At 46.1% G+C, this 72,089-nt stretch overlaps 1 protein-coding gene across 5 annotated transcripts; it reads right to left on the bottom strand.

Moving 5' to 3' along the window:
* Positions 1 to 19,064: 19,064 nt before the first annotated feature.
* Positions 19,065 to 71,885, bottom strand: RALB (RAS like proto-oncogene B). Of its 5 annotated transcripts, none has more exons than XM_010376437.2 (5): positions 71,829 to 71,885; positions 35,593 to 35,757; positions 28,419 to 28,627; positions 24,391 to 24,568; positions 19,065 to 20,639 (listed from the first exon to the last, which is right to left on the bottom strand). In XM_010376437.2, the coding sequence occupies exons 2-5, from the start codon at positions 35,704 to 35,706 to the stop codon at positions 20,520 to 20,522; spliced, it is 621 nt and encodes a 206-aa protein (XP_010374739.1). In that variant the 5' UTR covers positions 35,707 to 35,757; positions 71,829 to 71,885; the 3' UTR covers positions 19,065 to 20,519. The 5 variants fall into 5 exon arrangements, with proteins under 5 accessions (XP_010374739.1, XP_010374736.1, XP_010374737.1 ...); XM_010376434.2 differs by lacking the exon at positions 71,829 to 71,885 and adding an exon at positions 60,355 to 60,584; XM_010376435.2 differs by lacking the exon at positions 71,829 to 71,885 and adding an exon at positions 60,355 to 60,533 and having other exon boundaries at positions 35,593 to 35,760.
* Between the last annotated feature and the right edge of the window lie 204 nt (positions 71,886 to 72,089).

The following is a 72,089-nucleotide window of genomic DNA, read 5'->3' as shown; positions in this document are numbered from 1 at the left end:
GAGGGAGGGCCCGGGGAGGCTGACACAGCACCCCCATCCGTGAAGAGCAGAAGCCCAAAGAGGTCTTTCCATGCACAGCCCAAGGATCTGTGATTTCGGGAGCGCAGAAGGAAAGGCGCAGGACAGGAGGGGAGAGGTGTGAACATCTATGGCAAGGCGAGTCCAGCTACTGTTAGCTGGGTGACAAGGAGCTGCTATGACAAGCCTGCGTGGAGATTTAGGCAGCATATGGTCACCGTTTCATTACGTGCAAGTGGCTTTCCGCTGCCAGCTCCACCCGGAGCTCCTGGAGGCGAAGGCTGAACTGCAGGGTCTGGAAGGTGAGCCCATTTCCCAGACCCCCCAGCCCCCACAGTCAGGGACAGTCTCCCCACACCACAGCCCTAGGTCAGATACACATGGCTGGAACAATGTAGAAGGACAAAATGACGTAAGACAAGATGGTCTTCCACCACCCAAGCAGGATATGCCAGAAGTGCCCCGTGGTCCAGCTCACAGGTCATGGTCAGAACCCAGCCAGAGGACTGCCTGCGGGTGGGAGTGATGGTCCCCCGCCCGGCTGCCCCAGACCTCTGAGGTCAGTTTGTTTGGGTTCGAGAGAGCAGTCCTTGAAGTAAAGGCCATTGCATCGGATCACAGCGGGTAGGGCCCGTGGCGGCCACTGCACAGGGCTGCTGTTGACACCGCGGGAATGGTTTTTGAAATCAAGGTCTGCTGCTCTCTGGGGGAAGGCAGTGGAGCCTGGGGCTCCTCTGGGCGGGCATGGCTCCGCCTGTCTGTGGGGTCGTCCTGCTTCTGTTTCACCTGGAGGAAGAGTTTGCTGGGATTCCGGCTAAGGGCTGGGGCCTCCTTTTACTCTCCAAACCTTTTCTTAGTAAACAAAACTCAATGTGGGAACAGAATTCCTATCAGTTACAATACAAACTGATTAATGTCATAAAAACGCGACTGAAACCACCGGCCCGCACAAACAGTGCGGCTTATGTTGTCTGCCCCGCTCTCCGCAGGAAACCTTCCCTTCAAGAGTTTGTGCATTGTTCACCCTTCTTCTTGGCACACACACACACAAAATCCAAAGCCTGTAATAGCGCAGGTCATTCAACGAAACAACTGCACTTGGGCCTTTTTCAAGGGAGTGATTCAGGCAGGCGCTCTCCTCGCAGAATCAGTTTACAAAGCATTATCGGAGCTACCTCGGCCGGCCGAGAGGGGAGCAGACCAGCCACGCAGCGTTTTCTGGGAAAACGGACTTTCTCGTGGCCACTAGGTGGAGCTAGGTGCCTACCAAAAAGGGCAGCTTGAGCTTTGGTGCCGCTGGGGACTTATGATATTAAAATGTCATTTTTATATGCAACTACCCTTTACACATACAAATGAAATGGGAGGGAGCTATACGAAGCACCTGCAAGTTTCATACTGGGGGAAGCCCCCCATATGTGGTCAGGAAGGAATCCGTGTCTCACTTTAAGTGAAGAGAGGGGGAGGAAAGGTGGAGGTAGAGGAACCCTTCAGAACCTGAGGCGCCACGTGGTCCTGGTTCGCCTTAACCCATCTCCCAACCTGATCAGTCCTGGGAATAGGGAGACCAGCACCATTCACTGCACAACTTACTTCACCGCCTGCTGTGCTAGGTCACTGTGCCCATGGACCCACGTACCAAGAAGCAATGCTGACGCCCACCCTGCCCAGCAGCTAGGGTTGCCAGGGGATGTGAAAGGATTCTGAAAAGATAATGCAATCTTCAGACGTTGTTAGGATTGTTTTGTTATTTATTATCAGAAAACAGATGTAAACTGAAGAGGGAGACATAAAGCATTGGCTGTGTGATAGCTCTTTTTCAAACTCATGTTTTCTGACACTTTTTAACACACATCCTCGTTGATAGAATTTCTTTTTCAGCCGGGCATGGTGGTTCACGCCTGTAATGCCAGCACTTTGGGAGGCCGAGGTGGGTGGATCACCTAAGGTCAGGAGTTGGAGACCAGCCTGACTAACATAGTGAAATCCTGTCTCTACTAAAAATGCAAAAAACTTAGCCAGGTGTGGTGACACATCCCTGTAATCCCAGCTACTCGGGAGGCTAAGGAGGGAGAATTGCTTGAACTCGCGAGGCAGAGGTTGCAGTGAGCTGACATTGCACCACTGCACTCCAGCCTGGGCAACAAGAATGAAACTCCTTCTAAAAAAAAAAAAGAATTTCTTTCTCAGATAACTTTAGAAAGAAATCATGGCAGGGGGCATAAGTTTGCACATGGTAATCAAGTATACAAGATAACCAGAGCTCAGAGCAGCCCCGTCCCAGCATCAGGGATAGTGAATTAGGGCCAGGGTCTGCCAGGCCACAGCAGAGTCACCTGTGAGGCTTCTCCCTGTAGGTGGGCAGAGGAAGAGCTAAAGGCCCCCAAACAGCTTCCAATGATAGGACTCTCTGGCTCAGTTTACGGCTAATCAATGATGAACTAGAAGAGGAAAACTAGTTGCTAATTTCCAAACAAACCACAAAAAAACATAACGAATGAAAAGTTTATTAAAGCAGCATGCTTTTTAAAAAGAAGTTTAATTTTTCTAGTTATTCTTTTTTAATAGAGACTGGGTCTCATCATCTTGCCTAGGCTGATCTCAAACTCCTGAGCTCAAGTGATCCTCCCACCTCTGCCTCCCAAAGTGCTGAGATTACAGGCATGAGCCACCGCGCCCAGCCAAAAAGTGTAATTTTAAAGGAATCAGGTCACAGGGTTCAGGCAGCAGCATGGAGCTCTGGGGTCTTGCAGAGCTAACGTGAACTTTCAAAAGAAACCATTTCTGTGCATATGTGTAGCATTTGCCAAAGATTGTTTTGACCTATAGTATATGAATAAGTGTTTTGTTCTCAACTTTTTTAATTAAAAAAAAAAAAAAAAAAACGTGTTTCCTATTCAAATAAGCCCAGAAAATACTGGATTAAAAATAAAGTGTCCTAATGAGGGCTTTGAACCTCCAGAAAAGAGGACTCTAATATGAACATGCAATGTTCCAAGAGCACATTCGGTCATAAAACCCTTATTTCCTGAAACACCAATTTGCATTTCTAAGAACGAGTATTTTGTGCCATATTTTTTGAAGAACACTATCCCAATTCAATGGGATGTGCAGCCCAGTGCTGACGGGTAGTCAGATTGTGGCACCAATGACTTCCTGGCATTTGGGTAAAAACAGTCAGGAGAGGCTGGGTGCAGTGGCTCACGCCTGTAATCCCAGCACTTTGGGAGGCTGAGGCGAGTGGATTACTTGAGGTCAGGAGTTCGAAACCAGCCTGGCCAACATGGTGAAACCCTGTCTATACCAAAAGTACAAAAATTAGCTGGGCATGGTGGTGCGCACCCATAATCCCAGCTAGTCGGGAGGCTGAGGCAGGAGAATCGCTTGAACCTGGGAGGTGGAGGTTGCAGTGAGCCAGGATTATGCCACTGGGCTCCTGCCTAGGTGACAGAGCGAGACTTCGTCTAAAACAGACAGACAAACAAACCAGCCAGCAGAGTTTGGTTGAAACAGTAGCAACGAGCCAACAAGTCAAAGACATGATGGAGAGGAGATTCCATCAAAAATCTACAATCAGGAATGCAAAGACCGCAAATTTGTCATTAAACCTTTTCGGTGACCTAGCTAGGCCTCTGTGCTAGGGCTTAGCAATCAGTGTGGGAATCTCAGTCTATAGAACAGGTTTCTGAAAAGTCATATACAAATGAAGCATTATAAGCAAATAAGTCTGAGACACAAGAGAAGCAAATCTATTTAAACTAGCTGCAACAGCACAATGGAACTCTTTGTGGTGTGATTACACCCCTGGTGTGTGTTTGAGCAGCCAACATCTGTGCTTTGTTCTCCTTTGATCCTGACCACAAGCCTGGGAGAGGGAAGCCCCAGAAGTTCTGCACCTCAGAAACAGAGAATGGCTTACTGCCCCCCCTCCGATTTTACAGATGAGGAAAGTGAAGCACAGAAAAGTCAAGTGAAGCCGGGCACGGTGGCTCGTGCCTGTAATCCCAATGCTTTCTGGGTAGTTTTGTTTTTTTTTTTTTTTCTTTTCTTTCTTTTTTTTTTTTTTTTTTGAAACGGAGTCTCACTCTGTTGCCCAGACTGGAGTGCAGTGGCGTAATCTCGGCTAACTGCAGCCTCTGCCTCCTGGGTTCAAGCGATTCTCCTGCCTCAGCCTCCAGAGTAGCTGGGATTATAGGTGCCCCCACCCCCCCGCCACCACACCTGGCTAATTTTTGTATTTTTAGCAGAGATGGGGTTTCACCATGTTGGCCAGGCTAGTCTCGAACTCCTGACCGCAGGTGATCCGCCCACCTTGTCCTCCCAAAGTGATAGAATCATAGGCATGAACCACCATGCCCCAGCCCATAATCCCAGTGCTTTGGGAAGCTGAGGCAGATGGATCACTTGAGCCCAGAAGTTTGAGAGCAGCCTAAGCAACATAGCGAGACCCCATCTCTACAAAAAAAAATCAAGCAATTAGCCGGCCACACCTGTAGTCCCAGCTACTCAGGAGACAGAGCCAGGAAGATTGCTTGAGCCCAGGAGATTGAGGCCGCAGTGAGCTATGATGGCACCACAACATTCCAGCCTGGATGACAAGTGACATCCTATCTCAAAGAAGACAGAGACTAGAGACAGCCTGCCTCAAAAACAAACAAAAAAAGGCCAAGGGACTTTTTTTCTTTAAATTAGAAAGACAAAGTTCTCATATGCAGTGTTAAAGATTTTTGTTAAACCACTGTTAATTATTTATGTCAAAACTATTTGTAGCTTCAGAAAATGGGGAATGTTGAGTATTTTAAAAAGAGATGAGAAAACAGCTACTGAAAAGTTGATTTATTATAAGTGTTGAAAATCAGTATAGAAAAATTGGCCAGGCGCGGTGGTACATACCTGTAATCCCAGCACTTTAGGAGGCCAAGGAGGGTAGATCACTTGAGGTCAGGAGTTTGAGACCATCCTGACCAGCATGGAGAAACCCCATCTCTACTAAAAATACAAAATTACCTGGGCGTGGTAGCGCATATCTGTAATGCCAGCTACCTGGGAGACTGAGGCAGGAGAATCGCTTGAACCCAGGAGGCAGAGGTTGCAGTGGGCAGAGACTGTGCCATAGCATTCCAACCTGGGCAACAAAGGCGAAACTCCATCTCAAAAACAAACAAACAAACAAACAAACAAAATCAATGCATGTGTTACTACCCATTCTGAGGAGATGGAACATGAGAAAAGCTGAGACAACATCGAAAGAATGCCAATGTCAATCCTTAAACAGACTACCCAAACCACCCACTTACCTAGAAAAAGCAAATCTCATGAGTAGCTCACAGGTTTTTACCAGTGCAATGTTTACTGCTGTGTGGACTCAAGCAAATTCCTGTCACCTCTGGGTCCCAGAGAACAGCACATGAGGCCCTGGGCCTGCAATGCCAGGGACCCCTTGGCACAGGTGCCCAGAGGCAGGTAGCATGAAGAGGCTGCCATGCCCCAGGCTGGGCAAACTAACCCACTTCTAGCCACAGCAGTCTAGCCCCAGAACTGAGTCCCAAACCAAAAGGAGTCACCCTGGCCTTTGGGGTCTGTTTTGCATGGGAGGGTGACTAGCCCACTGTGGCAACAGAGCCTGGGGCAGCCCCCTGAGCCCCACCTCCTGGTACTTACCCCTGCGTTTGTGCAATTCTCTCCCCTCTAGTGTGGGCGGGACCTGTGACTCACTTCTAACCAATGGAATACGGCCAGTGTGATGGATGGCACTCCATGTTAACTACATTATGTTACAATCTGCCGGCCATGAAGAAGCCAATTGCCATGTCATGAATGACCGGTGGGGAGGGCCACAGCACAGGGAACCATGGGAGGCCCTAGGAACTGAAGGCAGCCTCCTCTAACAGCCAACAAAAAACTGAAACTCACTTTCTGTTTGTTTTTTAAGACAGTCTTGCTCTGTCGCTCAGGCTGGAGTACAGTGGCATGGTCTCAGCTCACTGCAACCTCCGTCTCCCGGGTTGAAGCGATTCTCCTGCATCAGCCTCCTGAGTAGCTGGCGTCCGCCACCATGCCTGGCTAATTTTTTTGTATTTTTAGTAGAGACGGGGTTTCACCGTGTTGGCCAGGCTGGTCTCAAAACTCCTGACCTCATGATCCTCCCTTCTTGGCTGCCCAAAGTGCTGGGATTACAGGCATGAGCTACTGCGCCCAGCCTAAAACTCACTTTTATAGTAGCTGCAAGGAATTGAATTCTGGGAGCTTGGAAGTGTGTCCTTCCCCTGCCGAGCCTCCAGAGGAGACGATCCCAGCTGACACCTTGGCTGCAGCCTTGTGAGACCTTAAGCAGAGGACCCAGCCAAGCAGTACCCACATTCCTGACCCACAGAAACTGCAAGCTATAATAATAAATGTGTGTTTTCTGAGCCACTAAATTTGTTCAGCAAGAGGTAACTAATACATCGACCAAACAAGGGTGTCCAATGTCAGAGATTACACTTGACATGTACAGGGAATCAGTCAGCGGCCACAGCAGCAAAGCAGACGTGGCAAATGCAGGAGGAGGTGCTGAGTCGCAGAGGAGCTGCTGGCAGGGAGGGGAGCCCCGGGTGCCTGGCCCTGGGGGGGCAGGGGACAGCCTGTTCACCACAGACCTGAAGCATCCTGCTCCACATTCCAGTTCTACACAGGGCTGGCTCTCACATGCACCCTCCCACGATTCACTCCTTCCTTCTCCAGAAACCTGCTCATCTCTCTGCGGCCTCTGGGTCAGACGGCATACCATGAGCCTTCCAATCATCTGTCAGGGAAACATGGAAGTCACTGGGCGGCCAGGCGCGGCGGCTCACGCCTGTAATCCCAGCTCTTTGGGAGGCTGAGGTGGGTGGATCACCCGAGGTCAGGAGTTTGAGACCAGCCTGGCCAACATGGTGAAACCCCATCTCTACTAAAAATACAAAAATTAGCCAGGCATGGTGGCGGGAGCCTGTAATCCCAGCTACTTGGAAGGCTGAGGCAGGAGAATCGCTTGAACACGGGAGGCGGATGTTGTGGTGAGCCGAGATGGGGCCATTGCACTCCAGCCTGGGCAACAAGAGCGAAATTCCGTCTCAAAAAAAAAAGAGGTTGAGGCTGTAGTGAGCCAATATCGCACCACTGCACTCCAGCCTGGTGACAGAGTGAGACCCTGTCTCAATATACGCGCGCGTGTGTGTGTGTGTGTGTGTGTGTGTGTGTAGCTAGTGGAGATGAGTATCATCATGTACTGTTTTACTCAGCATCTACCATAGTTAAATCTTGTATATAAATGTATATACACACTCATTACATCTTTCCAAAGACAAAAAAGTAAAATGCCATCATCCCCACTTACGAAAACCTATGAGAAAATGATGCTCAGAGAGACTGAGGAACTCATAAATGGAAATAGACTTCATTGCTAAGACTCAGGCCGCTCTCTTTCAAGACTAAGTTCTTTCCACAGGCTGCCCCCGACCCTGATACAAACAATCCTTACAACCTGGCCTGCCAGCTCTGAGTCTTCCCTTAAAGATGGAGTCTGCAGGTGGCAGCTCCCCAGACACAGCTGGCTGCTTCGCCGCTTCTATTTTGCTCACAGTCTCCTTCTGTCTTGAACAAACTTCTTTTCTTTGCCTTCCTCTCTACTTTCCCACCCTTCAAGACTCATTTTGTCAGTTCCTCTAAGAAACCCTCCTTCCTTCCCTTTCTAGCCTGGGTTACTTATTCCTAACACAAATGCATGCTGCTAGCATAGAGTATTATTGCACACAATGACGGCTGTGCTAGCTAATGCATTACTTCATGGTATTACTTTTATCAGCATACATGTTCATCTTCTCCAACAATGTGGAGACTCCTGAAGTTAGGGTTGTGTGTATTTCATTTCGTATCCCAGTGCTTAGCCCAAAGCATGAGACACAGTAGGATGTTGGTAGATGGGATGCTCCTGCCCATGAAATGACCAGCAGCACTAGAAGTTTGGAAAGTAATTAAAGGCAAGGCTCATGTTTACTTATTCTTGAAGCCCTACTATCACCCACATTAGCAGTCACCTGGCACAGGAGTTTCCACAGATAACCACTGGACAAATATTCTTTGCATAACTGACTCTACAGATCTACCCAGGAGCTTGCTAGGCTCACCCTCCTTCCGGGAAAGGAGAATCCACAAGCGTCTCTGACAGTCTCGTTCACCCTCTATGCATGCTTTCCTGTTGGCTGGACTGCCTGGTGGACACTGAGCAGCCTCTGGATACACACTCCGGTGCCCTGGGGAGCTTCTGCACACCTGATGAGGCAGAAGAATGACCCCTAGTGGTCCTTGCTGGCTTTGTTCGTCCATGAAGCACTGGAACCGGGAGGGGTGTTTTCAGAAAAGGTACAGTAATTCAAAGACAACTGTCTAGAAAGAGTGCTTATCAATACACAAGAATTCTGGCAATCGCAACAGAATAAATAGCTGTAGAACCACAGAGTAAATATTAAATATACCTCTTTATTACTGGTAATAACCCATGTAATATAGCAGTAAATAAAATATATGTTATAAATCTTTTAAAGCCTATGCAATTTTCAACCTTAAAATGCTTTAAGAAGCTCTCATGAACATTCCAAATAATACAGACAACAGATACATCACACTGTACAGTTCTTCAAAGGCATATTTTTAAATAACCCATCTTAAAAAAAAAAAAAAAAAAAAAACTCTGCCCCCCACCACCTGCCCCAGCAAGAATTACTATGATTTTGCAGTAAGAGATTTTGGAAAAACAGTCTATTAAAACCAGGGCTTCAGTTCTTCCAAAACCACACAAAGGATCTGTATCTACCAGCAGATAGTTTTAAATGGAAAAGTTTACCTTATCCCATCAAACCAGTCCCCCCAAAGGCAGTCTGTTACCATGTAAATTCAAAGTTGATCAAATCAGTTGTCATAGACTCATTTTCTGATTTGATTATTCTTGTTTTCTTTGGAGGAAGGAGGATAGCACTTCGTTTTTCTAATGAACAGGTACAGTACAAAAAGTTTAATTTCTTTTGTTAAACAGAAGTTCTCTAGGATTACTTTCTCCCTGATTTAGCTCTGAACTAAAGTTCATAACTACCTTCGTGGTAACAATCAAAGTTCACCTCCTGTAGGTGCTTATAAACTGCTTGCTTATAAACCCAGGGCCTCTGAAATATACTGACATATCCTCTTCACCGACCTAGGGCACTCCCTTCGGTTAACCACCCACTCAGCGCCACCTGGGCCAAGCTCCTCCGCCGCAAGCTCAGCCTGAGTTTAAATCCTGGACCTAGCATCCGTGAAACCTTAGGAAAGCACTCTAAGCCTTTGATCACAGGCTGGCAGACCAAGCCCACCCTCTGAATTAGACACCCACAAAGCCGATATAATCAATATCAAAGGCAATGAAGTAATTATTTCATCCAGAAAGAATTCCTGTTTCAGGTTCACACAGGACGTTTGACACACTTAACACATCTTCCTTGCACACTTTGTGTGTGCAGACACTCAGCTGGTTTCTCATAGCTAGACATGTACATTTCACACATATTCCAAGGGACTTGGAAAGAAATTTCAACTTTTAAAGTTGCTTTCTAGTCACAGGTGAGTGGTCTCTTGCCTCTTTGAAATATAAAGTTTCTTCACAGCCCATAACATGGAAAGATTGCTAGAAGACTTTTATGCAAGACAGTCAGAATATGGAATGCAAGACTCCCTCTGTCACAGGTTTAGTCAACTTCTTGTGAAAGTACCTGTAGTTGACACTGACAGCTCCCTCTGTTGAAGGAGTCAGGTGCAACAGGGATGGACACGTGGGGCAGACCCTAACCCTGCCACAGAGAATGGTCAGATGGCAATCAGAGCACAGAGAGTGGAGGGAGATGACCACGGGAAGCCGAAGAAGGCACGCCAGGGGTTCTAGGAAAAGAGCAGGGACATCTGCAAAGAGTTCAATAGGGTGACCAGGAAGGATGACCAGGAGGGGTTCAGGCTGCTGTGCATGGTGTGGAGCTCGAGATCTGTGTGGAAGGAGGAGCACCTTTGCAGGGCAGTGGCCCTGAAAGGATGGGTAGAACTGTGTCAGAAATTGGAGGAGAGTAGGAGTCCCAGCAGAATGAACTGCATGAGAAAAGGCACAGAGTGATGAGGGGAATCGAAGGGGCTTTGCATAGCATCCATCTTTACAAGCACCTGTGAGGCCACTCTAACCACCTTCGTTCTACAGACGTGCCGCCTCACAAAGCCCACATGGGGCAGAGCTGAAATTCACAGAGTTGTGTGTGATTCCTCAGCCAGAGCAACCTCTCTATGCCAAGCACAGGCACTGCTCAGGGAGAAGGAGTGCTGAACGGCATGGGTGCAGGTGGAGGGATGGCAGGCATCCCGATGGGGTGAGGTCCCCGGGTGCTTTGATGGAGTGCTCTAGAATCCCTATGGAGGAGGGGTTTGGAGAAACAACTGGGGCCGGGGGATGGAGGCGGCTTATCCAAAGCTGCATTTCCATAGCATTAGTGCGCCATGGCTCACTTAGGTGTGTGTTCATTTGAGGCAGTTCCATCATTTGCTCTAACGCTGGCTGTATCAGTTGTACTTACTTCTGCAGGTGATGAGCAGGAGTGCAATCTGGGTAGTACTTACGCCAGCTGCCAAGGCAGGGGTTCCTACAGTGGACAGAAACAGGGAGAGACCTCAGTGGGAAGACCACCACGACCACCAGACCACATCTCCAAAGCGTGTGAGGTCAGGAAAACAAGGAGGAAAGCAGAGGAGGCTGAAAAGTAGAAATGGAAAACTACATTCTGGGGGCTATCAGGGAGAAGGCATGCTGGCCAGCAAATATTTGGAAGAAAAACAGGGCAGAAAAGAACGTGACAGCGAGCTCACCACCACCGGAGCGAAGGGTGGGGAGCGGCAAGGCAGACGGCAAGTGTCTACTTTCAACTTAGCAGAAAACTTTCTCACTGAGAAAACAATCAGTCCTCCAATCTGGTTTTAGAGAAATAGAACCTGGCCAGACTTCTAAGATCACTGTGCTGTCTCTTATTTCACTCTGCCTCTTGGTACCAGTCCTCAAAAGAGAGCCCCTGCTTTAGAGAGAAACTTGAAGCGCTTCCTCAAGACGACATGATTTTACATTTAAGCTAACTCATTCCGTTTAGCCAACACCTAAGATCCTGCAATGAGTCCACATCAATAGAGGGTCGGGGATACAGAGTGAACAGTGCATAGTCTCTGTGCTCACGGGGCTTACGTGACAACAGGGACTGAGAGGACCACAAAGCAGCAGAAGGAGCCGGGAGGCGCTCATGAGGAGCGTCAGAGAAAGCCCTCGGCGCGTCCAGAAAGGCTGCAGAGCAGCTACACGGTACTTAAGACTGAGGAGACGGTCAGAACAGGGCTTCACGAACACATTTTATTATTTGTATGTTATACGTCAATAAGCTTTCTTTTTTTTTTTTTTTTTCAAGTCTTGCTCTCTCACCCAGGCTGGAGTGCAGTGGTGCAATCTTGGCTCACTGCAACCTCTGCCTCTCCAGTTCAAGCGATTCCCCTGCCTCAGCCTCCCAAGTAGCTGGGACTACAGCCGTGCGCCACCACAGTGGGCAGTAAAGGAGTGAGACCGCGAGTAGGGAGAGGGGTGAAAGGAGAAGCAGGAGAAAGCTCAGGCATGGGAGAACTGGCAATGCTGTAAATATTGGAAACAGCCTCTGACTGTGTAGGGGGAGGTCCCTGGAGTCTGCAGGCTGCCCCACCAGCCTGGCAGTAGTGGAAGCGGACTGCAATGGGGACTGATGTGTGTTTCTGGAACATGTACCCCCTCCCTGTGCCTGAGGTAAGGAATACGGCTTAGCGATGAAAAGACAAAAAGAAGAAAGGGATATTTTCCTATACCCATACAATCCAAGAATCTCTGCAGGAAAAAAAAAAAAAAAAAAAAAAATCCATACACATACCAAGAGCAATTTTTCCCTAATAAAGAACATAATTTGCACAGATGAGTTGATAAGTTGGCCAATCGCACATGAAAAAAGTGCGACTTAAAGTTACGCAGGTATCTTAGTTATCTTGACCCAGGAAGTCAGGGCCTTTAAGGAAGCCACACTCCACTGCTGTCTCCGCAGCCAGAATCGAGTCCCCAGCACGTCCCCCACTTCACTGAGTGCCAGCCCCTGCAGAATGCCGCAGCCTCCCCCAGGCTGAGAAACCCTGGCCTGGGGCTCCGTTTCCAGCTGCGCGGGGATGAAGAAACTTCACGGGTCAGGACATCTTCTTGTCTTAGATTCTCACTCAAACCAATGTGTGGCTAATGAAGGCAGTCTAGACTCAGAGTTTTACCACAGGATTCAAATAATATCACACATGTGTTTTCACCGTACAAATCAGATTTTAGGAAAGCTTTCCCAGCTGTAACTACTGAAAATACACAAGAAGTAACTGATGACTTAGCCCGTAAGAAGTTAACCAGCTCATCCCTTTGACTCCTGTGCAACACTCACCTTGAGATGTTTTTAACTACTAGAAATAAGTAAGCTTGGTTTTTAATTTCTTTCTTTCTTTTTTTTTTTTTTTTTTTTTTGAGATGGAGTCTCGCTCTGTTGCCCAGGCTGGAGTGCAGTGGTGGGATCTCAGCTCCCTGCAACTTCTGCCTCTCGGGTTCATGCTATTCTCCTGCCTCAGCCTCCCGTGTAGCTGGGACTACAAGCGCCCGCCACCAGGCCCAGCTAATTTTTTTGTATTTTTAGTAGAGACGGGGTTTCACCATGTTAGCCAGGATGGTCTCGATCTCCTGACCTCGTGATGTGCCCGCCTTGGCCTCCCAAAGTGCTGGGATTACAGGCGTGAGCAACTGCACCCAGCCATAAGCTTGTTTTAATATGTGAAGCTGATGGACGCTAACTTTCCTAAGGATTCCAGAACTTGAAAACCATCCAGGTATCTGGTCCTTCATCACTGCCACCTGAGAAGGCTTGTGGAGGCTGCAGTGCGAAGAAGCAGCTTCACCCTCCTGGCAGCAGGGGGCTCTGTTCCTGCTCCCGGGCCACAGCGCCTTCACCAACCTGGGCGGGAGGCCGAATCCTCAGCCCAGCCAGGTTTCTGTGCTTCTCAGACACAACCAGAGGCCCCATTCCGACTTGAGCTACGTGTGTGGCAGTGAATCATCCTGATAGTACTGTCAGTGTGACGGAACGCGTCTAGCTTGGTGGCACACAACTAAATAAGTAGAAATGAACAGCAAGCTGCAGTGTGTCAGGACAAGCTCTAGTGTGTGAATTAGACACAGGCTGGGGCAGAGGGATGTTGCAGGAAGTCTCTTTCTTCATTCACATCTACTCAAATAGAGAAGGCCAGCCTTAAACCCAAGGGCCCAAATTAGTTTTAAAACTTTTACTACATCCTTTCTAAAAAGTCCTCAAAGTGGGCCTTGTGTAGCAACTTACAAAAGGAAATCAGGAAGTCTGCACTGGCAATATGCATTTTAAAAAACAGCATCACCGAGGAGCAGGTAACTCACCAACTGCAGCTGGCAAGCAGGATCGTCCCGAGTCTGAGAACAAAAAATCTACAAAAACGCTAACAGCACAGGTAAATTAGCTTAGATTTGTTGACCATATAAAAACAAGAGAACATCCCAAGTCAGCTCCATTTCAAAAAAGAAAGAGAAAGGATGTACTACTCCACACAGGCAGTTCAGGTTGTACCTACACAGGTAAACTGATCATCCAAGAGGTAAAGGCAAAACACGTAAGTGAAATCAACACAGGCTTAGGGAAAACTTGCAATTCCCTCACTTGAAAGTTGGTATCAGAAGACAACTGGCCAGGCCAGTCACGGTGGCTCATACCTGTAATCCCAGCACTTTGGGAGGCCAAGGCAGGCGGAACATCTGAGCCCAGGAGTTCAAGACCAATCTGGGCAACACAGCAAGACCCCATCTCTGCAAAAAACATTTAAAAATTAGCCAGGCATGGGGGCGTACATCTGCATTCCCAGCTACTCTGGAGACTGAGGTGGGAGGATTGCTTGAGCCCAGGAGTTCACGACTGCAGTGAGCCATGATTGCACTACTGCATTCCACTGTGGGTAGCCAAGCAGGACCCTGTCTTAAAAATTACATTGAATGCTGAGGTCCATACTCCTGGAGAACAGAGATTGCCATAGGCCCCCCGCCTGGGTTGGGAGGCCGACCCCTGCATGAAGTTTAAAATGACCCCTGCATGAAGTCAGATCAATGTGTTCACTCTAACTTTTATTCAACATTGATCTGCAGAAAAAGGAAATCCTAAATATTTGTGACAATGAAACCAGGGCAAAATGGAAAGCTGAGCCCAAAAGTTAGTCTCTCCTGAAGCCTCTCTTCAAACAATAGTATTTTTAAAAGCCCAAAGGGCACAGAGAATGGAAGGGTCACTAGCTGATGTGTGAATCTGACAAATTTACAAAAGCCGAAACCCAGAAGTGAGCCGTTCGATGAGGAAGGAGCTGTTGAGAGGAGGGCTGCTTGCCCACCAGGACCGGCTCAGTCTGAACTGACAGATGGAGCAGCAGAACCACGGTGCGTAACTAGAGACAGCCTAAGTAGAGGTCTGTGTGGGACATGGTCCACCCCACCCCTGCAGGCAGCTCTGTCCATAACCAGCGCTCTTCTCTTAGAAGAAACTGTCTGGAGTGAACCAAGGCATCCAGCCTGGCCATTGGCCCCTAGAGTACACCTTCCCTCGATTAGGCATTAGAGATTCCCAGCACTATGACTCGTTTTCTACCCATTCACCTCGAAGTCAAGCCTGGGCATCCAGGATATGGCTGGACAACCAGGAATCATCAGATACATGAGGAAAACTGCAGCTTAAAAAATAAAGAAGAAAAAGTGAATACAAACACAACTTTCAAAAGATCTAATATCCTTCGAAAGTCAAGATATTGAATCCATAAGGCTGCCAAGAACAGTTGCTGTGAAAAAGGAGCAAATAAAGACAAAGAAAGCTTTTGTTCATGCATACCCACGGTGAACACGTGAGAAGATAAAGTTGATTCCACTAGTGTAAGCTTTCAAAGGGCAAGGAATTTGTCTGTTTCGCTCACTGCTCTATCTCAAGAACTTACAACAGCGCTTGGTAAAGTGCTTAGAAAAACACAGGGAGGGAGGATAAATTTGAGAAAATAAAGATGGAAAATATAGGAAGCAGATGGAGCAGATATGAATCTAGGTTCCAAAGGTGGTAACAGGAGCTCTGGAAGGAGAAAACAGAAGTGATCAAATAATTTCAAAAATACTTTTTCTAGAGCTGAAGAGGCAGGAGTCTTCATTGGAAGCCTCTGCCGACTGCCGAGCAGGATGAGTCACAAAACAGCCACACTTCGATCCACAGCCATGTCCATTTCAGACCCTGCAGATAAGGAGAAGGCCCTGATAACGGGAGAGAGGGAAAAGCCAGGACCCCCACTGCAAAGGGACGACCAGGGAGGGCTACACCAGTTTGATCACCGATGATGCACCCTCCAAGACTCTGAGCCAAGCCTTCCACACTCCCAGGGAAAATGATTTTGAACCCAGAATTTTACTCCAAGCTAAACTAGCAATCAAATAAAGGGCGAAAGTACCAACACTCTCACACATGCCGAGGGACTCTGAAAGCTCTCCTCCAGCACGTCCTTCCCGAAAATGCACTCCAGCAAAACGAGGATGAAAACCAAGAAAGGAAGACATGAAATTCAGAATAGTGTGGAACTGACCCAGATGTCCGATACAAATCTCACCACCTACAAAGTAACCAGTCCGAATTAGATCGGACAACCCACGAACTCTAAGCAGAATATCTTCAGAAGAATGGAAGCAGCTTTCAAGCAATAGAGAAAGAAAACTGGCATGAGGGGGAAGAGAGCACATAAGTGTTCTCTCAAGAAAAAAAGCAGCCCAACATCAGGAAAAATGGCGAGGGGGTGAAGGGGCACTGCATAGGAAACAACCAAAGCTGGAACCCACACATGGCATGATCCAGGCAGCCAACAACAGCCCGCTGGACCAGACACTAGGAATACTCCTTCAAGTGGGGGCCTGCACGGCACGCTGAAGGATGTGCAACTGCTGCACAGTGCTCAGCTCGGCAATGAGCCAGGTTCACGAAAGTGAGAATAACCACATCATCTGTGACTGATGTTTAACTTTCAGAATTAATCTATAGAGAAGCACCAACGCCTGAATTATGGTCACAGAATGGAATGTCCATGTCATCCATCCTGATAATGTAAACAAAGAAGAAAGAACTGACAAGAGCTGGGAAGGAGACGGGGTCAAGAGATGGCGGCAGGACTGCTCACACCCTCACCTTTCCAAGTGGGGAGCCACGCAGCACTTTCGAGAGTTGACCGAATAAGAAAACGGAAGTTTAAATATATGATTTTAAAGGTATGGCAGTCACCAATAAAGGAATTAAAACTGAAATTACTGCTGACAGTGGTAACTGGGGGTGAGGGGAACAGGTGAGCTAAATTCTTGTCTGTCATGTCAAGTCCTTAACAGGAAAGGTCTGAGGTTGAAAATCAAGACGTAATGGCATAAGATGATTATTTAGAAATACAAGAGGACCCAATGAATGAGCTGAGAGTAGAAAGGGTTAGAAGTGAGCTTTGAAGCTGGAGCAGGGAAGAGTGAAACTGAAGACCTTCCATCACAAGAACTTCCAGGCCACTGGACTTTAAAGCCCATGCAGTTAGAATTTTGATAAAATAATTTTAGGCCAGGCGTGGTGGCTCATGCCTGTAATCCCAGCACTTTGGGAGGCCAAGGTGGGCAGATCACCTGAGGTCAGGAGTTTGAGACCAGCCTGACCAACATGGTGAAACCCTGCCTCTACCAAAAATACAAAATTAGCCAGGTGTAGTGGCACATGCCTGTAATCCCAGCTACTTGGGAGGCTGTGGCAGGAGAGTCACTTGAACCCGGGAGGTGGAGGCTGCAGTGAGCCAAGATCGTGCCATTGCACTCCAGCCTGGGCAACAAAAGCGAAACTCCATCTCAAACAAACATAAAATAATAATAATAATTTTGGGCGGACGCTGTGGCTCACGCCTATAATCCCAGCACTTTTGGAGGCCAAGGCAGGTGGATCATGAGGTCAGGAGATCAAGATCATCCTGGCTAACACGGTGAAACCCTGTCCCTACTAAAAAAAAATACAAAAACAAAATTAGCCGGGCATGGTGGCGGGCGACTGTAGTCCCAGCTACTTGGGAGGCTGAGGCGGGAGAATGGCGTGAACCCAGGAGGCGGAGCTTGCAGGGAGCCGAGATCATGCCACTACACTCCAGCCTGGGTGACAGAGCGAGACTCCGTCTCAAATAATGATAATAATAATAATAAACTTTTAAAATGAAAAAGCAAGGTCAAGTTTACTGCTATAACATTAACATATTAGTACTTTTCAAACACTATTAAGCTTCTATGGTGCTTTATTAGAAAGTAGCTCATAGACCAACAGAGGTGAGTTTTGTATTTCAGTTGTCATTGAATATTATATGCCACAATTGACCTAATCTAAAAGACCCATTTTCTCCTACATTTTTATGTCATTGGAATCAGGATGAATTCATTTAATTGGTAGGGTTCCTAGTGGTACATAAATTGTTTATGTTGTCTTGTAATCAGGGTGCCTTAGATTTAATAGGGCACTTGTAGAAAATTATGTCAACATACTTTTCCCCACATTACTTGATGAAATCATAGACTGTTACATCTATTTCTAATACTCTGCTTCTGCTCCCTTGTACTCCAGCTGTATACTGGTCGTTGGGTTTCTTCCTGGACACTTTAGGATCCTGGGACTAGCTGTATTCTAGCCTGGAAAGCTTCTGCACCCAGCCCACCCGTTCCTCACAGCACTGGCTCCTTCTGGTCACCAAGTCTCAGTTTACGCATCACTCCCTTGGAGAAGCCTGTTTGCTACCCAATCTCAATCAGCTCTATGCCTTAGAGACATTTTCTGTCCTATTGCTCAATTTTCATTAAAGCAGTTATCCTGATGTTTTCATTTCTCTTTCCTTACTAAAGCTTAAGCTCCAGGGGAGTGGAGATCTTGCCTATCTTGTTCAACACCACATCCCCAGCATCTAGAATAGAGCTCAACCCCAAGTAGGTGCTCAAATAGTTCTAAAATAAATACTTTTAAAAATAGCGCTAAGCTATGGACATATCTAAACATTTAGTGAGTGTGTTTCAAATTTATAAGCAGCATGGCTTCATTATTTTTCAATAGCTAAGAATCTCATATGTATAAGTTATTTTGTTAGAAGATCCATTTCTAATGGCTATCCAATTAAATATAATTGTAGAAATATACTAATAGAATATATCAAGTATAATTTCTATAGCATGAAACAAGTCATGACATCTTTAATTCACTTGTACATATTCCAAATTTACTTTTTTTTTTTTTTTTTTGAGATGGAGTCTTGCTCTGTTGCCCAGGCTGCAGTGCAGTGGCATGATCTCGGCTCACTGCCACCCCCATCTCCAGGGTTCAAGCGATTCTCCTGCTTCAGCCTCCCAAGTAGGTGGGATTACAGGCACCTGCCACCACGCCTGGCTAATTTGTGCATATTTTTAGTAGAGATGGGGTTTCCCCCAGGCTGGTCATGAACTCCTGACCTCACGTGATCTGCCCACCTCAGCCTCTCAAGTGCTGGGGATTACAGGCGTGAGCCACTGTGACCGGCCCAAATTTACCCACTCTTGACTAGAACTGATATCAAATGGATGGCAAACAAGGATGAAAACAAAAAGCTTGTTTCAAAAATTCAAGAGTGTCATTACCCTCAACTTTTTAAATTTTAAGAAGAGATGGAGGAAACATGAAGTTAAAATGACTGTTGATACTTACCATTTTATTTCCCCCAACTCAAGTATTAATTGAAACAGTTTGTCAGATATTGAAAAACGCCTGACAAGAACAATAATGAATAACTGGCAATTCCTGGAGTACTTGCATTTCACATGGATGACAAAAGGATAAAATGAAAAGGCTGAAATCCCAAGAAAGTCTATTTGTCTGCTTTTTTATTTTAAAAAAAGCCCATGATTCTTTGGGAGGGGATACAGGATCATTTTCCAGTCAGATCATAATTTCTACAATCTCTGTGATAATTGTAAATTCAAAAGGTTCCCGCTCTCCACACCCCAATTCACTTTTGGCACCTATATATGAAATGTCACTTCTGAAAAATGGGAAAAAAAATGTGAATACTGGGCTTTTTACCACAGTGCTCCTTTCCTGATGAAAATCTTACAGTTTGCTCAATTTAAAATACTGATGCAAGCAAGTTTAAAAATATCTCATCAATGAACATCTTTTTCTAACTATCTGGCTATCTTAGAAAATAATTAGATTAGAAACAGCAGCCAATTCTCAGAGGCAATGGGGCAATGGCTTATCTCTCTCCACTTCTAATTTTAAATTTAGAATTACAGAGCAATTCTATGAGAGGTAGCAGAAGGTCTGGCACAGGCTCTGGCTTCACAATTTCAGAATACAACTTTAATTCATCGCGTCTTTGGGAAGAGTGTGTGTGAGACACTTAGCAAGAGGCTCAATAGACCTCTGTGTGCAGTGACGCTGATCAGAAAGACACATGCATTCGCCACTAGTGGAGAGGGAGGGGCCTAACCAGAGGACGAGCAGTTAGGAGAGGACTTAGCCAAAGAACTTAAAAATATCTACATGAGTGGAAACGTGTGTCATTTATAATGTACACCATTCTTGAGTCTTCGCTTGGTCTGCCAAGAAAAATTTCCTACATAAAAATCAGGATGCTTACAAGAGAAAAATAACCAACACAGACTATAATTGGCCAGTATTTAAATAAGAGGAAAACAACTCAAAACTTTCACTTTTCATATGTGAGGAGGATTCGGAAGCTTAGTATTGACCTATTTGGCGCAATTCAAATTCATTTTTTTAGCTGTTTCAGATCCATAGGGTATTGCCAAGAAACTTACCCAAAAAATCGGTGGATTTTTCCGTGTGCTTAGAGCTGAAGGGATTTTTCTCAGTACTACTACTAACCTGATAAAAGTGGGAGGGCATCTTACTCCACTTCCTCCTCCAAAACCCACTACAATATTTGTAGTTCAAAACAAAGGATGGTAATGTTATAAAACTAGGAACAAAATAAGATGCTATGACAATTCTCTCTCTCTGTAATTTACAGCTGTCTCCTATCTGTGGCACTTTATACATAGTTAAGCTTTTGGGACAGAAGAAGGGGAGAAGACAGAAACTCCACAACCTCCTGACAAAGCAGCCCTTCCACTTGCATGGGCTTATTTCTTCTGCCAGCCACTGAGTCACAAAAATATTTTTCCCCATTTAAAGAAGTCTGAGTGAATGAAGTTGGGAAGAGCAGGAAGCACAAGCAAGAAGTCAACCACAGCCTTCTCTTTACCAACCCAGCCCTGTGTCCTTATGGGCAGCTGGCTTCATCCGTCACCTTGACATTCATAGTAAGCAACATCTTTCTTTAAAACTTTTCTTGTTCTTGCCGCTTTTCTTGCCATTCTTGTCTTTGTTTTCTGACATCTTCTTTGTTCTGATTTCTCTCATTAGGTCAAAGAACACCTGGGGGGTGAGGAGAAAGGAGTAAAAAGAATAGTGAAGATAGAGCCATTTAATGATTTTTTTCTTTTATTAACCTGACACTGTGAACACAGCATTTAAGGATTCAGTGAAATAATTTGACTAAGCAGGATATGTAGTTATATTTTAAAGCATACAGTCAAACTGATTTTTATAAACCATATGTCAACAGAAACAATAGATATGGGGCAAATAAGAAAAATTAACCTTAAAAAATTCTATTTATACAAAGCAAAGCAAACATCTCTCATGCAACTGCTCATTATCACACAACTGCTCAAGTCAAAGACAGAATCATGGTACTGTCACTGCCATGCAACAGCGGCTGTTTTTTTTTTTTTTTTAAATTCAGACAGGGTCTCCTCATGTTGCCCAGGCCAGTCTTGAACTCCTGAGCTCAAGCAATCGGCCCACCTCGGCCTTCCAACTGCTGGGATTACAGGCATCAGCCACTGCACCCAGCCTAATGGCTGCTTTCAAAATGATAAAATCTTACAATAAGTGTGATGAAAGGTAAGATGTATTTTTGCATAGAACAGATCTACACATTTATAAAATTTACAAATATTGAGAGTAATAACAGCAAGCAGAATTTCTAGCATTTCCAACCACCAGGAAAGGGAAGAATGCCATGATGAGTCCCTGCTCCCAGGTGCTCTTGACACCCCTGCATCTGATTTAATCCTTACAAGGACCCCACAGAGATTGGAACATCATTATGCATGACAGTTTGCCCAGCTAACTCCACAAGAGCAGCCCTGGGGAGGCAGTAGGGTGGGAGGAGGAGGGCGTAAAGTATCAACAACTAAAGCTCCTGCACTAGGGGACTGAGAAGACAGAGGAGGAGGGATGTCCTTCTGGCCACCCTATCCCTCCCCACGCACACTCCCCCACCCTCAATCTCAGGAACAACCACTCCTCCAACCTTTGTGATGTCAGCCGAGAGGAACTTTATCAAGAACTGATGACACTTGTCCTTTGAAGGTCAGGGTGTTATTTAGATACGGAGTATCCTTTTGTCATAGTAGTTTGGGTTTTGCCCTCTGCTACCAGCAATCATGCCACAGGACTGATTATACCCAAGCAGACAAAATATGAATCCTACGAAGAGACATTTGAGATTTCTCACAGAGAATGATGGAGACTACAAGTGTGGGACTGAGCACAGTCCTTATCTTTGGACATTCACACAAAACCACAAGCTCCTTCATGGCCACACCTTCTTCTTGGTGAAAAGCAAGATCAAGCCTCTGGAGTGTGGGGCTCCACATGCATTTACCACCAGCTCCAGGCACAGAAAAGCACCTCAACCCCAGCCCCCAGCTAGATCAGGCCAACCCAAACACCCCTTCTTGCCAGCCTCTCAGGAAGGCACTACCCGAGACAGCAACAGTGAACAGCTTCGAATGCTACAGGTTTGTCTTTTTGTCCTAACAGCAAAAGACAAGAGGAGGGGAATGGAGTGCGTCCAACTTAAAATGATGACAAAGTTGTTCATGGGCTGATCTTATCACATCTTTCATATAAATTCTTTACAAGTGAATACAATGCTGCCAGTCATAAATCTCTGCTGGTTCCTGTTTGGCAGGTCAAGCTCGTCCAGCAGATGAGGGGAGATGACAACCCAGACCCCCTACACAACAACCCATCCAGGAAATACACATCCACAGTTCCAAGCTGAGACAGTCTCCCTGATTTTTTTTAAATGAGGCATATTTCTGGATTTCCTGTGTAGTTTCCACAGCTGGAAAATAATTTAATAAAAATATTTTAAGTAGCACAAGAATATAAGAGTGTAAGAGTTGAGAGATGACAATATAAAGAAAAGCTGACAAAGGAACATGCGCTTCCCATTGCAGATTACAACTAAATGGACTTAGGTTGTAGGATATATGTATCCTATATGTATATCTATCCTACATGTATATGTCTCCTAAGATATATATTTTTATGTACGATACATACAAATAGATGCATCTTGCCAAAGTGTGTCTAAAGCAAATCCCTTCTAATACCAACATTCTAAATACCAATGTTCTTCTAGCACCATTTCAAGTGAAAATAAAGCTTGGATAAAAATCTCTCCCTTGTCAGCCGGGTGCGGTGGCTCAAGCCTGTAATCCCAGCACTTTGGGAGGCCGAGACGGGCGGATCACGAGGTCAGGAGATCGAGACCATCCTGGCTAACACGGTGAAACCCCGTCTCTACTAAAAAAAAAAAAAAAAAATACAAAAAACTAGCCGGGCGAGGTGGCGGGCGCCTGTAGTCCCAGCTACTCGGGAGGCTGAGGCAGGAGAATGGCGTGAACCCGGGAGGCGGAGCTTGCAGTGAGCTGAGATCCGGCCACTGCACTCCAGCCTGGGCGACAGAGCGAGACTCCATCTCAAAAAAAAAAAAAAAAAAAAAAAACTCTCCCTTGTCAGGTAATGAAGCAAATGGTAATGTTTCTGCACAAGAAAGAGAAACAGAAGATGGGATATGGGGAATTCAGATGCTGATGCCACAGAACAAAAAGCAGACGTGTCCACTGTGAGGCCGCCAAAGTGCTATGTGCTTAGATTGTACAAGCACACGGATGCAATGAGAGCTAGTGAATGAGCTCAAGGCAGAAGGAAAGCCTCATCTTTAAGGTACAGCGTTAAGATTTTAGCTGTGTGGCAACCACCTTGAACCTTAATTTTAAAAAGAGAAAAGGCCTGACAACAGCAACCCCTGACAGGTGGATTTTCAAATTGTCAGCATTCATCATTGTCACTCAAGGTCATCCTTTTATTAGCTTCAGAGATTTGATTGAGAAAGTATGCTGGGATGGGATAAGAGAAAAAAAAAAAAAAAAAGATCCCAGAGAGTTGATTTCTGAGAGCAAATACTATTTACAGACTACACTATAAAGACAGAACACTGTGGCTCTGTCAGTGAACAGTAAGGTGAAAAGAACAAATCTAACCAATAACTCAATGAGAGCAAAATCAAGAAGTTCCACATATCTTTTAAGGGCACCTACGGGGGAACCTCCTAGAAGCAGCCAGGCTCGCCCACCTTGCTCCTGAAGAGCAAGGCTGTGGGAGGTAAGAGCACACACACAAACTAATGACGTCCATCCCTCCAGCCCAGCCTTCACAAACCAATGGCCTTGTCCCACCATCCTTCCCAGGACCACACCAACAGTAAGCATAGTTGGCCGGGTGTGGTGGCTCACACCTGTAATCCCAGCACTTTGGGAGGATGAGGCAGGCAGATCACTTGAGCCCAGGACTTTGAGCCCACCCTGGGCAACATGGTGAAACCCCATCTCCACAAAAAACAGCCAGTGTGGTAGTGCTACAGGTGGTGCACATCTGTGGTCCCAGCTACTTGGGACGGTGAGGTAAGAGGATTGCTTGAGCCCAGAAGGCAGAGGTTTCAGTGAACTGAGATTACACCACTCCAGCCTGGTGTCACAGTGAGACTTTGTCTCAAAAAAAAAAAAAAACAAAAAAAAACAAAAAACACATTAAGCACGCTCTAATGAAACCTCTTGACAAAGTGAAAGGTTCTGTGAGCTGTTTGAAATACAGGATGACATCCTCTCAATGTTTCTCATTATAATCACGATAATGGCTTAGACATTCATATAAATCAGAACCTTCACCTAGTTTTCATAAATGGTTCCATAAAACCCAGCAAGTGAGCTGCCTCCATTCTGCTGTTTCTCAGGTCTGTTCCTGAGAAACACACAGAATGCACACCTACCTTGTCCACATTGGCCCGCGTCTTCGCCGATGTCTCCACGTACTGCACGCCCCACTCTTCGGCTTTACTCCTGGCCTCCTCCACAGGCACCTGCCTCCGCTCCTCTAAGTCAGACTTGTTTCCCACGACAAGCAATGGAATTTTATCTTCTTCAGCCTTCACACGGAGAATCTGCTCCCTAAGGTGTTACACCAAAAATATAGCAGCTAAAAAAACCAAAGTAACAACCCCACTTTTGTGAACCCATCTAAAATAAAAGCCTTTCCTAAGGCAGAAGGGGAAAAAAAAAATCAGATTTAGGGCATGTTCTGAGAAAGCACTCCCTAGAGGCAGTCATGAGCGAGACAAGTGTCTTCCAAGTCTGGTTCTCAGTTTGCCTGCATCAGAATCTCCTAGGACACTCATTACAAATGCAGATTTCTGGGCCCAGTCTTACAGAAGTAGGTGTCTGGATAGGAGCCCAGGATTTTGCATCACAACAGGGTCCCCAACTTACGCACAAAAAAAAAAAGTAAAAGAAGAAAAATGGTCAATCTCTGCAATAAAAACAAGCTAAAGGAACTATCTCCATAAAATGCTAATTCCCCTGAAAATATTTCTTTGTAACATAAAAGCTATGAAATCCAGTGTTTTCTATATGGAAGGTGGCAGCTTGTTAGTGGATCACAAAACCAATCTAGTGGGTCACAACCAGCAGTTTCCCCCCTCTCCCTCAATGAAATAGATTATAGAACAGAACTGAACAGATCAGAAATGTCCAAGGGAATCTCAAGTAGGAAAGGTGAATATTGTTTTGTTTTGAAACTTCAGCTTTGATTAGATCTGCATGTGTACATGACAAGTATGTCATCCCACCCCCAGTTTCTATGCAGACACAGTAATGTTAGAGGCCACAGAATTGGGACAGATATGTTAGGCAGTAATCACATTCTAATACATACCATTTTTCTACTACAAAGTGAAAAAAACGAAAGGAAATACTACAAGCCCTATGGAAAAGTTCTTCAAAAGTGTCTTCTATAAAAATACCATTACCCATAGCACATTAAATTTTATATCTACTAAAAATTATCAGCTATCTGAAAGTACTAATCAAAACCAAATATTTTTTTAAAAAATTAAATATCCCATTCCCATTATTTTGGTCCAGTGAGAATATTTCTATTTTTATATTCCAATACATTCTAAAAAGAGTCCTCTTCAAAATGTATTTTTTAGAGATCTGCACTGATTTTTATATGGTATAGGGTAACATTCCACAATAATAAAATTATTTTCTAGGCCAGGCGTGGTGGCTCACATCTGTAATCCCAGCACTTCGGGAGCCTGAGGAGGGAGGATAACTTGAGCCCAGGAGTTCAAGACCAGTCTGGGCAACATAGGGAGACCTTGTATCTACAAAAAAAATAATAATAATAATAAAATTTCCATGTAGTCAATTTAAGTGCCAGATAGCAAATATTTTAAGACAAACTAAAAAGATGAAAAGATGCTTGAAACTGGCTTTGTGTAGCCTTGTTATACCCTACATTTGAACTCGGGTCAAAGAACAAGATACATTTAAAAGTCATGTGATCAATATAAACTATGAACAATAAAAACTGACAGCTTTCTGGCTCATTAGCCTTGCAGGGGAACACAAAATTAACTCACTGATAAACATATCAATCCAAAAATGGGAGTACCAAGTTCTGGTCTCTTAACGACAAGCCTATTTATCTTACTTCATAAAATATTTTCCAGGAAAAGTTTCAAGGAAGACAGCATATTCACATGTCATTTTATATTGGGGCCTTTCTATTTGGAAGATAATACAGAAATGCTGTTTTAAAACTGCTAACAGGCATGAAGTAAAGTGACTAAGTTTAGCCACAGGGCTCAAATAATTGACCTGCATTTGCATTCTTCCGTTGGCAACAACGTGAGAAACCTAAGCAAAGTTCAAGTCAGAAGAACTAACTTCCCCTTCTTTCTGGTTTTAGGTATTCATCTGTCCTTTTCCTTCTAAGGATCTCTCTTTTCACCTAACGACCAAAACCCTTTTCCATGATGAGGGGAGCCCTGCTCCCATTCTGTGAGAACACCTGAGTACTATCTGTGCGTGTGGTGACTGAGGAGAGGATAAGGGACACTTTAAATACCTGTATTTCTTCATATCCTCTGCAAAGGACTCTCCTGCCCACTTCCCTTCTAGGTAAGTCACAGAAACAACAGGAAATCAAAAGGCTCGGGGCAGGGAAGAAGAGAGTGTGTGCATCTGTCCTGTTTTACCTTCTAGGAGGCATTAAAAACACAACTATGTAGATGCAAACAATTATAAATGCATGGGCTACATTCAAACACAGCAGCCCTTAGGAAGGTCTGAAATGTCTAAAAAGTAACAGGACTTCTCATAATGAGTCACAGTCATTTAACTGGTCACTGCAACACACGCACTCTGCTTCCAGCAAAGTAGGTCTTCGACTCTGAAGCCTGCAGCTATGAAGCATCACTGAGGCACCTCCCTATTATCTTTCACTCGCCCTGCTGGGTGACCTGTGCTCACCTGGCTCAGTGATGCTTCCGTCCAAGTCCTGGAAGGATAGTTAGCTTTCTCCTTTTCACCTCTGGCTGACCACCTTACTGTCAGACCAGAACTTGCTAAAGAATTTTAAAAACTGATTGATTTGGGGTTTTTTCTCTTCAGTTCCCTACTAAACTCTAGATCTCCTTCTTAAAAAGTCATCCAGATAGATATATTTATAAGAACAGATCTTTTTAAATACAATTATGTAGAAGAAACAGGAAGGGCATGGGGTAAAGAGACATTCACAGAGTGTAATAATTATGCCCAAAAGGCTATTTCTTTACAACAAAATGAACTTAAGGTATTTTTCATTGCCATATTTTTTTTCTTTCTTCTCTAACACCTTCATGGAGAATAACTGCCACATTTTAAAATAAATAACAATGGATATTCTACTCACTATGGAAGTGCCGCGTGTCTACACTGTGACAGGGCCTGGGGACAATGGAGGGTAGCCAGGTTCCTGCCCCCATGAAATGCACAGTCTAATGCATCCTTTCATTTCATTTCTCAACTCACAAGTGCATTTCCAGAGAAAGAAACAAAATCCTGACACTAAGTAAACTTGCCCATGGTCAGTGAGTGGCAAGGCAGGGATTCAAACCCAGTCACCTGACTCTAAAGCCATGTTCTCACCCCTCCACTATGCTAGAAGTCCTTAAGTAGCAGCAAATGGTCATTTTGACTCACATCTTTCACTCTCCGGTCATTATTTCATAACCTTCAAAACAAACTGAATCTGCTACTTTTTTTAGTAAAATTATTAAAAAGATAGATGGTTAATTTATCAATGAAAATCTCTCAGGATTTATAGGAACAAAATTATAAGTTCTTGAGTATATGGGATAGCTTCATTCTTTTTCAGGGACAATAAGACTCTTAAAATTATTTCATTCAGAAATCACAGATCAGGAAAGCCCAAAGAGATTATAATCATCACAGTCTATAATGTGCCAAGATTAGATTCAGAAAGCCCCAGAAGATTCTCCCCTTTTTTTTTTTTTTTTTTTTTTGAGATGGAGTCTGGCTCTGTAGCCCAGGCTGGAGTGCAGTGACGCCATCTCGGCTCACGGGCTCACGGCAACCTCCGCCTCCCGGGTTCACGCCATTCTCCTGTCTCAGCCTCCCGAGTAGCTGGGACTACAGGTACCTGCCACCACACCCAGCTAATTTTTTCTGTATTTTTAGTAGAGACGGGGTTTCACCGTGTTAGCCAGGATGGTCCCAATCTCCTGACCTCGTGATCCGCCCACCTTGGCCTCCCAAAGTGCTGGGATTACAGGCGTGAGCCACCGTGCCCAGCCCTAGAAGATCCTTTAGACAGAATTATTCCTGAGAACAAGCTCAGCCCTCTCCTAGTATGCTCAGCCCCAAATTCCTTATAAGCCTAAGACATATAAAAAAAAAAAAAAAAAAGGCAAAAAGCCTCCCGGGGGCTTCTGCTATTTCATTTCAGACATACCTGAATTCGGCAGTTGCTGTAAAGGATTCATGTTCTGTGATTGAGAACACAAGAAGAAACCCTTCCCCACTCCGAAAGTAGTTATCTCGAATGGCTGCGTAGTCCTCTTGCCCAGCGGTGTCCAGAATATCTATCTGAACTTCTTCCCCATCAAGAACCACTTTCTTTCTATAACTGTCAGCTTTGGTAGGCTCGTAGTCTTCTACAAACTGAGGAAATAAACATTATCGGTAATTAACAAAGTCTTAAGGGGAATAAAATTTGCCAAAAAACAAAATTCCACATATGGGCACTTCACACTATGAACAGGACACTATAGAAGTAACATTTTACATAACACTTCTGTTCTTCATAGATCCGTTTTGCCATTTTTTTGTTTTTAAACAATAAGGACAGATATCCCAGTTTACAGATGAGGAAACCAGGCACAGAGCAGAACACTTGGTAGTATTATTGTCAATATAAAATTATAATGCAAATACCTGCAAGGGTGAGAAACTGGAGTTCTTATTCATAACAGAAGTATAAAACTCATCAGAAAAGTAATTTGGCAAGATGTATGATATGATCTGGTTCTGCATCCCCACCCAACTCTCATCATGTAGGTTGTAATCCGAATTATAATCCCAGTGTGTTGGGGGAGTGACCTTACGGGAGACAATGAGATCACGGGGGCGGTACCCCTATTCTATTCTTGTGACAGTGAGTGAGTTCTCACAGGACCTGATGGTTCCATAAGGGACTCTTCCCCCACTTCGCTCGGCACTTCTTCCTGGCGCCTTGTGAAGAAGGACATGTTGGCTCCCCCTTTTGCCATGATTGTAAGTTTCCTGAGGCCTCCCCAGCCCAGTGGAAGAAAAGAGGCTATAAACCTCTCTTCTTTATAAACTACCCAGTTTTGGGTATTTCTTCACAGCAGCAAGAGAACAAACTAACACAGTGTACCAAGAGGCTTTTAGTGGTGTGGGATTTTGAGAAAGGAATGAAGTACCAACGCACACTGCAACATGGAAGAACTTTGAACACATGATGCTGAGTGAAAGAATTTAGACATAAAGGCCACATATTGTATGATTCCATCTACATGAAATGTCCAGAACAGGCAAATCCATCGAAACAGAAAGTGGTTGCCAGAGGTCAGGGGTGGGACGGGGAAGCAGTAACGGGGAATGACTACTAATATGTAGGTTGTTTTTTTCTGGAGTGATGAAAATGATCTAAAATTAGACAATGGTGATGGCTGCACATCTGTATGAATATACAAAAAAAAAAAAAACTATTAAATTGTACACTTGAGGCCAGGGCGGGCGGATCACCTGAGGTCAGGAGTTCGAGACCAGCCTGGCTAACATGGTGAAACCGCATCTCTATTAAAATTACAAAAAATTAGCTGGGCATGGTGGTGGGCGCCTGTAATCCCAGCTACTCAGGAGGCTGAGGCAGGAGAATCACTTGAACCTGGGAAGTGGAGGTTGTAGGGAGCTAAGATCATGCCATTGCACTCCAGCCTAAGCAACAAGAGAAAAACTCCATCTCAAAAAAAAAAAAAAAAGTACACTTTAAAAGAGTAAATTTCATCATATGTGCATTACATCTTAATGAGGCTGTGATTTAAAAATTTTTTTAACTTAAAAATGGAACTGAAAATGTCAAAGTGAATTCAGGGTTATTTGAAGAAGACTGTTAAAAAGAGTATTGTCAGTTAACAGCTATTCAAAAATAAAAATATTAAGACATGTTTAGAACTAGGTTCTCTTCAATGTGTACTAATAAATTATCTGCAAATAGAGATGTGAAAAGTTGCCTATGCTTTCAAGTGTCCTTCTTTTAACTCCTTTCCAAAAAGAAAAATATATGACAAAAAATCCAAAACACCACTGTCCCCTGAAGATCTCTGAATTCTACCATAAATTATCTCAACTGTACATTTCTGAGTTTCCAAGAATAAAGTCAGCCAGAGTTCCACTGGCTCCTTTGACACAGAAGTCAGAATGTCCTGCCTTACCTACATACCTCTGTACTCAATGAAAAGTATGTTGATTACCCCAACATTCCAAAACAACTCTGATGTTTACACTGCTCAGCTGGAAACAGAAAATCACAAAGTCTTTGTATCCTATTAGCATGATCCATACGCATCCCTTACTGGCCTTGCAGAGCTCTGCGTGGCTCAGTTTCAGATGCCCAAGACACAGGAGTCTAAGACAAACTTCATGCAGACCCCTTCTTTCTAAGCTGACTTTCCTCTAAGCTGACTTCGCCGGAGACTGAAAAGTCTGAAACGGCTGCTGCCAAAGCCTCTCCATCCCCAACCTTACTCTCCCAAAAAAGGCGAAAACGAGTATGTTAGGCCGAGCATAATAAGGAGGTTAAAATCTGACTGCTGCCACCCTGGCATCTCCCTCCAATTTTTCTCAAAGTCAGAACTTAGACAAGAATAAAGACTCTGGGACTATGGCTCCTTCCATAATCTAATCCTCATGAAAATTCCATCATATAAACTAAAAAACTTTAAATGAGGGTTAAGCATGCACTATGAACAAAGAGTCTGAATGGTGCAGGAGACTTTAGATCAGGAGTATCCAATCTTTAGGCTTCCCTGGGCCACACTGGAAGAAGAATTGTCTTGGGCCACAGATAAAATACACTAACAATAGCTGATGAGCTAAAAAACATACATATATATATCGCGAGAAGAATCTCAGAATGTTTTAAGAAAGTTTACAAATTTTTGTCGGGCTGCATTCAAAGTCACCCTGGGCCACAGGTTGGACAAGCTTGATTTAGACAGCTGACCTCCCTGAACATAGAGCTCAATTTCCTTTGGTGAAATCAGGCTTGACTAGATGATCTCTCAGGCAGGAGCTGCCACACCTGGCCACGTGTCAGAATCACCAGGAGAGCGCCACTGAAACAGAGTCCCAGTTCTCCAGCTCCACCAACGTTATTCAGGAGGCTTTTTTTTAAGTCTCCCAGGAAATTCTATAATCAGCTAGGTTTGAGAATTACTGCTAAGATCTCTTCGAGCTAAAAAATTATGATTCTAGAATCATTCTGTCCAATATAGTAGCCACCAACCACATTTCAAATGCACCATAGCCACATGTAGCAGACAGTATAGATACAGAAAGTTTTCATCATCATGGAAGGTTCTATTAGCACCATTTTAGAAAATCAGAACTCCTCCCCCAAACATACACTACTTCATTTCTATTCCTTCCTTGCCCCCATTTTATTTTACAATTTCTTCAATAATTGCCACTTTCCAGTTCTCAAGTATGTTAGCCCATGAGAAAAACAGACTAAGGCCAGGCACAGATTTCTCTGGTCTCTGTGAAGAGAACAAGAAAGAAGAGAAAAAACTCTTGAATCTTCTGCATGCATCTTCCCCCTCATCTTACCCCACCCGCTACCACACACACACACACACACACCCCAACACCTCCAGACCAGGCTCTCCTAGTCTCCCCTCAGCAGTGCTAGCTCTGTACTCTAATTTTTTTTTTTTCAAGATGGAGTTTCGTTCTTGTTCCCCAGGCTGGAATGCAATGGTGCAATCTCGGCTCACCGTAACCTCCGTCACCCAGGTTCAAGCGATTCTCCTGCCTCAGCCTCCCGAGTAGCTGAGTTTACAGGCATGTGCCACCACACTCGGCTAATTTTGTATTTTTAGTAGAGATGGGGGTTTCTCCATGTTGGTCAAGCTGGTCTCGAACTCCTGACCTCAGGTGATCCACCCACCTTGGCCTCCCAAAGTGCTAGGATTACCGGCATGAGCCACAGCACCCGGTCCCAGCTCTGTGTCTGAACTTGCTCTTGGAACTGGCAACCAGGGAATCTCAATCACTAACACTACAGGGGAATCTCTCCTCGGATCTGCCACGGTTCTGCCTCTAATGCAGGTTTCTCAACAGTGGCACTGTGGATATTTTGTGCTGGTTAATTCTTTGTTGGGGGCTGTCCTGTGTGATGTAGGATGTTGAGTGCATCCTTGGCCTCCATGCACTAGACGCTGGTAGCATTTTCCCCCAAGCTGTGACGACCAAAAATGTCTCCAAGCACTTACGAATATTCCCTGGGGAAGCAAAATCCCCCTCTCTCGCCTCTGTTAACAACTACTTCTCTAATCCTATCTCTCTAATCCTAATTCCCCTACTCACCCCCTCTCTTCCCCAACTTCTGTTATAGAGGGAAAAAAAGCTTTAGTAAGCAAATTATAAGTTTTTGAGCAAAAACAAACGAAAGACCTCCAAAGCAGGTGCAGATCTCCCAACCTGCTTCTCTTGTACAAAAATGTTTTGGTGAAATTCAGCAGATTACATTAGATTTATCCAGTTTGACCCCCAGAATAAGATAAAGAAAAGCAGGTATCAAACACAAAAGTGGCTCATTATAAGACATGGGGAGCACAATCCGGGAGGATATCCAGGTTTGGTTTGAAGCTTATTCATTATGGGGGCCCTTCCTTAAGATACAAAATTACACATGTAATACTGGACATTAAAGTAAATGTTAACATAGAATGAGAAATCATAATCCATTATAAAGTTTTAAAGATGAGTACTCCAGCAATCTCACTCCCTGGTGACACTCAGTGAGGTGAAGGGAATACCCCTATGATATAAGACCGTCTTGGCTGGCTGGAGACTGGAGACTGTCCTGCTGGCCTTGGAGAAGCAAGCCACCGTGGTATGAGCTGCCTATGGAGAGGGCGCATGGCAGGGGCCTGCAGGTGACTTGTAGAATCTGAGCACCTGTGTCCTACACCCACAAGGAACTAAATTCTACCAACAATTAGGGAGCCTGGAAGAGGATCCCCAAGCCTCAGAAGAGGTCAGAGCCCCAGCTGACACCTTGACTGGAGCTTTGTGGGACCCTGAGCAGAGGACCCAGCTGAGGCTCCAATTCTGGACCCATGGAAACTATAGAATGATAAATGTATGTTGTTTTAACCTGCTAACTTTGTGATTACACAGTAATAAAAAAAAAAAAACTAATACAAATAGCACTGACATCACTAAATCCAGCAAAATAACAGTATTTTTATTAATTAATTAAACTGCCTGACATACCTCTAGAATACCTTCTACTTTTTTGTTTGCTGTATATTTTTTCTTGTCATATGCCAATGATTTTGACATATTCCTATAGAGAAAAATAATTTAGTCTTTCCTTTAGCATGGTTAATGAAAATTTCTTTTGTACTGACAGTTTAGAAGAGGTTCTTTCAGCTTTACAATTACATTTTTTTTTTTTTTAAGTTCTGGGATACATGTGCAGAACGTGCAGGTTACATAGGTATACATGTGCCTTGGTGGTTTGCTGCACCTATCAACCCGTCATCTAGGTTTTAAGCCCTGCATGCATTAGGTATTTATCCTAATGCTCTCCCTCCCCTTGCCCCCCGCCCCCTGAAAGGCCCCAGTATGTGATGTTCCCCTCCCTGTGTCCATGTGTTCTCACTGTTCAACTCCCACTTATGAGAACATGTGGTGTTTGGTTTTCTGTTCCTGTGTTTGCTGAGGGTGATGGCTTCCAGCTTAATATACGTCCCTGCAAAGCACATGAACTCATTCTTTTTTATGGCTGCATAGTATTCCATGGTGTATATGTGCCACCTTTTCTTTATCCAGTCTCTCTTTGATGGGCATTTGGGTTGGTTCTACGTCTTTACTATTGTAAATAGTGCTGCAATAAACATACATGTGCATGTGACTACACGGCATTTCTAGTAATGAAAGTTTTGGGATTATTGCCAAATTTAGGAAATCTCTATTGAGTTTCACTACAAGAAGCTGTAAGATCTGAAAGACTTTTCTGGCCCAGTTTCTAGCTTCTAGCTTTCACACTGTTGTGTCAGACGGTGCCACAGGACAGGTTCACATCGGGATCCACCCCTGGCCCTGCACCTCACATCACGATGCTCTCACGTCAGCACAGTGGGCGGTGGGAGTACTCCTGCAGACAGCAATAATCGCCACACGTCGCATGACTCCAAACCACACCAACACATACCACTGTTCCCACCTAACCCAGCCCAATTCAACTTCCCTCAGCTAGAGGCCGAAAATGCCCATGGCCACACCAACTGCACCCCGCATAAGAGGAAGCAGGACAATGGGAAAGTCTAGTGAAAAGAGATAGTGATCTTAACTGACGTGGTTGCGAGAGCTTTCTTTTGCAAATCTCACAAAGCCAATTCGGCTGCAATGCAAGTGAGAGGCCCTGAGGTTTAAGCTCTGCTGGGAACGCTCTGCCTGCCTGTACTACAGTCATCCCTCGGTATCCTTAGAGAAATGGTTCCAGGACCCCCATCAGATACCAAAATCTACAGATGCTGAAGTCCCTCACTTAAAATGGTACAGCATTTACATATAACATCCTCCCGTACACTTTAAATCACCTCTAGATTACTTATAATACGTAATACAATGTAAAGGCTACACAAATAGTTGTTACACCGCATGTTTCAATTTGTATTGTTTTTATTGTCGTATTGTTATTTTTCATTGGGGTTTTTTTCCCCGAATATTTTCATTCCGCATGTTTCATTCTACACTGCTTGAATCTGCAGACGTACAGTCCACAGTAGACCTAGTATCCTAGGAAACAGCTCAAGCGGGGACTTTTGTGGCTCTGGGGATCAATGCTGTGTTGTCATACTGAACTCAACACCAGTCATGTTACCCACATTAAGTAGGTGACATAAATTTTGGGCAAGGATAGTGCAAGCTTTACCTTGCCGCACGGGACACCTGGATCTGATGTCTATCACTTGGGAAAGGATTAAGTTGTATGACAACTCAGCTCCCCTTTCACTCTCTCCCATGACTGACAAACGCAAGGCTAAATGCTTGTGTTGTTTGGAAAATCTATACAAAGGCTCCTCTCTCCTCCCTTGCTTCGGTCAGAAAGAAAGCTCGCAGTGTAACAACAGAAACGATGCCTGCAGAGATCTCTCACACCCCTACCAGAGTTGAAATTATTTACCTAGAATCGGCAATCCAGATCTTATGCTGATTAGACCTTCCTAGGAAGCTATTCAGAAGCCACCTCAACACAGACTTGCTCCGTGAACCCCTGTGCACAGGAGGACTGGCACAGAAACAGTGGGAGCAGGGACACTGCTACAGCCAATGCCATCGGAAGGTGGTCTGTGCCTAGCAGGGCTTACCTCGTCATACATGAACTGAAGCGTCAGGGCCGACTTGCCAACGCCTCCACTGCCAACCATGATCACCTTGTGGAGGGCCAAGGAGCTCTGGCCCTTACTCTTGTTGGCAGCCATCTTGCTGGTCTTCTGAGGCTGTGACACACAGACAGATGACCCAGTGAAGAGCTGCTGATGACAAAGACAAAGACTTAGAGGCAATTTGCTTTCAACCTAGCTGAAACCAAACGTCATTCACATCCTCCATTAAAGCCTAACTAACCCAGACATTCCAACAGGAAAGTACTCCTTCCAGGCTCAGGGCAAAGATGCAGACCCTCCAACAACTCTGGAAGTCACTTACCCCAGCAGAGCTGGGGCGAAGCCAAGGCTAGAGGGGAGAAACGGGAGCGCATACCCCGCACCCGCCTCATGGGGCAGGATAGAGAGGACACCCAGTCACCAAAAATCATCAGACCCTCAGCAGGGCCTCACTGAGGCAGAGACCAAACTGCTCTTGGCCTCAGTTTCCTACCTCTCTGCCTGGTCCTCGGCTGCTGCGGAGAACAACTCGGGACCTCAATCCCCAGCTCTTTAACTTCCCTCCTCGCTTTGCCCTTGTGCCCTCTACCCCATAATGTGCACACCCTCACAACACGCTCACACACACTCTCACATTCACACTCACACACGGTCACTAACATGTTCACACATGCCCACATTCACACACACCCGCTCACACCCACACATACCATGCTCACATTCACACACTCTCACATTTACATGCACACACATTCACTCACATGCTCTCATTCACACACATTTTCTCACACACGCTCACACACATTCACACACATGCTCACATTAACACATTCACATTCACACACACGCTCACACACACGCATGCTCTCATTCACACGCATTCACTCACATTCACACACACGCTCACACACACATTCACACACATCCCCGCACACACATTCACTCACGCATGCTCTCATTCACATTCACTCACATTCACACACGTTCACACATACATTCACACACACGGTCACATTAACTCACACATTTACATACACACACACATTCTCACACACTATCACTCATTCTCAGGCTCACACGTTCTCACATTCACACACGCTCTCACATGTTCTCACATTCACACACTTGCTCTCACACTATCACATGCTCACACACATGCTGTCATACATGCTCACATTCACACACAAGCTCTCACACATCACACACGCACTATCACACACTCATATATACACACTTTCACTCATAACATGTTCACAATGTTCTCGCAACACACTCTCAAACTTGGGCTCTCATATGTACACTCACAAGCTCACACGCTCTCAACACTCTCCATACACTATCACGCACACACTTGTCCTTTCACAGGTACACTCATGATCTCACACAACACATGCACTACACTCACACATGCTCTAACACACATACATGTTTACATGCTCATACCACACACACGTTCATGCTCACACCACTCTCACATGCTCTAACACTACATGTTCACATGTTCATACCACACATGCTCACATGCTCTCACGTGTTCACATGCTCAGACATGCTCTCACATACATGTTCATGCTCACACCACACACATGCTCACATTCACACGCTCACACACACGATCTCACATACTTTAACACATACATGTTCACATGCTCATACCACACACATACATGTTCATGCTCACATCACACTCCCATGCTCTAACACATACATGTTCACATGCTCATACCACACATGCTCAAACACACATACGTGTTCACATGTTCATACATGCTCTCACATGCTAACATACATGTTTGTGCTTGCGCCACACGCATGCTCTCACACATACATGTTCACATGCTCACACACGATCTCATAGGCTTTAACACATACATGTTCACATGCTCATGCCATGCATGCTCTCATGCTCTAACAAATAATGTTCACATGTTCACACAACACACTCACACATGCTCCCATGCACTCTCATGCTCTCATACACACATATTCTCACAAACACATATGCTCTCACACTCTTACACAGCCTCACACATCCCTCTGGTTGATTAAAGTGAGTTCAAGAATAAATATCCCTTCATGACACATGAGAATTAAAAGGAGAAATCTCAAAATCAGTTTGCCCTCATCAGAAGGAAGATAAAATGAATACAGCAACTCCAGTACTGTGGGACGGCAAAGTATCTCAAGTAAGTATATTTAACAGGGACTTGGAATCTACTGTAACCCAAGTGCCAATCTTTATTTTAACCAATTTTGATGGAAAAACCTATTTCACATACACCAAAACACAAGGAGAAAGGGCAGGGCTTGGGCATCTGGCAGGCCTGAGTTTGGTTCTGCCATTTGTGAGCTGTGTGACCCTAGAACTAGTTCAGTTTCTCCAAGACAGTTTTCTTACGTGCATAAAACCAACCACCCACCTACCTTGCAGGAATGTTCTGAGGACTAAATGGGATACACATGGGAAAGTCCAAGGCACAGCATCAACCACACAGTAGGAATGAATCAATGTTGGTTTCCATCCCATCTAATTGCAAGAGTGATACAGGAGGTAGAAAGAAACCATTTAGGCAGGTAGTGAGGGCAAAGAGTCCTCGGCAGAACTTTTTTTTTTTTCTTTTTTGAGACAGAGTCTTACTCTGTTGCCCGGGCTGGAGTGCAATGGCACGATCTCGGCTCACTGCAACCTCTGCCTCCCAATTCAAGCAATTATCCTGCCTCAGCCTCCTGAGTAGCTGGGATTACAGGCATGCACCACCCTGCCTGGCTAATTTTTGTATTTTTAGTAGAGATGGGGTTTCACCATGTTGGCCAGGCTGGTCTCAAACTCCTGACCTCAAGTGATCCACCCCCTGGCTCAGCCTCCCAAAATGCTGAAACTACAGGTGTGAGCCACTGCACCTGGCCAGAACTTCCCTTCTAACAAAAAGCAGCCCAAGAAATCACTTCTTTTCTAAAAAAGAGCAGCCTGGAAGATCAGGCTGCAAACATAGATAAGGAAGCCAGAAGCTTGCACAGCTGCATGCCAGCAGCTGCACCAATAGAAGGGCTACCTGGGGCCAGGCATGTCCACCATGGGGGTTCCACCTCCCCCGTTTTTAGCACATGCACAATAGGAAAGAAATAAGCAACATGGAGTAGCTCAGGCTGAGGACCCACCTGCATAATGAAAGACTGTGATGGGGGCTGCCAGAGATTCATGCCTTATGCAGATGGCACACTTGGTCCTAACCGGTTTTCCGCACCCTATGTAGATCAGATACTGCCTCCCCACTAGCTCATCTATTTTAAAAACCCTGCATTTCACTGCAGGATGGCAACCCTTTTTCCAGGACCCCTCTCTGTAGCAGAAAACCATTCTCTTTCTTTCTCCTATTCAATTTCTGCTCTAAACCTCACCCTTGGTGTGTCTGCATCCTTGATTTCCCTGGCCATGAGACCAAGAACTCTGGGTGTCACCCCAGACAACGAGGCCACTTTAAGACGGTGTTCATTCTAACTACAACATGGTGGACTCCTATTTCCATTACTGCTGACGAGATAGCCTGAAAACATCCCCACTAGAAAAATAAACACACACAACACACACACACATCATTGGGTGAAATAAAACAACATCATTTTAAATTAGTGGTTCCCCATTCTTAGCTACACAACAGAATCATGCAGGGAGCTTCAGAAACATCCTTATGCCTGGGTCCTACCCCAGATTCTGAAAGAATTGGTCTGAGATGCGACCTGGGCACAGGAAATTCTAAAAGATTCCCAGGTGATCCTCATGAGCAGCCAAGGCTTAGAATTGCTCTTAAATGCACAGCTGAGCTCAAAAGAAAGTAAGGATCCCCAAACAGGAGAGAATCAGAGCAGTAAGAGCAGCAGTTCCTGCAGTTCTGGACGGTTGCTGTTCTTGGTAATTCAGGATTTAACGTACAAGTGCATGTGTGTGCATGCACACACACACATTCACATGGCTGGGAGACCAGACACATACACAAGGTAGGAGTTAGAATTGAGACACCTTTTCAACTGAGAACTGAGAAGTCAAGACCCTTGAAGGAGCATACTATCTGTGCGCCAACAGAGGAAAATGACAAGGAAGCTTGTCTGCCTGGGCTCTGGCTGTAGGGAATTCTCCCCTGAAAACCTATACCCACAACACTCCTCCAAAGCCAATAAAGTAACATGAAAAGTGGTCCCAGGATGCCCATAGTGCTGGAACCCCAGAGAATGCTAAACGAAACCTCTCTGGGGGAACAAGGAGCAATGAAGAGAGTTCGTGAGTCTCACAGCTAAAGCCTACAATTCCAACTCACAAAACACAAGCAAATCGCAATTCATGAGTCAATAGCAGTAACAAGCAGGACTCTTCAGGCAAGTGTTATAAAAAGTATTCGTTGATCAATTTTACCAAAGACAAAAGCAAAATGTGAAAAAAAAAAGACGTCATTGAAAGACCAGATAGAGTTGAAAAACAACCATTATGAATGCTTAAAATACTTTTTAAGTATTTTAAACGAAAAGTAATGATGCTCATAGCAAATTTACAGAATACACATAAAAAGCACCTATGATTCTATCACCCAGAGATACTATTACCTGTGTATACCAGAATTTTATCTATACCTTCCTATATTTAAAACCTGTTTGAGGCCATATTTACATAGTGTTGCAAGTTACTTTTCATGTATTAGATTTCTCTGTCTTCTGAAACAGCAAAGACTGAACATAATCAAGCTTTCTCCTGACGACCTCACGGCACTCATCAGTGAGTGAAGGGCCTTGGCTGCCAGGAATCCAGATCACATTTGCTGTTCTCCCCGCTACACTTGACCATTTACCTGCCTACACCAGGCGTTCTTTCCACTTCCCCTTTGCGAATTACGTGCTTTTTTTTTTTTTTAAATAAGTGAGCTAAGCAATTAACTAGATAATTATGCACACTGAAATGTGGCTAAAATAGAATAAATGGGATAAGAAGCAGACCTCCCCAAAAGGCTTGAGTTTAGAAGGTGAAACTACTTCTGGCCTCATTTCTGGTCCACACCGTTTCCTACAGAGCTGAGGTTTCCGAATGAGGTTGGAACCTCCAGACCATCAACCTGTCACACAATTTCTCGGAAGCAGTCCTGGTCCTATGAATTATTATGGCCGTCTGAAACGGATATTTTTCCAGGCTTGGGGGTGGGGGGATACTTTCAAACAGGTGTAGTTATCTAATTCTGAACTGCTATTTTCCAAAACAAAGTCAATCTATGTAGAAGAAATAATAAATGAATTGAAAACTATTCAGCACACCCAGATACTTCCGAAAATATCTGTCCTTAAAGTTCAAAAACTGAAATAACCATGGTGGATATTTCCAGCCTATATCACTGCTTCAGTCAACTTGGCACGATTAAGGGAAAGAACAGGGAAGGTAGAGGTGCTGACCACATGCCCCTCACTGAACCAATCCTGGAAACAGCAACCTCCAGACTTTGGGTGAAACTGCTTTGCAAAGATTCTGACAGTGAGAGAAGCCCAACATGCTGACTCCATCGTGCCTCTGGTCTCACAGGCTGGCATCTTCTCTTATTCCTGGGCATAGACCACACCCACCATGAGAGGAATTTCTAGTTTAACAAGGATAATAGTCCCTCCCTAAAATTGATCCTTTCCTTGTTCAGGGACTGAAACTGCCTTTATAAAACTAGTAAAAGGCCATGAGATTAGGATTATTGGAGGGGCCCGAGTTCTGCTAAAATATAGGCCTCCTTTCTATAATCCCTTATTGCTCAGGAGTCATATGATCAGAGGTCACAAGATTCGGACTACCCCAGTTGCTCCTATAGAAAACATCAGTATTGTAAAGCCTAACATTGGTCTTTTGAGATGTTTTTCAGACTGACCCCACCTGGACTCATGACTCAACCAGTCCTGTAGTTCCTCACCACTATCCAGAGGTAGAATCAGTGCACAAGCACCATTTTCCACAACCCTATAATTGCATCCCCAACCAACCAGCAGCACCCTTTCCCTAACCCCCTGCCTACCAAAATATCCTTGAAAAACTCTAACCTCTGAGCCTTTAGAGAGACTGACTTGACTGATAATTCCAGTTCTCCCATGTGGCCAGCCTCAAGTCCACTGAACTCTCTTTACTGCAATACCGTGGTCTCAGTGAATTGGTTTTGTCTCTGCAGTGGGCAGGAAGACCCATCGGACGATGACACAGGGTATTAGAGGTAAGAAACTTCTAACTGTTTAAGCCACAGAGAGTCTATTGTTGTGTTTGCTTTTTCTTGTACCAAAAACATTCCAGAACATAGTCCTTGCCCTCAAAAAACTCAAAAGACTAGTGGTTCAGACAGATTAGTAAGTAAATGATTACAGTACAAGATGATAAATTCTATGGCAGAAGTATGCAAGTGGTGCCCTGGGAACATGGAAAGACACATCTATATCAGGCTGGAAGGTCGAGGAAGTTTCCTGGAAGGACATCATATGAACTGAGATCTGAGGGAACTGACCAGATAAAGACAGGAGGAGAAAGAGCAGGAAGGAAAAAAAAATCAGCGAAGTTTAAGAAGCTCATGGTAATGATTTAATGGCTATAATGGAAATGCCTACCCAATAAATGTGTTCTGAAAAAAATACAGGTATCTTCCCCAACATTTTACCCCAAAAAGTTTCAAACACTAAGAAAAATTGAAAGAACTGTCCTGTGAATCCATACACTCACCGCCTGGACTTTACAATCAACATTTTGCTCCATTTGCTTTATCATAAATCCATTCATCTGTCGTCTCTCTCTCTACCCATCAATGCATCTCACTTTCTGATGTATTTCAGTAAAAGTTGCAGGTATCCATATACTTCATCCCTAACATGAAGCACAGACATTCATTTTCCCCAAAGCGATTAGACTTCGCCCACTGAATTCACTAACAATTTCAGAACTACATCTGTGGGGTGGAGACCACTTGCAAACCATAAGGTAATACGAGTAGGGCCCTGATCCTATTGGATGGGTGCACTTATAAGAAGAGGAAGCGATACCTGGGCGCTTCCCACCATGTGAGGACACAGTGAGAAGGCAGCTCAGGTATCTCTTCCTCTTCTTCTAAGGCAGGAAGAGAGCCCTCACCAGAACCCACCATGTTGGTGCCCTATCTCAGACTTCCAGCCTCAGAACTGTGGGAAAATCAACTCCTGTTGTTTAAGCCACCCAGTCTATGGTATTTTGTTATGGCAGCCTGAGTTAAGATGGCACCCTTCAACATGTTTCTATCTACTTGCACAAAAGCTCTGTTGTTTGACTCAAGTTTGTTCAAAAAATATTTGGGCTCTACTTTGTGCCAAGTTTTGGGCTTCTCCCCTTAGAAAATTCAGTCTTCCCAATGAAAGACTTCTGTAAGTAAAGCATTTTAACGTAATTTCTCACATGCAATGATAAAGATGGTACAAGACATAATAGAAAGCATAATGAACTCCAGGAGAAGAGAATCAGGAAGGCTCCAAAGGTGAATAACAGTCCATTCAGCAGATGAGAGTGAAAGCATGTTTCAGCTTCACACACAGCACGTGCAAAGCAACAAAGGCATGAAACATCACAGTGGGTTCAGGCATCACATAATATTGAAGCATAAGGTATGGGATGGGGAAGTGCCTGGGTAATGAGTCTCCAAAGATAGCTCTGTCTGTCTACAAATGGGCCTAAAGTGCCATCTTAAGAAACTTTGATTCTAGAGAAAACAGGGAGCCATTGCTAGGCAGGTTCTCCAGCCCATCTTAGCTTGTGAGGCACCAAATCAACAAGGATACAGAATAACAAGACACTCCAAACTAAGGATGTCCACTTAGATGACTTGTTGGGGAGGGGAGGCAAGAGCGCTGGGAAATGGTTTTTCTATGTTATGTTATATGAAACACTAATATTAGATAGGACTCTCTACCACTTAGCATAAAACCAAATACCAGAACATATATTTACTTGAGAAGTAAAATGTATTGAAAGCAAATCACAGTATATAAAACCATACATGGTAGGATGAAGAGGTGGTTTCTACTAGCTTAGTCCCATAGGCTACTATAGTCAGTCTTTCGTTAAGCTTGAGCAAAGAGGAAATGCGTTGGTAAGTCGAGTCCAAATACCATCCTGCAGTATCATAGGGTTGTCATGAAAATCACAAATGAGAATCTGAAAACCTACGGGAAACTAAACTCTCAGTCCCCCTCCTAAAATTCTGTGTCCTGAGTAATATGGCAACAGAAGCACTCAGCAAAACAGTCAAACATTCTATACCTGCAAATAACTGCATTCAGCATTCCTCCAGACAGTATGAACTGAAGGTAACATAATATATTGGCCGTAATAATATTTGAGTCTGGCAATCCTAAAGCTGGGACGATGTAGGGACAAAAACAAGAACGGTATTAACAATAGACCCCTGAAAAATTAGGGATCCAGAAATCCATACCTGTAACAAATATTAAATAAACAAGAGAGAAGGGAGGGCTCCGTTTCAGTAGAACACCAAGGGGAGACTGGTCAAGGTGGAGGGCACACCTGAGTCAGAAAATTCACATTTTCCTATAATCACAGAAATGACCTTTCCTTTGTTTTAATCCTTACAACAAAAACTAACCCAATTTTAACCAGTTATTTTCCATTGTTCTGTCTCCCTGTTCTGAATCCCTGTTTCAAAGAAAGTAACTTTGAAATGGCCTATTTTGGGTTCTTAGTTTCTGCATTCTTCAGCCCTTTTCTGTCCACAAAGCCAACCTCCTCTCCTCAGCTCAAATACAATCTTATGGAATCAAGTGCTACCCGATACCAGAACTGCAAATAAAGCCAGTTAAGATCTTTAAACTACATTTGTGATAATTTTGTCTTTTGACTTTACAAAAGCTCAAACTCAACAGTAGAGTTAAAATTCAACTTCCAGTTTTTTTTTCAAACAAGTGTTCCCAACAGGAAGCAGTAATGGAAAAATGCAGGGAATCAAAATATGGTAAGAAATATTTAACTCAACAGCTAAAAAAGGGGAAAAGAATTTGAAAAGCAAGAGAGAATTATAAGAAGAACTGAAAGACAAACAGATTAGGAGAAAATATTTGCAACACAAAACAAAGTAATATCCCTAATATATAAAAAGCCCCTGCAAAGCAGTAAGTCAAACAACCTAACTTTTTTAATGGGCAAAAAATGAAGAAGTAAAAGTGGGCACAGATAACAAACATATGAAGGTAAACCCAGTTTCTCTAGTAGTCAAGGAAATGTAAATAAAACATTAGATTGGGTTCATCAAGAGTTTGGGGAAATGAATACTACTGAAAATAATATTAACTGTCACAACCTTTTGGGAAAAAATAAGCAACAACTAAAAGAATTGTTTGTAAAACTCTTCTAGGAATTTATTCTATAAAAGTATAAGGATAAAATTACAAGAATTATTTTTTGTTACTACAAAGAATGCTACAATAATCTTTAAAATTTCCATCAATGGGGAATTCTTGCATAAATTATGATAGTGAGAGGCGAAGCCAGCTGGACTTCCTGGGTCAAGTGGAGACTTGGAGAACTCTTCTGTCTTACAAGGGGATCGTAAAACGCACCAATCAGCACTCTGTGGCTAGCTAGAGGTTTGTAAAATGTGCCAATCAGCACACTGTAAAATGGACCAATCAGCACTCTGTAAAATGGACCAATCAGCAGGACATGGGTGGGGCCAAATAAGGGAATAAAAGCTGGCCACCCCAACCAGCAGCTGCAACCTGCTTGGGTCCCCTTCCATGCTGTGGAAGCTTTGTTCTTTCACTCTTCATAAGAAATCTTGCTGCTATTCACTCTCTGGGTCCGCCCCACCTCTGAGAGCTGTAACCCTCACTGCGAAGGTCCGCAGCTTCATTCTTGAAGTCAGTGAGACCACGAACCCACCAGAAGGAACAAACTCCGAACACATCTTGGGAACAAACTCCAGACACACCACCTTTAAGAGCTGTAACACTCACCACAAAGGTCCGCAGCTTCATTCTTGAAGTCAGCAAGACCATGAACCCACAGAAGGAACAAATCAAATTAGAACCAAATTTTAGATTATACAGCTATTGAAAAGAATGGGGAAGTGCTATATGTACTGACAGGGAACAATGTCCAGATGTATCCATTTAGGAGGAGGTACAAAATGGCAATAATCCAAATTCTATCAGAAACGTGCAGAAAACATATAATACAATGTTATTTGTTTAAAAAAATTGTTTGTTTATATATAAACAAAGAATTATTGTAGGATACACAGTTAATACTGGCAACAATGAAGTTGGACTTTCCTTCTATTCTTTCCTTTCCTTCCTGTTCTAAAGCTTTCTGATAGACTTTCACTCCTGATCTGAAGATTGCCTTGGTCTCTTCTTCTGCTTTAAAAATTAAAAAATTTAAAAAACACATACTCCTTATTTTGCCTAATTTGAACAAAGTAAACTGAGGGAATCTGAACACTGATTGGATTTCATTTATTTATTTTAGGACAGGTTCTTGCTCCGTCACCCAGGCTGCAGTGCAGTGGTGCGATCATGAGTCACTACAGTCTTGACCTCTTGGGCTCAAGCAACACCCCACACACACACTCCCGTCCTGGGCCCTCTGCCCCCAACTCCAGAGTAGCTGGGATTACAGGCGTAAGGCATGGCATCTGGTCGGATTAGTCATTCATTGACTGATGGTAACACGGTAGTGCATTATGTACTATTCTCTGTACTTTCGTATATGTTTGAAAATTTCCACTAAAAAGAAACATAAGGTAAATTAACTTATACCACAAAGGGGGATTTACCAGCAGACTACTAGTGTATGTCACTGACTCAAAACGAAAAACTATGCTACAGGAAGGAGGCCGAGGATAGGACTGGGACTCAGGAGTAACTGGACACAGGGCCCTGAGGGCTGCCAGACCATCCCTGTGATTCTCGCCACGTGCTGGCTCTGTCTCTCTTCCTTGCTGTGGATCAGCTTTCACCACTTGGCAAAAGCAGAGATGCCAATTTGTAAAATTTGGTGGCCTGCAGACATGCTTTGTTTGCTCATATAGTGCTTTTAAGAATTCATTTAGGCCGGGTGCGGTGGCTCATGCCTGTAATCCCAGCATTTTGGGAGGCTAAGGAGGGTGGATCATGAGGTCAGGAGATCAAGACCATCCTGGCCCACATGGTGAAATCCCATCTCTACTAAAAATACAAAAATTAGCTGGGCATGGTGGCTTGTGCCTGTAATCCCAGCTACTTGGGAGGCTGAGGCAGGAGAATCGCCTGAACCCAGGAGGTAGAAGTTGCAGTGACCCCAGATTGTGCCACTGCACTCCAACCTGGCAACCAAGCAAGACTCCATCTGAAAAAAAAAAAAAAAAATTCATTTAGTTACTTACATTTTTTAAAGAACGATTTCACATAAAGTCCAAATTTTTGGCATCTCTTAAAAAATCAACAAGTCTGACATTCCTAAGTACGACTCGGCTGGTGCTGCGGAGCAGCTGCCGCTTTTGGAAGGGTCATACACTATCTGAAAGCCAGCAAAAGCCTGCTACACTCTTACTTCCACCTGCCTCACTCGTTTGCCTGGCTCCCTGACCCAGCTTCAGACATGATGGACCCAGTCCTCCCAATCTCATACCCAGACCCTGGCCTGAGTCAAGTGACCTCCTCGGTCAAGTTCCCCTTCCCTTGTGTAGCTGCTATTCTAATTAGCACCAGGAAATGGAATATGTTTATATGCTCATACACGTTACGACTCACTTTCCATGTCTATAAAAATCAGAAAGTTGAATTAAGTGATCTAAATTATCTTTCAATTTTTGACTGTTTTTTTCTGACATTAGATATGCAAAACAACTCTAATTAGCCCTCCTGTTTGCCTAAGGAAATTTGTTTTAGGTATTTCTGTTACCTAACAGATATCTTTTTACCTGTCCCTCCCCATCCACCACCCCCAAAAAAAGAAAAAATAAATTAACAAAAACAAATGAAATTAAAACAAAAACTAGAAGACTTTGGAGTCCCTTCTTGTAAGCAGGAGGCTGCTTCTGGTCTGTACTTCTGTGCACATGCTATTCCTTCTGCCAGGACTGCCCTTCCTCCTGATGGAGGAGGATCGCCTATAATTACAGACTCACCTGGAATATTTTCTCCTCACCTTCCTAGATATCCCCCAGCCAGCTCATCCTCCCAGTCTCAGAGGGCCCCCATGCCTGTCAATACTGTCTACCATTTCACTTAGGGAAAGTGGTGATTTCCCCCAAGATGAGGTCTGTTTCTCCCACCACACTTCAAGCCCATTCATCTTTGTGTGCCCAGCGTGCCTGGTACTTAGGGGACGATCAACATTTGGTAGATAAAACACCAGAGCTGGTGGTCTCCACCTGGGTTGTGAGGCCTCAAAAAGATAAGTGGTAGCTGGTAAGCTTTTTACTTATTTACTTTTTTGAGACAAGGTCTCACTCTGTCGCCCAGGCTGGAGTACAGTGGCGTGATCATGACTCACTACAGCCTCAACTTTTGGGACTCTACCAATCCTTCCACCTCAGTTCCCGAGTAACTGGGACTACAGGCACATGCCACCACGCCCAGCTAATTTAAAAAAATTTTTGGCCGGGCACAGTGGCTCAAGCCTGTAATCCTAGCACTTTGGGAGGCCAAGGTGGGCGGATCATGAGGTCAAGAGATTGAGACCATCCCGACCAACCAACATGGTGAAACCCCATCTCTACTAAAAATACAAAAATTAGCTAGGCGTAGTGGCACACACCTGTAGTCCCAGCTACTTGGGAGGCTGAGGCAGGATAATCTCTTGAACCCAGGAGGCGGAGCTTGCAGTGAGCCAAGATTGCACCACTGCACTCCAGCCTGGGTGACAGAGCGAGACTCCGTCTCAAAAAAAAAAAAATGTGGTAGAGACTATGTTGCCCAGGCTGGTCTCAAACTCCTAGCCTCAAGTGACTCTCCTGCCTCAGCCTCCCAAAGTGTTGGGATTACAGGCATGAGCCACTGTGCAGCCTAGTACACTCTGAAACATTAATTCATTTATCTCATGACTTTCCTGAACTATAAAGCAATGATAAACGGTGGGAGCAATTTGCAAGCTGATTTTAATATAATTATTTCTGAAATAAAGTTCCCCTCTACCCACCCATGGAATCTGGGATTTTGCTAGCCTTACAGATGGTTTCCAATTTATACAGATTCACTCTGAAGTTCCTGCTACCTGAAGAGGCAACTGTGGACACATTAGAGTTATGGGACTCCTAACAGCTGAAGGCAAATTTGGAATTAGCATACATGTCCCTATTCTGAATTACTTATTCAAATAAAATCCTATTTAGAGACTTAAACAGATTCTACTACTACTTCTACTGCTATAGCATCTCTAGTATATTGCATACTCTCAGAATTTGTATGATTTGTCCAGGGTCACTTAACTAGTGGATGGCAGGGCTAGGACTGGAGCCCTAGCAGTCCACACTCTGAGCCACTACATGGTCTGTGCTCTATGAGTGGATTAGAATGGGGTGGGGAAGAGCTTCAAGTATGACGTGAAATGTTGAAACTTATTTCAAGGACACAGATCTATGGCTCAGAAAGTTCACTAAAGAGGGAGAAAAATGCATAGGCAGGCAACACAGAGCACAAGCTCTAAAACAAAGACCTGAGAGAAAATACACAACAAAAAATAGTATACAGTCATGCGTCCAATAAAGACGTTTCAGTCAATGACAGACCACGTATACAACAGTGGTCACATAAGATTACAGTCCTGTACTGTTACTGGGCCTTTCCTACGTTTAGATATGTTTACACAAATACTTCCCCATTGTGTTACAATTGCCCACAGTATTCAGTACAGTAACATGACGTGCAGGTAGCATGTTGAGCAAAAGGCTGTACCATACGGGCTAGGTGTGTAGTAGGCTACGCCACCTAGGCTTGTGTAAGTATACCATGACGTTTGCAAAACAATGACATTGCTTAAAAGCATTTCTCAGAACGTATGTGTCATTAAGTGATGTGTGGCTATATATACAAAAGAACTGAAAGCAAGGACTTCCACAGATATGTATACACCCATGTTCACATCAGCACACAATAACCAAGAGGTTGAAACAACCCAAATGTCCATCAGTAGATACACAAATAAATCAGATGTGGTATAAATGTACAATGGAATATTCAGCCTTAAAAAAGAAGGAAACTGACACGTGCTACAACATGGGTCACCCTTGAAGACATTACACTAAGTGAAATAAGCAAGACACAAAAGGACAAATGCTATGATTCCACCGATATGAGGTCCCCAAAACAACTACACCGGGAGACAGAAAGCAGGACAGAACGGCGGCTGCCAGGGGCTGGGGGAAGAGGGGAGTGGGGAGTTGGTGTTTAATGGGTGCAGAGGTTCAGTTTGGGATGAAGAAGTTCTGGAGATGGATGGTGGTGATCCCTGCACAACAAAGTAAATGTGCTTAATGTCACTGAACTGTACCCCCGAAAATAAGTAAAATGTTGAATTTTATGTTATGTACATTTTACCAGAATTTTTAAAAAGTAGTTATATACCAACTACAGTGTGGAACAGGAAAACAAACCCTTGACTTGAAGTCTGCCATTAGGAAGCCAACGGTTTTGGTTAACATTTTTTGTCCTCCGTCTGATCTATAAAACACAGGACAAGGCCAGGCGCAGTAGCTCACACCTGTAATCCCAACACTTTGGGGGGCCGATGTGGGCCGATCACTTGAGGCCAGAGTTCATGACCAGCCTGGCCAACATGGTGAAACCCCGTTTCTACTAAAAACAGAAAAGTTAGCCAGGTATGATGGTGGGCGCCTGTAATCCAAGCTATTCGGGAAGCTGAGGCAGGAAGAATGGCTTGAACCCGGGAGGCGGAGGTTGCAGTAAGCCGAGATCTCGCCACTGCACTCCAGCCTGAGCAACAGAGTGAGACTCCATCTCACATAGATAGATAGATAGATAGATAGATAGATAGATAGATAGATAGATAGATAGACAGACAGACAGACAGGCTGGCCTCAGTGGCTCATGCTTGTAATCCCAGCACTTTGGAAGGCTGAGGCAGGCAGATCACCTGAGGTCAGGAGTCTGAGCCCAACCTAGCCAACATGGTGAAACCCCACCTCCACTAAAATACAAAAGTAGCCGGGCGTGGTGGCGGGCGCCTGTAATCCCAGCTCCTAGGGAGGCTGAAGCAGGAGAATTGTTTGAATCCAGGAGGCAGAGGTTGCAGTGAGCTGAGATCACGCCACTGCACTCCACTCTGGGCGACAGAGCAAGACTCAAATAAACAAACAAACAAACAAATAAATAAAACACAGTACAGGACAGGCGCAGTGGCTCGTGCCTATAATCCCAGCACTTTAGGAGGCTGAGGTAGGCGGATTGCTTGAGCTCAGTAGTTCGAGGCCATCCTGAGCAACATGGTGAAACCCCATCTCTACCAAAAATACAAAACGTTAGCTGGGCTCGGAGGCTGAGGTGGGAGGATCGCTTGAGCCTGGGAAGCAGAGGCTGCAGTGAGCCAAGATTGCGCCACTGCACTCCAGCCTGGGTAACAGAGTGAGATTCTGTCTCAAAAATAAAATGAAATACAGGAGGGCTATATCCTCAGGACTGTTATGAAGATTAAACAAAGGAATACCTATTAAAAGAAGTTCTCAGTAAGCACTTAGCTGCTTTTTAAACATCACTCTCAGCTGGGCACGGTGGCTCATGCCTGTAATCCCAACATTTCGGGAGGCCAAAGAAGCAGATTGCTTGAGCCCAGGAGTTTAAGACCAGCCTGGGCAATGTGGCGAAACCCATCTCTACAAAAACATACAAAAATTAGCTGGGTGTGGTGGCATGTACCTGTAGTCCCAGCTACTCAGGAGGCTGAGGTGGGAGGATCACTGACCCTAGGGAGGTCCAGGCTCCAGTGAGCTGTGATCTCACCACTGCACTCCAGCCTGGGCCACAGTGAGAACTTATCTCAAAATAAATAAATAAGTATCACTCTAATACTTTAGAAAGTCTTGAAAAAGCAATTGGCCTCAGAGCCAAATATATGCTAAGGCAGGAAAAGCTGCCAGTCCATAAGAAAGAGGTAAGGCAAAAGACTTGTTACTCAGATGCAGTTCCCCTTGTCCCGAGGAATGAAGGGGCCTGGCTTCAAGTCCTCCTTCAGCCACTGACTCACTAGAGGATTAGGCAAGTCATTCCCGCTCACTGACAATATCTGCCCTGCCTATGTCTCAGGGCAGTGGGGAGGGACACGTGGAAAACGTGTACCAAAGGCATACTCAACCGGGTAAAAAGCACAGGCATATTCTCATCCACGGAAGCCCTCCATCCCCTTCTTTCTTCACTACTCAGAACACAATGTAATTTCCCTTAGAGGTATAACCAATGGGCATTTCAGGATGTCCCTGTCCTAAATCTCCCCAGCAATTCCTGAAACGGCTCTAACAGAAACAGTCTTGCCTTCTCTTCCCTGCTGTGTCAGTGTGTGAAGCCTGAGAGGATCACACAAGGAAGCTGCCACCTCCCCAGCCACGTTTGGGAACTACGGTGCTAGAACAGGACCACCCTCCTCTTAGGGGAAGCACCCTGCTGAACATCTGTCCTGAACAGTCACCACCAGAAGTGCAGGCATCCCCACCCTTCCCTATGACTCGGGCTCTCAACCCAACAGAACTGCATCCATCTCCTGAAATGGCTAACCCACCTAGTCCCTGCAACCTCAGGCACCCCAGCAAACCCTTCGAGAGCCTCCACCTCTTCGAAGAATGTTCCTCTACCATCTAGCTCTGTCTGAGACCTGGGTGTGCCCTGGGGACACCACATCAAGCAGATGCTATTTCTCCTCCATGCCATGCGCTTCAGGGCCAGACAGACCAGATATGTGTCCTTCCTCCCTCCCCAATGTCGCCTGCACTTCAGTACCTCCGTTAGCCCCCTCCCTCTTACAAAAGCCCCCACGCGTTTGAGACCTGGGCTTTCCAGCCATAATAGCCTGTCCCTCACCTCGTTACTATCCACTACGGACCTTCTGGTCACTTCTCTCATTTATTGAGGACATCTGCTTCTGGTCTGCAGACTTCTGTTCTACCCCAAGTCCTGTCGTCCTCCCCAGTGACACCTGTGCATATGGATGTCCCAGCCAAGCTTGGCCCCTCTCAAGTCCTTGATCCTCTCTTCTCTGAAAACCCTTTCCTTCATTCTATCTAACATTGTCATGGTCAAAACCTGAACTTCACCATCACCAGAAACAGTTATCTCCTCTAATCCTCTAGCCTCAGCCTCCATCCTTCTTGCTCACTTGTTCAAATACCACCCCCACACACAATTCTCTGCCCTCTTGAAACCTGCAAGCATTGGCCTCCAGCACTCTCTCTCTGCATAACAAGCCCCTCTGGGCTGCACTGCCTCCCTCACCAGCTTAGATCCCAAAGCCTGACATGAGAAAAGCCCTCTTGCAGATACCTCATCTCCCTGCTCCCTTCCCCTCCATCTCACTCGCTGTTTTCAGCACCTGCACCCGGCACGCAAATGCTGCTGTCGAGGGAAAGAAACTCAAGAATGCAGCCTCCCAGCACTCCACTTTCAATGCAGCCTCCCAGCACTCCACTTTCAATGCACTTATGATCACAAACCACGAATGGGCGCTCCCCCACACTTCCTAGTAAGCTCGCTGTGACTCACCTCCGCGCCCTCCCTCTGCTCACTCTTGACAGATAACCAAACCTCATTTGTCCCAGAGAACACCAAGCCATCAAGCCCAAACTCCCTCAGAGCTCCTTCACCAATCTACAAACCTTCCACGCCCTTCTTCTCCTTGTCTCCAGCCTCATGGAGTGCACAATCCTGCTCTTAGCAAAGGCCAAGCCCTCCACCAACACCACACCCAAGAACTTAATTCCTACGACTACCCTTTTTCGGCAGTATCCATCAGTCTTTACTTTGCTACAGGATCATCCCCAACAGCGTGTAGACACATTCTATTGAATCTTCACCCTAAAGACTCGCACATGCGTGCATGCCTTTGACCCCCATATATCCTTCTAGCTAATGACACAATTCCTCTATCCGAATTATCTATGCTAACACTTCTCAAACTTTAACGCATAGTTTACCTGGGAATCTTGTGAAAATGCATATTTTGATTCAGTAGGTCTGGAGTGGAATCCAAGATTCGGCACCACTAACCTAGTCTCTCATCATGCTCCCGACCCACAGGCCCCACTCTGGGTAGCAAAAGTCTGTGTTTCCTTCCCTCACTATTTATGGAAACCATTCCAATCCAACTTCCTTCCAACATAAGCTCACAGAAACTTGTGAGATCAAGATCACCCACAAACTCCACGTAGCTAGCTCCAATAAAAACTCTTCTTTCTTCCTTCCCATGCCCTCCTCCTCTTTAAAATGAGCAGGTAGCAAGAGTGATAAAATGCTGCCTGGAAAGGGAAGGCCCGCAGCAGGCCGGTATAGGGCCCCTTCCAGCGTCCCCCTCCTGAAGCCATCCCTCCTGGCTTCCACAGCCCACATTCTCCCACAGGCTGAGCGCTTCCCAGGTGGCTCTCTGGGGCCTTTCTCGGCGCCACTTGCCAGGCATTCCTCCTCCCCCTCTAGATGGCAGCATTTCTCAGAGTTCAGTCTTGCTCCCTCCTCATCTGCACTCTCTTCCCAGGTGACCACATACAGCCCAGTGGCTATACAGACAACTTACAAATCTGAGGATGCAGCCCTGCCCACTCTCCTGGCCCCCAGGCTCACAGCCTTGCTGCTGCCCCTGCCCACTGGGCTGCCACAAGATTCTCAACTTATTCCCAAAATAGAATTCTTCATTCTTCCCCCTTAACATCTGCTCCTTCACTATCCCGCGTTTAGTAGCTACCGAAGTCACTACTAGTATCCCTATCGTTACCAATGACCTGGAAGTCATTCTTAACTCCCATTGCCTCTCCCCAGCTCAATTCATCACCAATTCTACGGATTCCATCTCCAACATACATTTCAAATCCATGCACTTCTTCCATCTTCTCTGCCACCATCCACTCAACAGCCCCAGCTTCCTAAGTGACCCCTCACTGCCACTCCAGCCCCTCTTCAATCTGTTCTCCACACAGCCCTTCCAATGAAGCTTCTAACACTGCACATGACACTGTGCTTAACACTCTTTAAAGGCTCACCATGAGCAGCAGCTAAACCTTCCACTGGCCATGGCCTCCGTGGCCTTTTCCTTGCCTTCTTCCAGCCCTGTGAACGTGCCAAGTGCTTTCCTACCTAGGACTCCTCCCATATCCCCCCCACCCTGATGCACACATACGTACGTACACACACACACACTGTATTCAGGAAGGCCTGAAGCAAGAGGAAGCAAAGTCTAGTCAAGAAACTGGAGAAAGACCTTCACAGCTATCTGCATCAGAGAGAAAAGCGGAGCCCAGTACAAGATGACACTGAGGAGGAAAGGAAGGGTGGGATCATTCAAGACCCTAGTGTAGGCCAAGTTTTGGGATCTGGGACCTTAGAAAGCACTGGAAAGCCATTGAAGTATTTCAAGTAAATGGGTAACATAATTAGGCTTGAGCGTTGAAAAGGTAATTGTGGCTACAGAGTAGAAAAACAGAGGGGTCAAGAGCAGATGTGGGTATGCACCAGGCCAGGCCGGCAACATGGTGGGGACTAAGGAGATGATAATGCCCATGAGGAAAGTGACTAAATTTTAGACCTACTTAAGATGTTAGAAAACGGCAGTGTTTACTAAGTGAACACATACAATTTGAGATGTTTAAAAGGCTTGCCATGCAAGTATTACTAGACGTATCACATTGGCTAAAATTCATTCCTCACAATAGGATCAGCTATCAGCAGTAAAGGACTGACCACCAATCCTTCCTGTGGGAGGAAGGAGGAAGATTACAAGGAAAGTAGAATGAAAGAAAAGAAAGATACTGGCTCATAAATTAGGGCAGAGGATGGGAAAGGGGCCAAAAATAGGAAGCAGAGGAAGTGCAAATAGTGCTGACTTTTCAACTCTGCCTAACAGTGACTCTAACAACCTTCAACTGGATTGGGAAGAACAAAAGCCATTCTCAGAAAAGCTTGTCTTCTGAGGTTGAAATTTAACATGATTAATGAAATCTTTTGTTATAAATATGCACAACTCAAAGGATATTCATTATAAAAAATATCAGGATCATAAAATTTTTAGAGATGAAAGGGACTTAGAGGTCATTTAGCCAGGCTCAGGCTCAGGATTCAGAAACTCTTCTACCTGTAGGCACTTCAGGAAGATTTCATCGGGAGCTAAAAGAATAGCACCCTTCTATCCAGGTGGATAATGAAAATGTACGAGGGTCTCAAAAGAGGGCTGAAGAACTGCTAGGCAAACAAGCAGTATCCAAAGTTTTCAAATAATGGGGAAGAGTAAGAGGGTTTAGGTTCTCCAAAATTTATCAGCTACTTTGCCAATGAGTTTTATTTTTAAGAACGCACAGATAATGAATGACTAACTTTAAGCCATTCATCAAAGGAGATCACTCTGTCAATATTTTTTTACCAACTTGTTTTGCGGTAAAAGAAAAAACTTCAGACGTTCCTTTTTGTTTAGGAACCAGCAAGATCCGAATTTCTAATTTCCAAAGCTACTGCATACTTGGCTAATTCCAGCATCTGACAAAGAACCAGAAGAAAGAACATAAAAGTTTCACATATAATATTAAAGCTTCTAGAATAGTAAAGACCCCAGCTGTGTTTCCATCTCCTAAAGTATACTTCAGTAAACATCTGAAAGAAAGATTTTCTCAAAGATGTTTGGACTAAACCTTAAAAAAGCTGTGGTGGCTAGCCTCCAAGAATACTGATGAGCCCTGACCTCCCCTCTTGTAGTCCTTTCCCACACTGTACCTGGTCTGGCCTGAATGCTGGTAGAAGCGATAGTATGCCATCTCCAAGATTAGACACTGGATTAGTCTGTTCTCACGCTGCTATGAAGAAATATCCGAGACTGGGTAATTTATAAAGGAAAGGGGTTCAATTGACTCACAGTTCCACAGGGCTGGGGAGGCCTCAGAAAACTTACAACCATGGCAGAAGGCACCACTTCACAGGGCAGCAGGGGAGAGAATGAGTGCCAGCAGGGGAAATGCCAGATGCTTGTAAAACCATCAGATGATGTGAGAGCTCACTATCAGGAGAAGAGAATGGGGGAAACTGCCCCCATGATTCAATTACCTCCCACCGAGTCCCTCCCACAACATGAGGGGATTATGGGGATTACAATCAAGGTGAGATTTGGGTGGGGACACAGCAAAACCACATCAGACACCAATATACTGCTGCTTCCATCTTGATCATTATCATATTCATTCTCTCCCTCTCTCCCTCTCTCCCCCTCTCCCCAACACCCTCAGATCACTTTCTCTGGGGAGAAAAGCCATGTTGTGAAAAGCCCTGTGGAGAGGCCCACAAGGTGTAGAACTGAGGCCTCCAGCCAACAGCCATGTGAGTCTGCCATTTTGGAAACAGATCCTCTGGTCCCGGTCGAGCTTCAGATGACTGCAACCTCAGAAGGGAGCCAGAAGCACCCAGTCAAGCTGTCCCCAGATTCCAGAACTTGAGAAACTGTGTGAGATCATAAATGTCTGTTGTTTTAAGCTGCTAAGTTGGGGGAAATTTGTTATGCAGCCCAGAAAACTCATTCAAAATGTGGGCAAACTATAGGCAGCCAGACGCGCAGGACCAAACTACTAAATTTCCTTCAACTCATGCCGTATACTCAGTAAAATTACATAGCTTGGAACAATGCTATATATAAAATGCCCACAAAGCACTGACAAAAGCAACAATGAAAACAATATATTGGCAATTATCAATTAATGGCACCTTTTTCCGCATTTAGATTTCAACTAAAAAACAGCTAGCCACCACCACCACCAACAACAACAAAAACAAAAACAGCCAAGAGAACACTAAAGAAAATTATAAGCAGCGACTTTTTTTAAAGTGACAAACTTGAAATTGAGACCTGGTTAGAATTTTTCAATTGCTGTAGTAAGCAATACCGTCCCTCTTTGACACTCACTTCCACATCTTCTTCATCTTTCTTTCCACTGTCACCCATCCAAGGCTCATTACTCCTCTTGCCTACTGGCCCCTCTGCTTTTTGGAATATCTAAGAATATGTGTACACATACACCAATATTTATATTCCTAGCTACCAAAAGAACTGAAGAGCTACAGAAGACAGCCCATGGTCAAATCTCCAAAGCCATGTATTTAACTGGTATGGCTTGGATCAGTGGATCTGTGCCAAACAGACAGCTGACACTCAGTAAGTGTAAGTTTCTCTCCTCCTTATGTACTCCACCGTGTGATGAGGGAAGAGTTCCTTTTCCTCTGTGCTTGGCTCTCTTTGCGCTAACATTCAGAACAACATGCATTCATTTAAAAAAACAAACAAAAAAGCGTCTTGCATGTCTAGAGCAGGGGCTGGTTAGCAGTAACTAGAGCCAATGAAAAGTGGGACTCCGGTATACCATCTGGAGACAAGTTACACTGGAAAACTACAGAGTTCACCTAGATCTCTTCCCACTCTAGTTGTTATGTTGTCTTCAAATTTAGCTTTCAAGAAAGGTGTCTAATGATGTTTCTAACTTCCATAAATTACATGAGGGGGGTAAGAATTTAGTAACTAAATGCAAAGAGGTATAGTAGGTCATGTGATTTGGAACAAAGGATTATCCCTGCCAGACGGGGTGGCTCACGCCTGTGATCCCCAGCACTTTGGGAGGCCAAGGTGGGAGGATGGCTTGAGCCCAGGAGTCCGAGACCAGCCTGGGCAACACGGTGAAACCCCATCTCTACAAAAACTATAAAAATTAGCTTGGTATGGTGGCGCAAGCCTGTAGTACCAGCTACTCGGGAGGCTGAGGTGGGAGAATCACCTGAGCCTGGGAGGTCCGGGCTGCAGTGAGCAGTGATCGCACCACTCCACACCAGCCTGGGAAAGAGCGCAAGATCCCGCCTCCCCCGCCTCCAAAAAAAAAAAAAAAAAAAAAAAAAAAAGATTATCTCAATTCTCAGGCTTAAAATTTTTCATGGAATCTCAAGCCATTTTCAGCCAAGGCAAGAATTTAGAACTTTCCTACTCTCATTTTCTACCAAAATCTTTTCATATGCCGTGAAAGACTCTAAATCATGTTTCTCTATCCTTATGGTCTAGGTCCCAAGTTCCCAAAAGATAGCTAATAACTTACACTATTTTCCACAGACAATCCTGGGAAAATGTTCTACTCCTCGGGCAGAGGGAAATGTGGCTGAAATCTCCGAAAAGAGCGCTGTTTCCAACGGGAAGCAATGTGAATGGGCAAGGAAGGAAAGCCCCAGATATGGTCAGAATAAAGCAGACCGGCTGACACCTAAAACCACGCACCAAAAATATGTCTCCCTGGCCTTCTTCTCCCCCGTTCCCATTTCGTTTAATCCTAACAATTAGGATAACTATCATCACCCTTCTACAGTTGTTGACTCTGGAGCTCACAGGCGGAAAGACCGTGCTCCACATCACAACACTGGTAAACTCTCAGAACCTGCATCAAACCTAGGTCTTCAAACTCACCCCTCCTGTTTTTCCCAATATGCAGTGCTACCTTTCATGGTCGCCCCATTTCTGAGCCTTGACCTGTTCTGAGCTTTGACATCCAACCATCTTATGGCTCTGCTTTGAACATCAGTCACTGACACCTCTAAAAGATTCACTATCCCCTCTGATACTCCGTGCCCACCATCCATCCCCAAAACTTCAGAAGAAATGCGGTTAGAAAACCAGGACAGAGCAGAAAGTGCACTGTTCTACAAGAGCTGAAGGCGAGTCACAGTTAACCCAGATGAGCAATCAGCCAAGTCTCTTCCATGGCCAATTCACTCAGTCCACCAGGCACAAGCACTTCTCTCCAGAAGACTCACCTGATAAGAACACCCACCGAAGTTCCAACGTTTCTCGTTGGAAACGAGCACAGAGAGGACACTGCTCACGCAAGCAGTGTGGACGCAACAAGCTCCGCGCCCCGTAGCCCTGCACCGAGCGCGGATAACCTCACACCCCCACAGGTGGCGAAAACCGGGGCGACGATGCCCCGTCCAGGCGCTTCCCCTTAGAAGCCCTTTCGCCGCTGGCCCCTATCAGAAAGGAAAGGGGAGGAGGCTGAGGGAGAAATAACTTTATGCTCATTTGCTAGACAGGACCAAAACAAAACCAGTAAACCCAAGCCCTTCAGGAACACCGCCCAGTTCACGGCGCGAGCAAGTTCCGAGGGCAGTAAGTTTTTGCAACACTTCCCAGCCCTGACCCTGCCCAAGCTGCAGCCGGAGGACTGAGGAAGTGGACGGTCCCGGGCGGGAGGCCCGCGGCAGGAAGTAGAAGCAGAGCCATCTGCGGGATAGTGAAGGAACCGCGGCGACAAGGGAGAGGCGGAGGCCGCCCCCGCTTCCTCAGCCCCAGGCAGCCCGGGAGGCCGAGACTCCCCCAGGGAGCCCCCTGGAGCGGAGTGGGGCCGCTGCCGGGGCGTCGCCCTCCGCCGGCCTCGGGACGCGACGTGTCCTGCCGCTGCCCGGTCACAGCCCGGCACGGAGGGAGCAAGACGCTGCGGGCGCGCGGCGTACCCCACTCCCCAGCCCGCGCCCCACCCCGCCCGAAGCCCGCGGGCACCGCGGTCTTACCAGGGACCAGTCCAGCCGCCTCCGCCGTCAGCACCCGGCCAGCCGCTCTTAAACGCGCCCCGCCCCCTCCCGGGGCCGGACCCCAGCGGTCCTACGCCGATTTGTCATTGAGTAGCCCGGCTCGCTTTCCCACCCCCCCGCAAGCGCGCCCCCGGCGTCGCCTAGGCAACCCCTCCTCTCGAGAGCGCGTCTTCGCTTCCGTTCTTGCCCTCTCCTCGGAAGCCACGCCCGTCGAGGGGCTGTCAGCCAATCCGAGGCGGGTTTTCCAAGCAGCGGGCGGCCGGGGATGAGGTTTCGCCAATGAGAAGCTGCCTCAGGCAGGGGGGGCGGACCCGGCGCGCCTGCCCCGCCCCCCTCTGTTTCCCTCTTTGCCCCCGCCGACACGGAGCTCGTAACCCTGCGGCAGTGGAGGAGCTGCCCGCCGGTACTGAGGGCGGGTGCGGGCGGGAAAGGTGGGGGCGCCAGTTGTGGGATTCAGGCCAGGGCCAGGACGAAGTAATAGAAAGCAAAAGCGAAGGACAGACCTGATCATACAGAAACAGAAGAAAATTACGAGGCGGCGAAGAGTGCTTGAGCGCGGCGATGGGGACGCCGCCAGAGGGTCCTGGGGCGGGACTCCACCCGCCGCCAACACTCGCTTCGCTGATGACATCCCATTAGCAGTAATGGGGTTACTGAGTGCATCGCGGTGACAGGACCTAGGCCGCCTACAAAGGCCAGAATCCCACCCCAGCCACAGCCTCGAGTCTGGAAATGCAGTGGTCAAGCTCCCAGCCAACAGGTTTTCTCCTGCCAAAACCCGGGAACGTGTGATTTCGTATCCAATACAGCTTCATCTTGGTGGATTTTTCCTCCCTAACCACCTCCGCCTACACAGGTTTTGTGACCGTGCGACCTCATGCGAGTCACAAGGCATCGCAACTAACAGTTTAAATGTCTGCCTCTCTTATCTCTAAGGAAGAGAACTATGTCTTATGCAATATGATATCCATGGCTGCTAGCACAGTGTAATTAATTATTTCATTGTTGATCATGATAAGTTAGGACGCATGTGTATGTACTATACTGGAGACTTTGGGCCATGATTAGATTGCTATGTATCTACCAGATCCAGTCCCTCCATCAGCATCTATATCAAAAAGCACAGAAGCTTTACCTTAGTCTTAAGCGACCAACTTAACAAAAAAAGTGCAATCAGAAGAATATCCTAGTGTTAGCCTACTATTTTAAGTATTCTGTTTTTACCATTCTCATTCACATTTAAAACTTTTATTGAGTGCTAATTGTATGACAGACACTTTGCTAGGTACAGTAAGGAGATGGGGTAGGAGGCTTCTCAAAGAGGAAGCTCCCTAGTATTTATAGCCTAGAAGAGGAATCAGACCCAAACCTTTTCTTACAGAGTAACAATTAAGTGCACAGGTTTGGAGTCTGGAAGCATAGTTAAAGGAGGGCTCTACCTTATGACTAGCAGTTACTTAATTAGGAAACTACTTCTGTGGGCTTTAGTTTCACCAACTGCCCAATAGCAGCACCTCCACGCTATAGGTATGAAGATGTACATGAAAGTCCACGTAGAGCTCTCAGCACAGTGGTAGGAACTTGGTGAGTGACTCACGAATGTGAGCTTACACAGTGATTGCCACCAGAGGCCACGATGTACAGTCAAGTGCATGATCACCAACCTGGCACAGCCTTATCTCCCAAAACCCATCTGTATCAAGTGTGACCGTGTGCAGCCTGGTGGAAAGGGCCTGCTGTGGTGGTACCCTTTGTCAAACGCAAGTATAGAGAGGAGAGCAGCTGCGGCGGCCTACCCAAGTGAAAAGGGTACTGTAGTTGAGGGAACAGGGTCAGAAATCAGGTCACAGGCCGGGATTCTCCTGTTCCCACCTGCCCCCAGCCCCCAGGACCCACAGCAGCTGCAGGAGGTTTCCCCACCTTTCCTGGGGTGCTGAAGTGCCATTCCTTTGCATTGGTAACAGGATGCACGGGGCTTTCTGAGAAATGCTGCATTCATTCTCTGCCTGCCTAGAATTCGGAGGGGTCCAACTGGGGCTCCTCCAGCAGGATCATCTGTTCAGACCCTGGATATGCCAGACCCTGAGCTGTGTGGTAGAGTCAGACAGGAGTGGCAGGACCCTTTTGGTGGGGCAGTATCATACGGGACACCAATAGGAGAAACGTGTCCCAACAGGAGAAGGGCACCAAGAGGCCACCAGCCTCGACTGCCTCTAAGATGGCTCATTCCAGGTCTCAGGGGACCTCTTGTCGGCTGAGTTTTCCTGCCAGAACTCTGACTCCCAGCAGAGCCAGGGGCTTGAGCAGCAGGAATACAAGATCCCGAGCAGGACTCCTTAAGGATGCTCTAAATAACTGCAGCCATAGAAAAAGCATTGTAGACACTCCATCCTTCTACTTACTGATTACTGTGGGAGTCTTTAGTGCTGTGTGACAAACATTTCTACTCCTCTCTTCTGAGCACTGGGAGCTTCCTAACCCTGTAGTTGGGTGGAGCCATGTGACTAGCTCTAACTGATCACTTGTGAGCAGAAATGACACATAAATCATTTTTAGGCTGGAGAAGTTAATTGCCAGTATAAGACCCTCCAGAGCTCTCTTGTCCTTGGTATGGCTACTGAGAATGTTACGAAATGTGACTGCTCCATCAGCCAGGGTTTCTACAATGAGCACAGGCCCCCTGCCAACCTGCGATGGACATTTAGAATGACTGAAAAATAAGCCCTTATGGTTTGAAGACACCACGATGTGGGAATTGTTTGTTACTGCATGTAGCTTAGCCTGCTCTGACTGATGCAAGGTGAACAACTCGGACAAAAGGACTGAGAAGAGGCCAGTAAACAGACAAGCACCCCGATAATTACAAATTACGTCATTACAAATTATTTTAGACTGGGTGGTCAAAAAAGATCTCTCTTGGGAGGTGACATTTAAGCTAGGACCTCAAGGATGAGAAAAATCAATCTTGGCAAAAGTTGGGGGTGGGAGGAAGGTCAGGAGAGTATTTCAGGCAGAGGCATAGGCCTGTGCAAAGTTCTGAGGCAGAAGAAAGCTTGGTACTGCTGAGAATGGCCAGGAGGCCTGGAACCGTGAGCAGGGGAAAGTGAGTCACACAGGGCAAGAGCCAGATGATGCAGGGGCTTCTCGCTTATATGGAGGAGTTTGAAATTTACTCCTAGTGCAGTGGAAACTGTTGAAGAGGTTTGATATGGTTTGGACATGTGTCCCCTCCAAATCTCACGTTGAAATGTAATCCCCACTGTTGGAGGCAGGGCCTGGTGGGGGTGTGTTTTGATCACGGGGGCAGATCCCTCATGAATGGCTTAGTGCTAGCCCCTTGGCAGTGAGTGAATTCTTGCTCTGAGCTCACATGAGGGCTGTTGTTTAAGAGTGCGTGGCACCTCCCCGCCTATTCTTATCCCCGCTCTCAGTATGTGATGCACCTGCTCCCACTATGCCTTCCACCATGACTGGAAGCTTCCTGAAGCCTCCCCAGGAGCAGATGCCAGTGCTATGCCTCCTGTACAGCCTGCAGAAACATGAGTTAATTAATAATTAAGCCTCTTTTATCAATTACCCAGTCTCAGGTATTTCTTTATAGTGACACAAAATGGACTAACACGGATGGGCGAGGAGAGGCCAGTATAAGACCAGTGGCTCAGGCCTGTAATCACAGCACTTTGGGAGGCCAAGGTAGGTGGATCATGAGGTCAGGAGTCCGAGACCAGCCTGGCCAACATGGTGAAACCCCATCTCCACTAAAAATACAAAAAAATTAGGCAAGCGTGGTGGCGGATGCCTGTAATCCCAGCTACTCGCGAGGCTGAGACAGAGAATTGCTTGAACCCAGGAGGCAGAGGTTGCAGTGAGCCAAGATCATACCACTGCACTCCAGCCTGGGCGACAGAGCGAGACTCTATCTCAAAAAAAAAAAAAAAAAAAAAAAAAAAAGGACTAACATGAGGTTCAAGCCAGGAGGCTGACATGCTTTGATTTTGGTTCACTCTGGGTCAGGCATGGATTATGCCTATAATCCCAGCACTCTGAGAGGCCAAGGAGGGCAAATCTCGGGGTCAGGAGTTCAAGACCAGCCTGGGCAACATGGCGAGACCCCATTTCTATAAAAAATTTAAAAATTAGGCAGACAGTGGTGCACACCTGTGGTCCCAGCTACCAGGGAGGCTGAGGTAGGAGGTTGAGTGAGTCCAGGAGGTGGAGGCTGAGCCCAGGAGGTGGAGGCTGAGCCCAGGAGGCAGAGGTTGCAATGAGCTGAGATCATGCCACTGCACTCTAGCCTGGACAACAGAGCAAGAAGCTGTCAGAAAAAAAGAAAACAAAATTACTCCGGCTGTGGTGGGGAGATTGGGCTGTGAGGGGTGGATATGGAACCAAGGTTAGGACCCTGTTCCGGGGGTCCCCACACAGTGGGGTCCAGAGGGCTAGAGAGGGTAATCAGCTCTCAGATCACAGATTTGGAGAGATTGCAGGAGGAAGGGAGCAAGAGAGCTGAACAGAGCTGAAAACCAAACAGAACAGTCTTCCTCCAAACCCCAGAGGAACCAGAGGCAAGGTTTGAAGTTTAGATCCCCAGAGGCGCTTTGACACCAGGGACATGGGTACTCAGAAGCCAGGAAGGAAATGGGGGAGGGTATGAATTTCCCAGAACATCAGCCAGCAGTAGAGACTTGCTTCCATGAGCTGGCAGGCATGTATACATAGATAGTATTATTAGAAAGAGGCCCGGCAAGCTTCTGTGGGCATCCCTGTGGGCATTTGATCTTTGTTGACCGCATCAATTAGAAAAGAAAAAAGGCTGCCAATCTACAGACGGGGGAACAGCCATTCTCACCTGCTGATGGTTCTGGACAGACGCTATTCCAAGCGGCCACAGCAAGAGGAGCTCGCCCTCAGTCCTTTCTCAGCTTTCCCATCTGTGTTTCGCCACCCCTCGGTGCCCAGATGTTCTCGCCTCACTTCCTGCTGTCTGGTCCTGTTCTCAGGCACAGGTTGCACAGGCTGATTCACGTGCAGGAATAAATGGCTAGTTACAGCTCCATTCCCACTCCTTCCTGGGCACTTGATGAAAACCTGAAGTTCTAGGCCATGGGAGGTCTTCAGGGGGAGGACCTAAGACCTTTAATTCACATCACTAGGATGGAGGGATCTACCCCGCATCCAAAAAAAGCTCAGACTCCTGAGTTCTCACGCAAAGCACCAGGTAAGGACAATGCGTCACGTGAACCCTCGGTGGAGAGCCTGAGCAGTAGCCCCGAGCCTTCCTTTCCTTGCAGCCTTTTGCAGGCAGCTACCAAAAAAAGCTCTTGCCCTTTACTGATCCCCAAACATATTCAAAAACTTGACTCTGTTTCTCTGTTTAGTCATTGCCACTATAACAGACTTACGAGGGACTTTAAAAACCACTTTTCCCTAAGCGTGGTATTGAGGGCTTCTCTTTCCCCATCACCATCTCTCAAGGCGGTCTCTACATCCCAGCCAACCAGCAGGCACTCACCAGATGTTCCTGGGAATTGCTCTCTTAGAAAGTCAGGGCCGGGCGCGGTGGCTTAAGCCTGTAATCCCAGCACTTTGGGAGGCCGAGACGGGTGGATCACGAGGTCAGGAGATCGAGACCATCCTGGCTAAGACGGTGAAACCCCGTCTCTACTAAAAAATACAAAAAACTAGCCGGGCGAGGTGGCGGGCGCCTATAGTCCCAGCTACTCGGGAGGCTGAGGCAGGAGAATGGCGTAAACCCAGGAGGCGGAGCTTGCAGTGAGCCGAGATCCGGCCACTGCACTCCAGCCTGGGCGGCAGAGCGAGACTCCGTCTCAAAAAAAAAAAAAAAAAAAAAAAAGTCAGAGGCCCAGGTCATTCACTAAAGAAGAAGCTTTCATCTTCCAACAGGAACAAGTCTACTTGGGAAACACATTAGGAAAAAAACCCATGCATTTCAATTTCAATTTTAAATTATTTAATTAGCTGGGCTTGTCTTTCTGCCGTCATAGTTTACACAGAGTTATCTCCCAAAAATGAAGTCAAATCTGTCTTGCAACTGAGACATACGCCTTCCTCACTATTGCTCATCCCAACTGCATGCCCGCTCATGTCCTCCCCCTTCCCTCTTCCCGCAGACGCATGCTCTGTGCTTTCCACAACCTGCACAGGAACAACTGCTGCAGATCTGGTACCGACCCCCAGGTAACCAGATAAAAGCCGCCACGGGGTGACAGCTGCAAAGCACTCCATTGTGACAGAAAATGAGATTCAAGTGTCTAGATTCTGCACTGAGCTCTTTCCAAAGTGAAATATGATTTGCAGCCTACCAGGAAGCCAACCTCATCCAAGAACATGACAGGACCCTGCTTGGCCCCTTCCCACCCTCCCCAGCTAAGCTGTCCTCTTGATAGCTTCACAAGGCTTCCCTGGATGCCGCCTCAACAACAGACGCAGCGGGGACTGCACTCAGCCACAGGCTCTCCTTCAGACTCCCCGTGACCTCTGCTGCCCTTTAAATGTCAGAGCACCCTGGAGAACCACAGCCACACCTGCAGCCCACCCATCCTACATGCTGACCGCACCCAGGCGGATCCAGGTCCTTGGCCCCTGATCTGCAGATGCACATGATGCTAGCAGCCAGCCAGCTCTGGACGGCTGGACAGACAGACAAAGAGGACATGAAGACCTGAGTTAGGAAGGGGGAGGAGGAAGGAAAGGATGTTGGTGGCAGGCTTGGCTCTGTTAGACGTTCAGCTGCGCTCTCCTGGGCCCTCACAGCAATCCTCACTTCACAGAGGAGATCCCGGGTCTCAGAGAGTCAAGAGGTTACAGAAGCCTCGGGGCCCTTTAGTCACCGCTTACTGCTGGAGGCTGATTCTAGGATGGGGGGGTGGGGTGCACTTCAAAGGGAAAGTGGATGCCCCTCTGTCTCCCAAGCCCATCCTCCTTCCTCCTCCAGCCTTCAGGAGGGGCAGCGCCATGGGCCACCCCAGGACTGGGACTGGCCCCTCAGCAAAGCCCCATGCAGCCTCTGTCACCCTGTCCCACCCACAAATGCCAAACCCTACCCTGGTGAATTTTTATGAGCAGCATTTTTTAAATTGTGGCGTTGGTTATAGACGGCCCCATTCCTTTCCTGCATCTGCTCCAGAGAACAGGGCAAGGCCAAAGGGTCAGAGGTTTGAGGAATGGGGGTGGTGTGGGGGGTAAAAGGACATACCTGAGAAGGCCCCAGACCCTAGCTCCACCAGGAGGTAAGACTACCAAGCCATTAAAATGCACATCTCTGGGTTGGGGATCAAAGGGCGATTCCCCGTTTTCCATTGGGGATGTCCAGTTATATGATTTGGCTCTGTGTCCCCACCCAAATCTCATGTGGAATTGCAATCTCCAATTTGGGGTTGGAATCTGGCAGGAGGTGATTGAATCATGGGCGCAGATTTCCCCTTTGCTGTTCTCATGATAATGAGTTCTCACAAGATCTGGTTGTTTGCAAGTGTGTGGCTCTTCCCCCTTTTCTCTCTCTCTCCTGTTGCCATGTGAAGATGTGCCTGCTTCCCCTTCACCTCCTGCCATGATTGTAAGTTTTCCGAGGCCTCCCCAGCCATAGTTCCTGTACAGCCTGTGGAACTGCAAGTCAATTAAACCTCTTTTCTTCATAAATTACCCAGTCTCGGGTAGTTCTTTATAGCAGTGTGAGAACAGACTAATACAACCAATGTCTGTGGCAGGCCCTGTTCCTGTCTAGGGTCAGCAGGTCCTGGAACACCCAGAGCATCATCTGCTACCCCTTCTCTAGTGGACACAACCCTAAGACTAGAGTTGCCACATAAAATACCGACGCAATACAGGGGCCATACTTATATGAAGAATGAAATCTGAAATTATATCTGAAATTCAAATTTAACTGGGCATGTATTTTTATTTGCAAAATCTGACAACCCTACCCAAGCCCAGGAATCTCCAGGTGGGCAAATCTCAGGGGCCCACACCCACCAACAGCGTCAAATCCCCCAGCTGCTGAGAGGGGAGGCCAGAGTGGCAGGCCCAAGAAACAGCTCTCAGACAGAGGGACTCCCTTCCCAGGTACGAAAAGTCCCCCAGTGAGGACAGCTGGGGACTCCAATGAGGCAGTGTGCGGCAGCTCTCCTGCACCAGGAGGATGGAAGGAGGTGCTCCCCAGGCCCTGCTCCTCCCCATGGCTCCAGGGGCATGTGCCCTTCTCCTGAGGAATCCCACACAGCCTGTTCCCACCCAGCAGAGTCCTGGTAAGGGCTGGGGCAAGACTGGTGGCCCAGCCATAGCCTCTGGACTTCTCCCACTTCCTCCTCTTAGAAGCCTTCTTGATGACTCAGGCCTCCCTGATCTGTCCACACATGTTCACAACCAATTACATGGCCCTTTCCTCTTCTGTTGTTTTGAGTGCATGAGGGCTCCCAGCTGAAATCAGAAGCCCTGGTAGGCGGAGTGCCAATGTTATAACCCAGCACAATGCACCGAATCAGTGCTCACCTAAGACATAAAGACCAGTGAAAGCCTTGGGGGAAAAAAGTCATGTCTCTGAGCCTCAGTTTCTGCATCAGAACGAAGGGAGCTCTCTCACAGAGGTTGATGGGAAGATTACATAATATAATGCCAAGGGCTCCATGCCAATTTGGCCCCTGAGAGCCAGTTAGTCCGTGTCTATTTTCTTTATTGTTTTATTTACTTTTTAAAAAAACAAATGGGGTCTTGCTGTGTTGCCCAGGCTAGTCTCAAACTCACGGCCTCAAGTGATCCTCCCACCTCGGCCTCCCAAAGTGCTGGGATTACAGGCATGAGCCACTACACCAGGCCACTTTATTTTTTGTTTTGTTTTAATTTTTAAATTATTATTATTATTATTTGAGACAGAGTCTTGCTCTGTTGCCCAGGCTGGAGTGCAATGGTGGGATCTTGGCTCACTGCAAGCTCTGCCTCCCGCATGCACGCCATTCTCCCACCTCAGCCTCCTAAGTAGCAGGGACAATAGGTGCCCACCACCACACCCGGCTAATTTTGTTTTTGTATTTTTAGTAGAGACAGCATTTCACCATGTTAGCCAGGATGGTCTCGATCTCCTGACCTTGTAATCTGCCCACCTCAGCATCCCAAAGTGCTGGGATTACAGGTGTGAGCCACTGCGCCCGGCCTAAAATTATTTTTAATTGTGGTAAAATATACATGACATAAAAGTCACTATCTTAGCTGTTAAGTGTATAGTTCAGTGGTATGAAGAAAATTCCCAGTGTCGTGCAGCCATCACCACCATCCACCCCTAGAACTCTAAACTCTACACCCATTAAACACTCACTCCCCTTCCCTCCTGTGCCCCCAGCCCCTGGCAACCACCAATTAACTTTCTGTCTCTGTGAATTTAACTACTCCAGGTACCGGGTAACAGTGGAATCATATAGTATTCGTCCTTTCATGACTGGCTTATTCCACTTAGCATAATGTCCTCAAGGTTCACCTATGTCATGGCCTGTCCTTCCTTCCTTGTTGAAGCTGAGGAATCATTCCATCGCGTGTACCATACTCTGTTTATCCACTCACCTGCCCATGGACACGGGTCGCTTCCGCCTCTGGCCTATCGTGAGAATGTTGCTGTGAATGTGGGTTTGCAAATATCTCTGAGACCCTGTTTTCAATTCTGTCGGGTATACACTCAGAAGTTGAACTGCCAGATCTTATGTTAATTCTGCTTCATTTTTTGAGGAACCATCATACTGTTTTCCATAGCAACTGCACCATTACACATTCCCACCCGCAGTGCACAAAGGTTCCAGTTTCTCCATGTCCTCCAACAGTTGCCCTTCTCTGCTTTTTTTTTTTTTCTTTTTCCAGTTGGAGTTTTGCTCTTGTTGCCCAGGCCGGAGTACAATGGCATGATCTCAGTCACTGCAACCTCCGCCTCCTGGGTTCAAGTGATTCTCCTGCCTCAGACTCCCAAGTAGCTGGCATTACAGGTGCACACCACCAAGCCCAGCTAATTTTTATATTTTTAGTAGCAGTGGGTTTTTGCTGTGTTGGCCAGGCTGGTCTCAAACTCCTGACCTCAGGTGATCCACCCACCGTGACCTCCGAAAGTGCTGGGATTACAAGCATGAGCCACCGTGCCTGGCCCTCTCTGCTCTTTTAATAGCAGCCATCCTAAGGGTGTGAGGGGGCTGTTTCCTTCCTCTTTGGATCCACACACCTTTGAGCCCCGCTCATAGCAGGCACTCCATGGATGTTCACCTTGTGAACTAGATTCTCTCCTGATCTTTCTCCCCTTGTCTTCTGGCTCTTAGGAGGCAAACAGGCTGTTTCTCTTCCTGCAGGGGACCTTGGGCCTTGTGGCTCTTGGGGATTATTTACAGCCAGGGCCACTCCTGTTCTCCCCTTGGGCAGGCTCAAGGATGAGCCCTTCTGGGGGAGTGGGAGGCAGGGGGCCAGACACATGTTGCATGATTCTCGCCACTGGGCAGTCTCAGCCTTGTGGCTTTCTGCTGGTGCATCCAAGTTAACCTGCCCATCAGCTCCCACAGGACTAAGGACAAACGCATACCCTGTGACAGTGGATCTGGGGTCCTTGTGACTGCTGCCTCCTTTCCAGCTGTAGGCACCGACTTTGCTCCTGTTCCCAGTTCCTAGCAATAGGCTTCCTGTCCCCCCAAACCCAGCTCTCTCTGTCCACCCAAAGGCTGAGTGGGTGGCAGCCTGAAATCCCACAAGATGCTGTCTCCCGAAGTCCTCACACACTCACCCAGGTGCCCAGAAGCCAACCTCACACTGACTCAGCAGCACATGCAGGAGAAGACATGACAGGGAAGACACCCAGGAGGTCATGGAAACAGCAAGCTCTGATGGAGGGAAGGCCTGGAATGATCTAGAACAAGACTGGGGATAGTAGGTCTGTGTAGGCCTGCCATTCTTCCCATCCAGGGGGAAGCTTCAACATGACTTTGGTGCCACAGAGACATGGATTCAAATAGCAGCTCCTGCCAGGTGCAGTGGCTCACACCTGTGATCCCAGCAATTTGCGAGGCCAAGACAGGGGGATCCTTGAGCCCAGGCTGCTCAGCCAGCCTGAGCAACATGGTGAAACCCTGTCTCTACAAAATACAAAAAAAAAAAGCCAGATGTGGTGGCATGCACCTGTAGTCCCAGCTGCTCAGGAGGCTGAGGTGGGAGGACCACTTGAATCTGGGAGGTGGAGGTTGCAGTGAACCAAGATCACGCCACTGCACTCCAGCCTGGGTGACAGAAGGAGACCTTGTCTCATTAAAAAAAAAAGGGGGGGGGGGAATAGCAACTCCATGAGTACATGCTGTGTGACCCCAGGCAAGTCTGTTTACCTCTCTGAGCTTCATTTGGCAAATGAGGATAACAACAGGCAAGTCACAAGGTCACTGTGGGGCTTCGAAGGGCAATCCACACGGAGGGAGGGCACCCACCTGACTGCCGCTGTTTCGTGCAGAGACCTCCTCCTGCCACCCGCTCTCCCGCTGCTGAAATCCCACACACAGACCCGGGGTTGGAGGGAAAAAACGAGATGAAAGGATAACGGCCTTCCTTTTTCCGACATGAGGCGCTTGTTCTTAAGGGAAAAAACAGCCCCCTCTGCAGCACCACCTCCACTGCATCCTCTCTTTGTGTTTGGGCTTCTGGGGGAACAACAGGTCCCACGGTGGTGGTTTCCTTCCAGGATCCCCCTC

The sequence above is a fragment of the Rhinopithecus roxellana genome, chromosome 14 (genome assembly GCF_007565055.1).
Source record: "Rhinopithecus roxellana isolate Shanxi Qingling chromosome 14, ASM756505v1, whole genome shotgun sequence".
NCBI classification, from domain to species: Eukaryota; Metazoa; Chordata; class Mammalia; order Primates; family Cercopithecidae; genus Rhinopithecus; species Rhinopithecus roxellana.
This window is presented reverse-complemented; position numbering and strand designations above follow the sequence as displayed.

Coding starts and splice junctions, on each gene's coding strand:
- RALB (XM_010376437.2), bottom strand. CDS start 35,706: ATGGCTGCCAACAAGAGTAAGGGCCAGAGCTCCTTGGCCCTCCACAAG. Junction 28,628..35,592: donor TTCAGTTCATGTATGACGAG/GTAAGCCCTGCT, acceptor TTATTTCCTCAG/TTTGTAGAAGACTACGAGCC. Junction 20,640..24,390: donor CGCGGGCCAATGTGGACAAG/GTAGGTGTGCAT, acceptor CTCACCCCCCAG/GTGTTCTTTGACCTAATGAG.